Below are 72089 nucleotides of genomic sequence, written 5' to 3'. Positions count from 1 at the left end.
TTTCCTAGAGTTTTGCTGCGTAAATCCAGAAACTGTGGCGACATTTTCAGGAGTAACTAAAGTTGGTCTGGGGCCAACGTTCTCCACTATATCACCAGGCACGGTGTCCTATTCCAATCTGGCCACGAGCATGCGAATGTTTTTCGCATCATGACCTTTGGAAATATGAAATCGTTTTTGCAAACTTCCGTTACTGCCGTAATCGGTGATATTCCAATACTGTAAACAAATGTTATGAAATAGGGTACGTAATTTCAACTTACTCCTTCAGTATGCTATCCTCCTTTCACGTTTCAACAGTGAAACTGATCATTATGGATCAAATGTGACTATATGGTCACAGAGTCATTTTCAAGCCTCAAACGTCTACGATATATATACACGGTGACAATTATTGAACTACATGAAAAAAAGAAACGTAAATTACTTACAAACTATGGCGTGCACACATTTTATTCAACATGTAAACGTCACTACAGATATTCGGATTTAGGTTATTACATTTTGGCGATGATGTGGCGCAGACGAATAGCGAAATTATGATTGACCCGCTGAAGTGTCGGTATATCGATGCTGTCGATGACTTCCTGAGTGGCGGTTCAAAAACGGTTCAAATGACTCTGAGCACTATGGGACTTACCATCTGAGGTCATCAGTCCCCTAGACCCAGAACTACTTAAACCTAACTAACCTAAGGGCATCACACACATCCATGCCTGAGGCAGGATTCGAACCTGCGACTGTAGCTGTCGCGCGGTTCCGGACAGAAGCGCCTAGAACCGCTCGGCCACCGCGGCCGGCTCAGTGGCGGTTTTCAGCTCAGTTAAGGTTTTGGGGTTATTGCTGACCACCTTGTCTTTAATATAGCCCCACAAAAAAGAATCGCACGTGTTCTGATCCGGAGAATATGGCGGCCAATCGAGGCCCTTGCCAGTGGCCTCTGGGTACCCCGGAGCCAGAATACGGCCCCGAAGCGCTCCTGCAGGACATGAAACACTCTGCTGCTTCGATGGGGTCGAGCTCCGTCTTGCAAGAACGACATCTTGTCGAAATCAGGGTCACTTTCGATAAGTGGATGAAATCATCTTCCAAAGCCTTCTCGTACCGTTCGGTAGACACCGTGCCATCAAGGAATATTGCACCGATTATTCCGTGAGTGGACATTGCACACCCATAGTCACCCGATGATCGCGAAATGCGGATTTTCACTCCCCCAAACACGCCAATTTTACTTATTGATGCCGGCCGGAGTGGCCGTGCGGTTCTGGGAGATACAGTCTGGAACCGAGCGACCGCTACGGTCGCAGGTTCGAATCCTGCCTCGGGCATGGATGTTTGTGATGTCCTTAGGTTAGTTAGGTTTAATTAGTTCTAAGTTCCAGCCGACTGATGACCTCAGAAGTTAAGTCGCATAGTGCTCAGAGCCATTTGAACCATTTGAACTTATTAACGAAGCCATCCACATGAAAGGGGGCTTCGTCGCTAAACCAAACCATACTAAATGCCATCATGTCCCGCGACCAACTGCACAGTTCGAACGTCGTAACGCAAACAGTTTAGAAGTTATGACGATTTTATGTCATATAGTTCAATAATTGTCACACTGTATGCAGCCCGAAACGACGAAAGGAAGTTTAAGGGGAATAGCAAGTGGGCTGTGGCATGAATAGGAATTCGAGGAGAGGACAGAGGAAAGTCCGTGCAGGTGTGCAAATCCACTGCGTTAGGGTGACGTAGTGGTTACCCCATCTGTCTAGTGAGCAGAGATGGGGTAGGGTTGTTTGGAGAAGAGACCAAACAGCGAGGTCATCGGTCTCATGGGATTAGGGAAGGACGGGGAAGGAAGTCGGCCGTCCCCTTTGAAAGGAACCATCCCGGCATTTGCCTGGAGCGAATTACGGAAATCACTGAAAACCTAAATCAGGATGGCCGGATGCGGGATTGAACCGTCGTCCTCCCGAATGCGAGGCCAGTGTGCTAACCACTGCACCACCTCGCTCGGTAGTGAGCAGGAGACCCGGCTTCGAATCTTCGCCTTGTTACAAATTTTCATTGATCGTTACGGGCTTCCGAGCACCATTTATAGGCAATAAGAATTGCTACTGAACTGTTTAAAGCTTTTATAACTACTACTACGAAATTTTGGTAAAATGTTTTAGAGATTTCGCAATAAATGCACCGTCTGTTGCTTTCTTCTTTTTACCTACGTTTTCAGGTTATTTAATTGTAAAATCAGGGGGTGCTTTCTTGGACACATGTAAGTTTTCAAATGGCGCCGAAGCGAGTAGCGGCTGCCAAATATGGAAAACTTCGCAACGAATTTCAACCGCACTCGATCGCCGGTTTGGAATGCCACGGATGGCGAAAGTGCGGCAGCGCGCTACCAGGCAGAGTATCAGCGGCGGTTGCTGCAGACGAGGCCAGCCGCAGGCGCCGCGGCTCGGTCCACCGCGCCACACTGCGGCCACTAGCCACTTTTTCCCTACCAGCAAGAACTTTACGCCGCCCTTACAGGACGGAACGTTTTGCGTAGGCAAGGAAGCAAAACAAATAGGTCGCTCATCTGTGTTTCCCCAGAAAACGCAACCGCAAGAGCATTAACTATCCAGACCACACGTGCTGGCTGCAGGTGGGAAGGGACGGGGGGGGGGGGGGGGGAGGAGCGTTCAAACAAAGTGATGTTACTTTAACAAAAGTGGTACTGCACAGGGTAGTATTGATCGGCAACAGTAGCTCAAGTTAATTAGCTGTCGCTGTTTGAAAAACAAATCAATCGTAGACTGCGTATTGGTTTCTGTCTCGAGTTATTCGGCTGACGATTTTACCGACATTTCGCCAGCACGAGTGGCTGGCATTGTCAAAGTTTCTCCCTCCATTGCTGGTGGAGAACTGGAGCCGAGCTCGCGGCCGCAAACTATATGTACCTGGCGCGCCAAAGTCCGAGGGCTTCTCCGCGGTCATTTCCGCTGTGGTTCTCCTCTTGCTACCTGCGACGGTCGTTCGCTGCAGCGCACGGGAAGCCAGGATCCGTTTACCTTAAGGCTTTCTTCTTTCTTGTTGAAGCTATTCCCGTGTTTTCTTCTTCTACAGCTTCTCTGAACAAGTGGGTGTCACAGTGTTTCCGAGTCGGCGAATTTTATTACGTGGTCGGTCTCACACAGTGCGTGATCTGCCACGGCCGATTTCCCCACCTGCCCCAATCTGCAATGTCGCTGATGTTCTTTGATCCTGGTGTTGATTGATCGTCCAGTCATTCCGACATAAACTTTTCCGCATATGCATGGTATGCGGTATATTCCCGACATTGCAAGTTGGTCCCTTCTCTCCTTTGCCGATCTAAGACACTTTTTGATCTTCCTTGTCGGTTTGAAAATCGTCTTTACGCCTAATTTGGGCAATATACGCTAGCTTGCTTACTTCTCTTGTTGACATCTTTCCCAAAGTCTGCATTCATCACGTCCCACGCATTGGCACACTATCAGATCAAATTTATCCGTACATCCCTATGTAATGTGGCGTTAACCACTAGGTGTCACGAGAGGCGGCCTCGCCAGTACAAAAGGAGACGGAGAGCATCGTGTTATCAGTAGAGAAGCAGGTAAGGAGACGGCAGGACTTCGAATGTGTACCAGTCACTGGATGTCACCTGAGTAGCAAATCTGTCAGGGGCATTTGAATCATCCTAAAGATGCCCAAGACCAGTGTTGGTGACGTGACGGTGGACACGACAACTACAGTTATACCAAGATCAGGCAGACGTCATGTACTGAGGGACTGGGACCGTCAAGTATTACGGAGCTTGGTTTGAAATCATTGCATGAAATGAGCGGAAGGAATCGCCTGTCACTTCCGAAGTGCTACCAACAATCCAGGTAGCGCAACAGCGAGCTAAAATGCATGGGGTACAAGTGTCGACCAGCCGCCCATGACCCACACATTTCTGTAGTCTGCGCTAAGTAACTGTTGAGGCGATTTAAAAAGCGACGGCCGGCCCGAGTGTCCGAGCGGTTCTAGGCGCTACAGTCTGGAACCGCGCGACCGCTACGGTCGCAGGTTCGAATCCTGCCTCGGGCATGGATGTGTGTGATGTCCTTAGGTTGGTTAGGTTTAAGTAGTTGTAAGGTCTAGGGGACTGATGACCTCAGATGTTAAGTCCCATAGTGCTCAGGGTCATTTAAAAAGCGACGCAACTGGATTGATGACGTATTGGGAACAAGCTATATGGAGTAGTGAATCGCGCCATACCCAGCGGCAATCCGACGGAAGGATTTAAGTTTTGCAACTGCCTGGAAAACATTACCTGCCATTATGTGTAGTGCTGACAGTGGCATATGAATGTGGTGCTGTTACAGTATACGAGTGTGTTTCGTGGTTCGTGTGGGTTCCTCTCATCGCGCTCAAGAAAACGATAAATGCGGAATAATATACACACATTTAACAGAGTTGAGTATTGAGTATAATAGAGGAACAGCTCGGGGACGGTGCTTGTTATCATCATGAAAATGCACGCTGTCATAAATCAGACTCTGTGAGGCAACGCTTTGTAGACAGTAACATTCCTAAAATGGACTAGCCGGCCCAGACTTCTGACCCGAACCCAACAGAATACTTTCAGGATGCCTTTGAACGTCCGATTTCCCTTTAGGATCTTCAGAAACGTCCGACTTCCCTTTAGGATCTTCAGAAAGAAAGGGCAGTCACACCTCCACAGACATTCAGACACTCCACTGAAAGAGTCTCCAGGACAGCTGAAGCCGTCATGAAGAGGGAGGATGGACAAACCCCACATTAATGTCCACTAATAGGTGTCCAAATACTTTTGATCAGCCAGTGCACTTTACCTCCTACGTATCACTGTAGTGCAAATGAAAGACAAGATTAGACTAATTAGAGTGCGCGCAGAGGCATTTACGCGATGACTCTTCCCGTGCTTCAGTCACGAACGGAAGGGAATTAAACCGTACAGTGGAAAGTACCCACTTCCATGCATTTTGGAGTCGTCTGCAGCGTTTGTCTACTGATAGAGGAGTATATATGTATGTATAAGTGCCCAAGAAACCGCTTCGCCCTAAATGAGTAGATCTCTGAACAACATCAAGTCCGAAGCGACCCTGAAGGAATCGGTCCGAAAAGGGGATCATGCGAACATCACCTCACCAATTTGATTCACATTGACAGCGTGTGTAGCGTACGACTAGGACTTAAACGTACGCACATAGAAAGACGCAACTCAATCGTACTCGATAAAATGGAGTGTTAAAATTTTAGGCTTTCTTATACACTTTGCATGCTTGTTAGCATTCACGGAGTTCGTAGCTGTGCGAGTAAATGGTTAGTTTTATTAAGTCCGAGGTCCTTGGATCGAATCTGCCTACCGTCACTTTTTTTCATTCCACGTTATTCACCCAACGTGCAGTTTTCAAATAATCCCTTCAAATAACATAAACGGCTACAAAACTGAGCGTTCATCGTGAAGAGAACAGAGAGGTAGCATCCAGAGAAGACTGCGTAAAAATTCAATGAATCTTACATCGTTAGTCGTCTGTACCAATATTCAGTGAAATGCTTCGATATGAGTGGTACACAGCCAAACTGTGTAATTACCGAATACCCATTTACGAATGTAAACCAATAGACACATTGAAAAATAATGTACATCCAAAAATTCGGCTGTATTTCGCAATAATTGTTGTTTTCCATGTTTCTAAGACCAGTATTCGTGCAGTGCTCCACAGGTTACATATTTGTCACAAATGTAGACAGAATACTATAAATAAAATAACTATATGGGTTTGACTCAAAGTTCTCGAGTATCCTTTTTTTATTTCTAATCTCCTTACGAAAGAGATTTGTTAATTTTTCAGGATAGTGACTCATTAAATAACGATAAGTTGCAAAGTCATAATAAATGTGTTGTAAGAATTAATGTGGGAATAAGAAAAGTACCAGCAGCGAGAATCTATCCAGAGACCCGGCGTTTACTAAACTGTGCGCTTACTCGCTAGGTTGCAATCTGCTTAAATATTTGCTACTGTTGTTGTTATTGCTGCTGCTGTTGTCTTCAGTCCACCCTACTCTATCCTGTGCAAGCCTGTTCATCTCCGAGTAACTACTGCAACCCACGTCCTTTTGAATCTGCTTAGTGTCTTCATCTCTTGGTCTCGCTCTACGATTTTTACCCTCCATGTTGCCATCCAATACTGAATTGGTCATCCCTTGATGCCTCAGAACGTGTCCTACCAACCGATCCCTTCTCTTCTAGTCAAGTTGTGCCACAAAGTCCTCTTCTTCTCAATTCTATTCAATACCTCCTCATTAGTTATGTGGTCTACCCATCCAATCTTCAGCATTCTTCTGTAGCACCACATTTCGAAAGCTTCTATTCTCTTTTTGTCCAAACTAGTTATCGTCCATGTTTCACTTCCATACATGGCTACACTCCATACAAATACTTTCAGAAACGACTTCCTGACACTTAAATCTAAACTCGATGTTAACAAATTTCTCTTCTTCAGAAACGCTTTCCTTGCCATTGCCAGTCTGCATTTTATATCCTATCTACTTCTATCATCATCAGTTATTTTGTACCCAAAGCAGCAAAACTCATTTACTACTTTAAGTGTCTCATTTTCTAATTCCCTCAGCATCACAAGATTTAATTCGAGTACATTCCATTATCCAAGTTTTGCTTTTGTTGATGTTGATCTTATATTCTTCTTTCAAGACGCTGTCCATTCCGTTCAACTGCTCTTCCATGTCCTTTTCTGTGTCTGACAGAATTACAATGTTCGGCAAACCTCAAAGATTTTATTTCTGCTCTAAGGATTTTAATTCCTACTTCAAATTTTTGTTTTTTTTCCTTTACTGCTTGCTCAATATACAGATTGAATAACATCGGAGAGAGGCTACAACCCTGTGTCACTCCCTTCCCAACCACTGCTTCCCTTTCATGCCCCTCGAATCGTTTAACTGCCGTCTGGTTTCTGTACGAATTGTAAAGAGCGTTTCGCTCTCTGTATTTTACCCCTGCCACCTTCAGGATCTGAAAGATAGAATTCCAGTCAACACTGTCGAAAGCTTTATCTAAATCGACAAATGCTAGGAGCGTAAGTTTGCCTTTCCTTAACCTATCTTCTAAGGTAAGTCGTAGGGTCAGTGTTGCCTCGCGTGTTCCATTTCTACGCACTCCAAATGATCTTCTCGAGATCAGCTTCTACTAGTTTTTCCATTCGTCTGTAAACGATTCGTGTTAGTATTGCTATTATGCAAAGTTATAAATACGCCTACGATTTTTGAACTAGATTTTCTCGAAAACGGTTGAGAGTTACGAACTTCCTGTTTAGACATTTCCCAGTCCTAGTCGGTCCTTCACACCCTGTCAATATGAATCAAATAGCTTAGGGGGAAGTTCGTACGGTTCCCTTGAAGGCTTTGTTTTCGAGACGGTCGGCGACGGTCGCCGCTAAGAGACAAAGCAGGCCGACATCGTCGCCTGCGAAGGGCGGACCGAGTAGTGGGGTGCGTAGCGAACCATCATATTCAACGAGCTTTGAAGACAGTGGTACGCGAGCAGCTGAGCCTCATGCTGGTTTGTGGAGTGCTCCCACGTCGAACAGCGATCGCTAGTAGCGCGGCTGAGTAACTGGTCAGGGCAGTGAATCAGAAGACGGGCGGCCGCAGCGCGGCAGGTGAGTCAGCGCGGCGGCTGCTGGCGCGCTCACCTTGGCCGCGCCGCGCCGCAGGGGTGAAGGACGGATCGCGCACCCAGACACACGGCCCGGCCGCCCGCCTTCCCGCCTTCCGCCGCCACAGGTGGTTGCCCGCCGACGCCGCATTAGACGCGTCGGCGCCGAGGCGCGCCAAGCCGTCTCCTCTTGCGGTACACGTCCTCGCTCACAGGCGGCACAACTCGCACAAGGCGAACACGGAACTCCGAAAACTTATTTTCGCTGTCGTCGTACACGTTAATTCCAGTGTAGACGAATGGTTTTCTGATCAGTAGTCCACTACTCACGGTGGGCGCGTATCACTAGCTATGCTGAAGACTGCACTACTGTTATGACATAACTTTTTTCAAAAAGTCAACTTTCCGTAAGTCGCTTTCAACGAACCTTTTTTCTGTATGTTACTTTTTTGTTGTTTGTTTGGTCTGGCCAGGTAAAAACTTCCTGCACCCAACTTAATGTAACACATTTGATTGGAGCAGTGCTTCCTCAATTATCGTTTCTGACAGCATTTATTTTACTTTCAGGTTTAAAAATGTCGTTTAAAACCAAACGATCCAAATCAGCACTAGAGTCACCTGGAAAGGCACAGACGCGAAATGTGAGAAAAATTACAAAGCTTTGTCCCAACATACCAGAAAAGAAAAAGGACATCATACGACGCAGTGCAAAATGCCTTTCAACATTGAGATCGTTGGCAGATTTTTGGGGTTGTACGACGAACTCACGGTATAAAGAAGATATCACAAAAATTATTACTTAAGGTTTGGAAAAAGCTGAGCTTCCATTTCCTGACTACGCAGCGAATTTATGCAAGGGTCCACAAATTCATAGAAGTGTTCGAAAATTATAGAACGGGAAATAATTAAGTGTTTGAAAAAATCTTACTCATATTTCCGAGATCACAAAACCAAGTGGAAACGCTTTTTAGTGAAGACAAGGAACTTCATGGAAAAAAATTGAAACAGGCTGCCGAATATGATATACTACTGAGAAAGTAGCACTATGACAACTATCCACGTCGAAGCAGGTCACCAGATCAGTCAAAAAGTCAAATGCAAGAATTTAGTGAAATTAGTAATGAAGGAGACAATGGCGGCGGCAGCAGTCGCAGCAGCAGCACGGATAGTGATATTAAGAGAAACTGTTCTACTACGAGACTAGAGCATCAACCTACAAAATCTCGAGCCAAGCTGGTATCGAAAGTCCCTGTCAGTAAGAAAAGCATCAAAAATTCGTCAAAACTTGGCTGAGGACACAATAGATATAGCGGGTGGTTATTATTAAACTTTCCCTATCTAACGCGTTATAAAATGGAAACTAATTACCGTACGAATACCGAACTTGGGAGCATTAATGTCAAGGACATGGGACAGATAAATAATGCAGAAACAGTTCCATTGAAACACTCTTAATGTTCTGCTACGGTACATCATACCATTTCACACCAGTACCATAACTGCTGCAAAAGGGGCTCAATATGGCGACCATCACTGTCCAGAAGAGCAGGATTGTATTCTGCACAGCAGAAGCAGCATGTCCGCAGGTATGCTGGCTATCGCTTTTGATAAGCTGCGCTTCAGATCTGCACATGTGTGAATGCCCCCTGGTTATCCCTGTCCTTCAGGCAGCCCCACAACCAGCAATCACAGGGATTGAGATCAGGTGATCGTGCCGGCCAAGCACTTGGAAAACATCAGCTGATAATTTTCGGAGAAGCAGGTGAACTTCACGAGTGATGTGCGATGGGGCCCCATTTTGCACGAGAACTGTTGAGTTCAATGCGTCTCTCCCCCATAGAGCGGGTATGAAATGCTGGCGAAGCATATCGCAGTAACGCTGGCCAATCGCACTGTACGTTTTTGGTCCTTGAGCGCTAACCCGTTCAAAAAACAATGGCCCAATAATGAACGTAGCAGTGAAGCCACACCATACAGTGACACGTTCACCATACAGAGGAACTTCATGCACAGTGACTGGAGATGAAGATCCCCACACTTGACAATTCTGTGCGTTCATCTCACACGTCAGAGAAAAATGAGCTTCGTCTGTCCAAAGGATGGTCCAGTGCCAGCCCTCGTTAAATTCAATCCTTGCGAGAAAGTGGCGAGCGAAGCCAATCAGTCGTTTTGTGTCCAGTGGCGCAAGCTGCTGTACTATACGGATGTTGTAGAGATACCATTTGAGAATGGTTCGAAGCACCTCCCGTACAGTGGACCACGGGATGTTCAATTATCGTGACACAGCACGCGCACTGCCTGACGACCGGGAATTGCGCGCAACGTTGTCTGCCACAGAAACAGAGATTTCATCACCCACCTGCGGTACAACCGGTCGTCGGCCTCTTCCTGGAGCGACGCCCAGTACTCCAACTGATTCAAACCACTTCATCATGCTCCGCACAGCAGGTGTAGAAAGAGGACCCTTCCACAATCCTTTCAGCCAGTGATATTCTGGAAGTGCAGCTGCAGAATTTCCGTTGCTTTGAATGGAGAGCTTCACCAACAACGCCCTGCTCCTTTTGTCCAATCTCATGCTGACACGTCAACAAGGGCACGCGACTGGTCACGGCACCTGGTGGCCATAGTTGTAACTGGCCGGTGGCGCTGTGACGCGTGGAAATCATGCACCCCGTACTCTGGACATTAAAGCTACCAAGTTTGATATTCTTAGGTACTTAGTTTCCGTGTTATAACGTGTTAAATTGTAAGTAGGCTGTTTATGTTTTTATGTTGTTAACGCCACGTAACGCTCTGTATGAAAATCACTGACTGTGCTGTGTGCAGTCTGTGGCTGGTTGGCATTGTTGGAATATTCTCTATTGTCGTGTTGGGCCGTTGGATGTGAACAGCGCGTAGCGTTGCGCAGATGGAAGTGAGCCGCCAGCAGTGGTGGATGTGGGGAGAGAGATGGCGGAGTTTTGAGAGCGGACGATCTGGACGTGTGTCCATCAGAAAGAGTAAATTTGTAAGACTGGATGTAATGAATTGTTATATATATTACGACTTTTGAACATTATTAAGGTAAATACATTGTTTGTTCTCTATCAAAATCTTTCATTTGCTAACTATGCCTATCAATAGTTAGTGCTTTCAGTAGTTAGAACCTTTTATTTAGCTGTCAGTATTGGCGCTCGCTGTATTGCAGTAGTTCGTGTAACCAAGATTTTTGTGAGGTAAGTGATTCATGAAAGGTATAGGTTATTGTTAGTCAGGGCCATTCTTTTGTAGGGATTATTAAAAGTCAGATTGCGTTGCGCTAAAAATATTGTGTGTCAGTTTGGTGTTGATCAGCATAAGTAAAGAGAGAAATGTCTGAGTACGTTCAGTTCTGCTCAGCTGTTTGAAAATCAAATAACGTAAGAGGTTTCTCAGCACAGTAATTCACCAATTTTTCTAAGGGGAGGTTTCAAAAGCGGTAAAGTTTAATTATAACCACCCAATACCTGCACCATCTCAGTCTGGCGTTTGACGTCGAGTGATACAGAAGGCAGTAATCAAGAAGCCGTTCAATGAACTTATTGGTGAACAGGAATTCTGCTTGCATTTTCATGGGAAGAGAATTGACAATTGAGAATATTAGGCGGTGTGTCTCAGGAATTCGTTAAAAACTCTGCATCTCAGAATTTTGGTTTGTGAAAGCGTATCAGCTGAGAGCATCCTTATCAGGTTGCAGCCCCCTTGGATGAAGACAATGCATGCACCAGTGTGAAAATGATTATTTCGGACGCCATCACAGTTAATACGGGGCACGAAAATAGTACAGTTGCTAGACTCCAGAATCTCTAGAAAGGCCTCAGTTTATAGGGTGTCAACATCATATTCTCAACCTGTTTCTACAGCATTTGATGGATTCCTTGTTCCTGGCAAAATCACGTCACCCAGCGTCAAATGCCAATTCATTGACGATTTTTGGCAGGACATGACGACTTACAAGGAAGCTGTTCTGGGTCACAAAAAAACACCGATATATGAAAACCGAAGATGAAGAGATGGCTTCACGTTTCACTTTCAATTGTGTGAGGGGTATAATTTCTATCAAAAGGAGAATAAAATTATCTCTAATGAAATGGGAGACGCTAGCTTTTCTTCATAGTGCCAGGTGGAGTTCAGAGGGAATCTTTGCGTTGATTGCTTATTTTCTCCTTCCGAAAGGATGAGATCAGCTCAAAGCTACTAGTGACTTCATTGCAAGTGCATGATTATCAAATCATCACTAATTAGAAGACACATACAATGAGCTGCATGCTGCTCCTAAGTGTTCTAAGGCTTTACAATCTTTTTCTACTCAGTGGAAAAATGAACGGTCCGTGCTTGATGTACCTCGCTCACGTTACAGCCGAGCGAACTGTAAAGTTAAGGGAGGAGCTTCACAGCACTTGCACAAGTGATGAATGTCGTAAGAGCAAGTTCATAAACACAAATTCACAATTTTAAAACGTTCTTGTAGTTTACTGTATACTACATTTCATTTTCAAATGAAAGGTGTGTAAACCTGTCTCAGATACTCCCTTTTAATACAATGCATTATTAAATGCGGGAGGATTTTTTCACAATTTAATAAAATAGACGACATTTTTACAGTTTTTGGCAAAAGTTCGTCGTCTGAAACCACAGACTTTTAAATTCGGAAAAAGTCTAAACACTACTGCGCACTAGTTGAAAATGGACGGCGGAAGTCTTGTGCTAATGTCGGAAGTAAATCAATTCTCGTTGCGCTCTTTCATGCTACAGATATGGATTTGATGCTTCTGTAACGTTTGAATCATTATTTTATTATGTGAATAAAAAGACTAAGCAATCTATGATCCCGTCTTAATGTTTTGTTTGCGACGGGTTTCGGAGCCTTCGTTCAATCATCAGGTGGCAGTTACGGAGTTCATCTCAGGAATAGCGTTCTGGGAAACCAAAAATGTCAAACTACCTGTAGCCTTTTGCATATTCAGCTCACACTCTCCTCCGGAGCACTGCATGTAACTCATTCACTATTTACTGAAAATCTTGGAGAGGATGAATTTGTTACGTCCCTGACAAACATGGAAAACGAAAATGTGAAGGGCAGCTGATAACAAGACATCGTCGTCACCCAGGAAAAATGAACTCCATCAAAGCGCCGGCACTGGCACATAACGACGGAGCAAAACCTCTAAAGCAAAGCGCGCCGTAAATGAAAAATGAGAATGCTGTCAAGGATTGCGTTGTGTTTTCATTTATATTTTAAACAGTCAAGAAAAACAGTTTCACAAAGTTGGATACATCACTCTTTCGCATTTTGATTTCACCCAACCCTCTGTGGAAGAATATACTTTTTAAAGGCACATTTTCAGGATGGGCGTGTATCTATTTAAAAACGTAGGTATAAGTTCAGAATATACCTAAAGAATTACTCAAGATATTAATTAGTATGAGCGGTTGTATCGATTGTGGCGTGCAATCGCTGAAACATTAGAATAAATAAACAGTTCAGTTGTCTTGCCGAGAAGACGGCACCTTCTTGTTTTTGAAGCGCTCCAGATAGGACGCATATCTGCCATCGCTGTAGATAATTATTTGGCACGCCGCCATTATTCTATTTTATTGAGACGCAATCTGACTAGGCGTACTCATAGTTACACACGGCAACAGAGTTGATTTAAATGTCTATGTAATTTAATTTAGTATAATATTTTGTGAATACAGTGGTATTACTTATTCTTGTGTTTCATTTATGTTGCAAGCTACTCTTCTAATTAAACAGCGTATTGGCATGGCTGAAGGTTCCGTGTTACAAATGATATGAGTACAGCACGAAGCAAAACTTTGGAGTTATTCAATCTACGACGTCCAATAAAGAAATATTTTCAGGAGAGTCACTCACGGTCAAACTTACAATGAACGGACCTTACGCAAAAAGCCACTGTCATGCGCCCAAAGTTTTTATTAACATACTCTGATCACATACTGTTATCATTATCTATTATTATTTGTCAGTTGGCTGATATTCTCAAACCAGACCGGGGAAGCCTATAAATCAAAACTTTTTGAATCTGTCGAGACAGAGTGCATCAACATCTTACCGGTCTTACAGCACTCATCAGGAGCAGCGAGACATTTACCTGCAACATAAAAATAAATTGTTTGAAAAGTGCTGAAAATACTTATAAAGGCGACTTAAAATCTAACAGCATCTCTCTTTAAGGGTACAACGGCTGGAGGGGGAGCGGTAATTCACACGCGGAAAACCAGCGCAAGGAATTGGCCAACACTGTGAGGCAGAATCCATCCCGGGAATGAGCGACTGACATTTCAGAAAGCCAGCAGTCACATTATCACTGTAGTCAACCTAGTTCTTCTCAGTACGAATGCGCTGTTTAAAAGTCTGCGTCATCGTAGTCAGTAACAGGACTTGAATTATTCACAGAATTATAAGGCACGATATATGTAAGGACCTCTGGTATTTATAAATCGGGCTACTTAACACCGAAAAAATGAAAATACCTGAAAGGTAAGGAACGGTACACTTTGAGGTAAGTTGCCCATAATTGTTGTAAATACTGGCCGGAGCGGTTCTAAATTTCTCTGCGGTACGTAAAGATGATAAAAATGTATCATTGAAAACACATCACCACCCTAATAGTTTATGGCAGAAAAGAACTACCGCAGTTCGCACGAACTATTACTACTGGATGGTTTTAACTGCAGCGTAGCTACTCAAATGTGTGCTGTGGGCTGTGATTATCGTACGGCAGCGGAACTTGGTAGATACGCTAACGCGAAACCGATTTACGCGGGGGGGAAATGAATTCCAATTTTGGCTGCCAGGTGGAAACCCGGCGCCGTGAGTGCAAGAAAGACGTCCAGAAATGTTTCCGTATGTAATGGATTAGAAAATGAACGTGGGCAGAAAAAGGTCTGAAAGTAAGAAACACATAATGTTGATTTTATTACTAAACGCCTCTTATACTGTTTGTTCAATATTAGCACCGGAGACGGCGACGAAGTGATGTAAATCGCCAGATTTGCACCTGGTGGCAAAAATTGGAACTAATTTTCTTCCAGCATAAATCGCTTCCGCATTAACGCATCAGCGAACCTACCGAGTTTTGCTGCCTTACGATAGTTGCAGTCCACACCAGTCTTCCGTGAGTAGCCGCACTGTAATTACAGGGTGATTCAAAAAGAATACCACAACTTTAGGAATTTAAAACTCTGCAACGACAAAAGGCAGAGCTAAGCACTATCTGTCGGCGAATTAAGGGAGCTATAAAGTTTCATTTAGTTGTACATTTGTTCGCTTGAGGCGCTGTTGACTAGGCGTCAGCGTCAGTTGATGCTAAGATGGCGACCGCTCAACAGAAAGCTTTTTGTGTTACTGAGTACGGCAGAAGTGAATCGACGACAGTTGTTCAGCGTGCATTTCGAACGAAGTATGGTGTTAAACCTTCTGATAGGTGGTGTATTAAACGTTGGTATAAACAGTTTACAGAGAATGGGTGTTTGTGCAAAGGGAAAAGTTCTGGACGGCTGAGAACTAGTGATGAAAATGTAGCACGCATCCAGCAAGCATTTGTTCGCAGCCCAGGAAAATCGACTCGCAGAGCTAGCAGAGAGCTGCAAATTCCACAATCAACTGTATGGAGAGTCTGTAACTACCTGAACGTCAACTACCCGAGGCGATGGATCGGCCGCCAGGCAGCCCGTGACAGAGCACTTCATCACTGGTCTCCAAGAAGCCCTGATCTTACCCCCCGCGATTTTTTCTTATGGGGGTATGTTAAGGATATGGTGTTTCGGCCACCTCTCCCAGCCACCATTGATGATTTGAAACGAGAAATAACAGCAGCTATCCAAACTTTTACGCCTGATATGCTACAGAGAGTGTGGAACGAGTTGGAGTATCGGGTTGATATTGCTCGTGTGTCTGGAGGGGGGCCATATTGAAAATCTCTGAACTTGTTTTTGAGTGAAAAAAACCTTTTTAAATACTCTTTGTAATGATGTATAACAGAAGGTTATATTATGTTTCTTTCATTAAATACACATTTTTAAAGTTGTGGTATTCTTTTTGAATCACCCTGTATAACAACCTCGTACCATTACTTCAAGATACGAGGAGTAGTATGAAACTGTGGTCGTGCAAGGATAGGGACTGCACCTACCACTACCTTACGACTGTAAAGATCATTTTAACATTTTCCGTCTAGTAGAGATTAAAATCTTTTGTTGATGTTCATCAGCATAATTAATTAATCAGGTGATGCTGAAGAAATTAGGTTAGGAAATCTGACAAAGTATTAGATGAGTTTTGCTATTTTGGGAGCAAAATAATTGTGATGGTAGAGGTAGAGAGGATATAAAATGTAGACTGACAATGGCATGGGAAGTGTTCCTGAAGAAGAGAAATTTGTTAACATCGAGTATAGATTTAAGCGTCAGCAAGTCTTTTCTGAAAGTATTTGCACAGAGTGTAGCTATGTATGGAAGTGAAACACGGACGATAACTAGTTTGGACAAGAAGAGAATAGAGGCTCTCGAAATGTGGTGCTACAGAAGAATGCTGAAGATTTGATCGGTAGAGCATGTGACTAATGAGAAGGTACAGAATAGAATTGGGGAGAAGAGGAATTTGTGGCACAACTTGATTAGAAGAAGGGATCGGTTGGTAGGACATGTTCTGAGGCATCAAGTGATCACCAATTTACTTCAAATGGTTCAACTGGCTCTGAGAACTATGGGACTTAACATCTATGGTCATCAATCCCCTAGAACTTAGAACTACTTAAACGTAACTAACCTAAGGACATCACAGAACACCCAGTCATCACGAGGCAGAGAAAATCCCTGACCCCGCCGGGAATCGAACCCAGGAACCCGGGCGTACCAATTTAGTATTGGAGGGCAGCGTGGAGGGTAAAAATCGTAGAAGGAGACCAAGAGACATACATTAAGCAGAGTCAGAAGGATGTAGGTTGCAGTAGGTACTTGAAGATGAAGAGGCTTGCACTGGATAGAATAGTGTGGAGACGTAGATTAAACCAATCTGTGGACTGAAGACCACAACAACAACAACAAGAGAGATTAAAAGTGATCGCAAAATGAATGTAACTGAATCTGCACAACCCTTCCCTATTTCCATATTTTGCCATCACGACAGTTTTGTACAACAACTTTCGTCAAGAGACAACTTTCGTCAAGAGACAACTTTCGTCAAGAGACAACTTTCGTCAAGAGACAACTTTCGTCAAGAGACAACTTTCGTCAAGAGACAACTTTCGTCAAGAGACAACTTTCGTCAAGAGACAACTTTCGTCAAGAGACAACTTTCGTCAAGAGACAACTTTCGTCAAGAGACAACTTTCGTCAAGAGACAACTTTGGCCAAGACACAGCTTTGGCCAAGAGACAGCTTTGGCCTCGAGACAACTTTGGATTAGTTCTTTATATCTATGTCTTCTAGCTACAGAAATAAGTCCTATTGAATACAACTGCTTACAGAATTATCATCAAATGAATCGTCTAGAAAATATGGTGCAATTTAAAATCGATTATGGAAATACTGATCTTACTTCGACAATAATGTTGCAACACTTTTCGTGCTCTTGCGCGACGGTCCTGGATGGTGAACGCCAAAATGGGAAAAACGTTAATAAATCAATCACCACAGCAAGTGACCTGTGTTCTTTCACGTCAGCTACTGCTCGCCGCGAAATTATTTGAACCCGATATTTTTATCATTGTCACCCGGACGTAAATGATTCCGTTCAGAAGAGACAGCGAGGAAGTTCAGACACTGTTCTCGTCAATTACAGTAGGTTTCCCTTCCCCTACCTAAGATTACATGGCAGTATTTAAATTTCATAGTGAAATTATTTAAAAAGTGCACGAAAAACGGCTGCACCTTTGGTATAGTGGGTGCGAAACGTAAAAACACCGACCCTATTACATGTCAACAAAATGACACGATAACGAAGAGTAATGTTTCAGAGGTAAATAGCAGTTGGCTATAAAGACCCAACGCCAGGGCAAGAAACCCCATCTTTGTGAGAGATGTTTAGTCTCCAACACGAAATGAGATAGTTTTCATTACATCCTCATAACTATTTGGAAGGTTGTAGAATTTAGTTGAATAAAAACAGGTGATGGTGATAAAACTTGATTACGAAAGTTGTCGATGAGTGTTGCTACTTGAGCAGTAAAGTAATTGTTGATGACCGAAATAGAGAGCATATAAAATGCAGACTCGGAATAGCAAGAAAATGAGAAATTAGTTAACATCGAATTTGGCACAATCTGATTAAAAGCTGGTATTGCTGATAGGATACATACTGAGGTATCAACGAATCGTGAATCTGGTAACAGAACTAAGTGTGGGAGCTAAAAATTATACAGAGAGATCAAGAATTGAATACAGTAAATAGGTGCAAATAGAGGTAGTTAGGCAGAGATGTAGAAAGCTTGCCTAGACAGGCAGGCATGGGCGCATGCATCAATCCAGCCTTCGAACTGACTGCAACAACAACAACAAAAAACTATTTCGAACAGAGATCGAATGATTACATCAGAGACTTAATTCGAAGGGGAAGGGGAAAAAATACCTATTTCATATACCCTCTTTCTACATAATGACGTGGTTCTTTTGCTGTTGGTAGAAACAACTTCTTCTTGCAAGCGAAACACTTGGAGATAAAGTGTGTTACTGCATAAGATTTCTTGCTAGGCATTTCTGAATTTGTGCTTTACGCTTTTATCATTTCACCAACACTTAGCATTTCGAATGGAATCAATTAATTCTATTCAAACATATTACATCAATTGAAATACACTAGCTGTTTTCTTAATTTAAAAAATAGCAACTTTACCATTAGTACAGCAAACGAACAGTAACTGAAGCAAACGTTAGAGATGTTGACGATGGTGGTTCTTATTTTTAAAGTCTTTCGCTTCAAACGAAACCTAACAACCCAGCGCAGCTTCAAATGAAACCCAACAACCTTGGGCAGCTTACTACAGCAGAGAGACACATTTTATATAAAATATGCAACAACACGAAGGTTTCCACATGTTCCACAGCAGGAAAAATTTCTAAAAATCCTACATTTAGAACACATTTAACACGTGAATGCTCATGAAACCTTCCGCTGGTAACATTCGGCTCTGTGGAAACAGGAAAGTCAAATTTTCTCGTTGAGCTCACACCTGCCAGTCTGTTTTGTATTCGGGTTGTGTGAGCATGCTCCAAGTCAATATTTTTAAGGCAAACAGAGGAGCGAGCATTCATTACCATCACACGCCTCTCGTCGTTTGCCATTCCAATTGGCGTGTCCGCCAGCAGAACGTTTTAGCAGCTAGGAAATTCCTGCTTCTACTGACAAATTTCCTTGGCGAAGGAAAGTGTAGAAAAAAAACTCTTGCATTATCGGTCTGGAAGGCTGATTAGTGTTTCACCCTCAGTCGACGTAGAGTTCACTTCCAGATTTACGTAACTGTCCAGTGAGTTTCCACAGGCAACCGCAATATTCTCGCTGTAAACCGCGTTACCACAGTACCTTCTTGTATTATTTCTTTTGCCTAAGTACCCTTTCTGTATGGTTCTGCTTTCTCTTCTGCGGTGCGTCTGGCACCTGATTTATCTACCACCATTCACTTACAAACTTGCGAGAGTCGCCGAACCACAGTGTTACCGGTTGCCAGTAGAGCCGTCTTAATATAGAGTTTAGGTTGCATATGAATGCCAAGTTTTATTTGTTCTGGATAGTTTCAAGTAGAAGGCATTTATTATTCCACCATGAGATACCGAAGACTTGACTGTAGCCCTGATCAAGTTTACATGATTCTATAAATGAAACTACATACTATTTGAAACTTCCGTTGCTCTGCAAATTGGTCTCCGTTAATCCAGAATGCCTCTACGGGATGAATGTTTGCTGTAGTGCACATCTAAACGGAAGACAGTAAGCCAACTGTCAAGGCACGAACGGCAGAAACGATTGATCCCGTAGTGGTGCAATTATTGGAACCCACCATTCTCATCTCCAACGATATGAAAATTGCTTTAGTCTCCTTGTGCCAAGTTACCTGTCAGAAAGATAATGATGATGATGGGGTTCCATACTCCATGGAGCGCAGGAGACGATGCAGGAGACCCACACCGCTGTACCAGGCAGGCTCCCAGTTGAGGTGGTTTGCCATTGCCTTCCTCCGACCGTAATGGGGATGAATGACGATGATGACGACACAACAACAGTAGGAAAAATCCCTGACCCCGCCAGGAATCGAACCCGGATCCCCGTGCGCGGGAAGCGAGAACGCTACCGCAAGACCACGAGAAGCGGACAGAAAGATAATAATTATTAAAAGTTATATTTCCAAAGAGTTTTTGTTATTTTACACAGGATTTGCGACTGTGTTGCACTTATTTAAACTACGATATGCCGTAGATCCTCCGAACAAAAACCTGCTTCAGTGGATGGTAGAATGCACAGATCACACCCGTCTACAACGCGCGCACGGTACGGTTGCCGATGCACAGTGACCAGTTTTCGTCAAAAGCGCTGGACGAGTTTCGATATTGCCCGCTTTCGGTCGGTCGGCTACGCGCTGCAATGACAGAATCGAGGCGCACTACTTGCAGTTTTACTGATGATTTTACAGAAACAATTCGGTTAAAGGAATCATTTCTATGCAACTTAAATTTTTTATGTCAGATTCACGTTCAAGTGTCTATTTCTTTAATGGTAACTGTTACTGAGATATTTGTATCTAAGACACTGAACGAAATTCCAGAAAGTTTGCAAAGAAAAATAGGGATCGCTATGATTTTGCGTTTGTTGCATGTTACATAATATGTTGCCCCGTATTAGATTTAACTAACGTACTGAATTTTTCTTTAGACTTGGGCGGATGTCTCCATCTGTTACCAATCCAGAGAAAATCGATGTGACGTAACACAATCATTTGCGATCGCGCCTGGCTACTGATAAAGCCACAATGAAATAATTACATTTATCCTATTTCGTACGCGGTTTGAGATTTCGAAATGTGATTTTCGCAAATGACAGCACGCAAAGAAGCGAGTATCTTCCCATATGGTTATCACGGAAAACTTCACTATCTACCGTGTTGTTCCACTACCTACAGACCTTTTCGATGAAAGAATCTAATTCTTTAGGTCTATCGTTAGCTGGCAAAACGAGAAATGCTGTGCGTTTTGGAACAGCTTAAGAGAAGACATTACACGTTTATTTTTGTACTTAGAATGTGCTTTTTCTTAAGCTGTTGAGCTTACTTTTCCTCAGTTCCTCACTTAATAAACCATGGTTTCAGAGTTCTCTCGCAATTTTGTCTGCACAACATGTTAGTGAGGTGACAATGTGTAACCACCGCGGTGTTTTGGCCAAAGAAGTAAATTTTGACATGACAACAAGAGAAATACCGATTTTACTCTAAATTCGCCACTCATGACGCTTCTCTTAAAGTTACATACGATTAACAAGCCATGAGAAAATAAATCGCTGCTTTTGTTGCACACCGCGCGGGGTAGCCGCGCAGTCAGGGGCGCCTTGCCACTGTTCGCGCGATTCCCCCCGTCGGAGTTCCGTGTGTGTGTGTGTGTGTGTGTGTGTGTGTGTGTGTGTGTGTGTGTGTGTGTGTTTGCAACTTAGCACCAAAATTTTGTTGCATTTTCAGCAGAATTCTTTCTAGATACTAACCAAAGCAGACGTGACAGTAGATCTTTTTGAAACGTCACATTCGAGTGTGGGTGTGAAGGGGCGGACACATTACCCTGCGCGCATTGTGTGTACGCAGAAGTGACGTACACAACGATTGTCGAATATGTTAGAACATATTTTGAGCACAAGTGTGACGATGTGTCTATACGCGTCGCGGTTTTTACGAACACTGATATTAACTTGATGAAAGCTGCTTCTTACCTGGTTAGTTTTAGAATTGCGAAGGAAAGAAAACATCGCAAAATTGGTAACTGCCTCTTACTAGCTGCAGCTAGAGACATGGTCCCCAGCAGTCATGGGAGATAAAGCAGCGAAAGAAATACAAGAAGTTCCATTATCCGACACAACAATGAAAACGAGAATTGAAGACATGTCTTCCAATACTGAGAAAAAGTTGTTAATCGGGGTCAAGGAAGCAGCTTCTCATTTCATCGCGTTATTTACGAAAATCGTGGAAATGAAATCTGATACTTGCACTAAGGAGAAACATGTCCAGCATGTCAACTAATGTGCCAACTTTCGCCGTTTTTTAAATGAATCAGACTATTTAGGCAGCAAATACCGATAAAAATTTAGGTATAACTACATCAGTTTTTCAGACACCTATAATAAAAAGAAAGAGGCCTTTTTCTACATATATTGAGAGAAAACAATTTTCTAGCCTTGCAAGAACCACTACAGAAGATGGCTTTCAAAATAAAGCTATACAATTTCTCAACAAGAAGCAACCAGTTTATGTGACGAACATCAAAAACTGAAGTTAAAAGAGACGAATTCAATACAGGCCATCAATATCAGTGCTTTTCGAATGGGAAGTCGGGTTACTGACAAAGAATAATAGTCACAGCAGCTTTTTTATCTTATATATATTACTCACTCCCCACAGCGATAAATATCCGTGAAATATACTCGACTACTTCGAAAGAGCGTAGTACGTTATACGGGCGGTGCAAACTGTGGAGTACGTGTCGCAGTTAACAATTCCGAATCTCGCGATTTTCTTTGTTTTTGGCTTTTTCGTATTAATCAATTTTTCTATAGCTGTAGTTTGAAGTATGTGCAGCATGGTCAAAGAGTCTAAGAACTTAGTGGGAATAAAAAGTAATATAGGTCCTGCAAATTATCAGGAATGTTGACAGTACGTCCTTTCGGTCATCATCAAGTGAAGTTGACAGAGTATCGGAGTGAAAACGTATGGATTCCAAAACAAGTCGACGACTTACTTATTCAAAGTGCATTTCGTTTTTCTAATGAGCCTGTTTATATCAGAAAATCTTAAGGGCACTCGGAATCGATCCCCGGACCTATACGTATGTCGACAGAAATGCTGACTTCACTTCACGGAGGATGCTTCAGACATCTGACTTACCAGGTTAAGTACGCCAGCGATGATCCTCCGTAGATCAAAATGCGTCGTACACAATGTAAACGTGTCATTTTCGGTGCATAGCTTCTAGCGTGGGACCGTTTCAACATGGATATTAATCGTTGATATACCACACACTGGGCCCAAACCACACGCGTGGACAACCACACGCTTTCTTCTTGCCCTCAAGCGACAATCAGACACTTGTAGAGTAACGACCTTGAGTGGATCCACGATGCGTACGAACGTCCTTTTGCAGAAGTTTTCTAGCTTTCGACTTCACTCTAAACATATCAAACACTGGTTCGACACACATGTTATTCATACACTTGTCGAGTCAGAACAAAAATCTTTGAGACGGATTCCTCACACTAAAACACGAAAATAGTCCATGTGAAGGGGTCAGCGGAAGAAGGTGCTGATCCTCAATTTAGTGAGCAATAGTCTGTTCACATTATTTATTGATGTTTTTCAAATGGTTCAAATGGCTCTGAGCACTATGGGACCTAACAGCTGTGGTCATCAGTCCCCTAGAACTTAGAACTACTTAAACCTAACTAACCTAAGGACATCATACACATCCATGCCCGAGGCAGGATTCGAACCTGCGACCATAGGAGTCGCGCGGTTCCGGACTGCGCGCCTAGAACCGCGAGACCACCGCGGCCGGCTGATGTTTTTCGAATGCAAAAGAAGCTGGATCTAGTTATCCATCAGTGCCACCAAAAGAGCTGTCTTAATACACAATCTGTTTTGCCTTATTATATTTACGTTCTGGTTTTGAATTTAACCGAACATATAACTCGCAGCAATTAAAAATACGCTCTTGCAGTTTAGCAGTTTCTTCCACCGACCCTTTCATATATCCATATACTCAAAGTCCGCGTATTTATTTATTAATGAAAGTTTACACTTTTCGAGAGAAAATCCGAAACTTATGTTCCCAACCAATAGGTAAAATACATTTTGGTAGATAATTGACTGGTATAATAGATAAGTGTGTGTGTGTGTGTGTGTGTGTGTGTGTGTGTGTGTGTGTGTGTGTGTGTGTGTGTGAGTGAGAGAGAGAGAGAGAGAGAGAGAGAGAGAGAATACAAACACTATTCTGACGTTTGCATAAAGTAACGCAGATATTCATTAACGTGGCAAACATAAAAAGTTAAGGACTATAGATGCCTTACTTTGCCTGGTTACACTGGGCGAGCATTACGCTCTGATTTTTTTTTATTACGACCTGAGATTCTATAAAAAGGGTGATTAATAAGACAATCACCACTTTGCCGTTTATGAAAGGAATAAAATTTTGCAGTTATGTGAGACTGCTATAGTTTCGCAAAGAATAATTGACGACGGGCTCGTAAAGAGGCCCGATCATTAAAGACAAACGAGCACTTGTTCTAGTAATGAAGGCATTCGATCAGCTTCATTAACACTGTTAAAATACCCGTCTGTGTTTTTTCTTTCCGCAAACTTAATTACAACCATTTTTCATTGCTACTGAACTGCCAAAGCGCTTATTTACTGACTACTTTGTTTTACAGCCAATTTAACGTAAAACAATGAAATTTTATTAAGGAACTTCTTTATACCACAAGATCATAACGAGTAAAAAATAAGATGGGCACAAGGGTATTACAAAAACAAGCTACGATGGAGCTATTCACTAGCCTCCGAGGCTATATGATACATTTCTGTACGTTTTAACTCTAACCCTTCCTTCAACGCCACAATTATTTTCAGTTCGTGCAGCTCAAAGCTCTCAAAAAGATGAGGCGTAAGACTTACTTGGATTCACTGACATGAAACAGCGAAATCTGCTCAATATGCTGATCCAGCTGCGAAACAAATATCCTACTGGAGACCCTCTAGTTGTAATGTTAGGAATTACTAGGAAGAAACATTGAAAATTGAAGTCGGGACTTCCAGAATGCGCATATTACGTTAAGGGCTTAAATGGCTGCTCGCGGGAAGGAGCGGTCAGGATTCGAATCCCTAACTTGTAAAAAATTTCAGTGGTCTCTCGACCTGTTCACTTCGAATGTACCACATATTGGAACAGCGTGTTGCTAAAGGGACGGCGTGGCCAGTACGGTCAGTTGCGCAAAACAAACAATAAGTTGCAGATAGCAAATGGCGTCAAACACTCTTGCTGTGTCTGGTTTCATAGCGGATTGAGACTCTCCGTATACAAGTCAGGCGAAATGTTCGGAGTGATAAGATCTTGCTACAAAAAAATGCCAACGGGTGTTCAAACATCTCAGTAAAAGGTTACGAAACTTCTCCATTTTCCGTTTGCACAGAATACCCGAATAGTTCAGGCTATACTCTTACAAAATTCAACCGTTTCAAAATATTAGGTTTACAGTAAATGTCAGGTGTCCAATATTTCACAATTCTGATTTAGAATGAGGCAACAATAAATCACGATATTTTGGCCATACACCGGATTTAGTCTTCTTCTAACTTTGACTGCTTACTTATCAACCGTCTTTTGAGCGATATATTTAACAACTAATTAATTTCACAAAAACGAAATCAGTGAACAATCTAGCCACAGCGCTCTTAACGAAACACAGTGACTTGCAAACGACTTTTTTTTTTTTTTTTTTTTTTTTTTTTTTTACATTTTAGATTTAAGCCTCAGCACACACAAATAGTATGACTGGGCTCGACTTTTTGGTACGTCATTATCAGATTATTTGAAAACTTGGCAGAGCAGTACAGACACCTCTCCTAATCACTTCAGTTATACTTCGACGCGCTCAACCATGAAGTAGAAAGTGCTGATGCGTCCTTAGACTGAAATATATTATTTAAGAAGGTTTCGTAAAGAAATGAATGGGGTGAAGGGGAATAAAAGAGGACGCAGTTACATCAAATGATATGACTGCAAACTGTTAAGGAAGGCTGGAACTGTGGGTAAAAGTACGAGTGGGCCTTCAGTAAGTAATGCCTCACTTCTTTTTCTGAAAGCAGGTTCATTTTATTCACGAGACCGACACACCATATTGTTCCCCAGTCTTTTGGTTACAAAATCGAAATCAGATTTTTCAACACAATCTCCGTCAAATGCAACAGATTTACACCACCTTAACGGGAGGAACTATATTCTCGCATGGTACGACCCTACTGGTCGACGTCGGAGCCAATGCCATGCTGTATTAACAGCCTCCCCATTATTCACGTACTGCTTCCCGCGGGATACATCCTTCATTGAGCGAAACGGATGGAAGTCAGAAGGTGCGAGATCCCAGCTGTAGGGCGGATCAGGAAGAACATTCCAGTGACGTTTCGTGAGCACCTCTCGGATGAGCAGACCTGTGTGAGGCTTTGGATTGTCGCAGAGAAGAGGAAATTCGTTGACATTTTTGTGGCGACGAACACACTTTAGTAGCTTCTTCAATTTCCTGAGAGTGGCACGATACACTTCATAGTTGATCGTTCCACAATGAGGGACGTGTGCGAGGTTGACCAGCTCCAATTAGAGTGTCCGCACGTTCCAGCGCTGCAAGCGTCACACCTGTGTGCGGCTGCGGGGTACGCGGGAGATCCGACAGGTGTGCGCGACGTTGTTCCGATGATAAACTCCTCCCCCAACGACTTACCGTGCTTTTGTTCATTACCAAGTCTCCGTAGGCATTCTACGATGCCCTGGTTTCCGCTAAAATAAACTCAATGATAGCTCTCTGTTTGGAACGCATCTTCATTACTGACGTCATTTCGATGGCTATGTATTGCGGAACTTCATGAAACTATAGGGGCTGAAACGGAAATATATCACCACGTCCCACAACTAATTCCGCATTTTTTCAACATAAATTGGCCGAGAAAAAAATGTGTTGCTGTTGCATTACTTACTAAAGGTTCCTCGTGTACACTATAAGAAATGAAAATCTGTGGCAAAGCAGAGCACGAACCCGGATTTCCTGCTTTTCATGAACATTCGCCCTGACTACCGTGTTTTATGAGCACCCTTCAGGGTCTGACTCATATTTTCATCGTCACTCATCTCTCCTCCAATTAATTCCCAGCGAAATTATCCTGAGGTTCTCTCACGGAATAAAAGTGAATAGCGTCACTAAGGGAATGGATTTGTCCTATTAATTCTGAACAAATCCATGCGTTCTTCCATGGAGTATGTGGAAATATCTAATGGCAGGGCACAATGCACGGCCCTTCTCCAAATCGTTTACCTCAGTAACGTTGTGTGCTACGACATATTCGCAACAATGCAGTGACGGTGTTTCTACAAGACTTTCGCTGATATAGTTACATGCCACTGCACTTAATTAATTTCATCCCTACACGTTTCAGTGATTATAATTTTAGGGAATTTAATTCAGTTTGTATAACTCCCGATGGTAGGGTAAGTTACTACAGTCTTGCACCCTCTCTAAGTCAGGAAAGCAAGGACATTAAGTATTCTGACGTAAACTTGTTGAAAGATACTGCCACAGAGACTAAGAATACAGGATCAAAGCAGCTGACCTTACCATATAGGAAATATGCTAATTTTGCGCCTACGTGAACAAGAGGTGATCGTTTTGTTTATCCAATGGCACCTCTACCATCACGCCAGGTACTCGGTCCGTAGGATGACAAAGACTGCAACTTGTCAACATCAATTTACCCCGGAGAGTCTACAACGCACACGTCCATCGTGATACTGTGCGCAGAACCGTGAGTTGGCTGAACAGAAGACATCACGTCAATTTTGTTTCCAGTGTCGTCACTGGTGGCGGAGTGCCTCCCAGCGCTGCCGCATCAAGGGAAGCCGCAACAATGGTCGCCATGATGACGGACTCTTGGACCTCCAGACGTCGTCGCTCTGTCCATGTGCAAGGTTAGTTCCTGACTTAGGGTATGTGACGTGACTGAAAGAAACTGCGCGGTCTAGCGAACAAAAAGTTTCTCCTCCTCAGGCGTTAGTCGCCTGGGGCAGTTGAGATCCTGCGCGGCGTTGCAAACATAGCGCTGCCAAAAACAACTGTTCCATATTGGCATAAATGTCGCGGGGTTCCGACCAACACCATCAACAATATCACGGAGCGGTAAGAAGTACATGGCATAAACTTCTAGCTGGGGGTCGACTTATCTTCCACTTACACGATGCATAACACTATCTTCTCACAAATACGTAACATTAGAAACTGGAAATTTTTGGTGAGTTCCTATGGATCCAAACTGCTGAAGTCATTGGTCCCTAGGCTTACACACTGTTTAATCCAACTTAAACTAACTTACGCTACGGATAACACACACACACTCATGTCCGAGGGAGGACTAGAACCGCTGACGGGGGGAGCCGCGCGAACCGTGGCAAAGCGCCCTAGAGCGCGCGGCTATATAACATTCAAATGGGTTTTCTGGACGAGAAACACAATAAGAAAGCTTTCCTTCTATTCAGAATGTAGATGACCTTACTCTTACCTACCGGGTGCGCTGAATAAGTAATACAATACTTATTTTTCGCGGACAATTTCGGTTGAAAAAATGCTGTCGAGGGAAATAGTGGAATATTCTCGCTTCAGCCCTTATAGCTCCACGAAGTTGCGATACTTGGCGGCGCTCTATGTTGCCTTCAAAATGGCGTCTGTAAAAGAGGTGCGTTTCAAGCAGAGAGCTGTCACTGAGTTTCTTTTGGAGGAAAACCACAGCATCACAGATATTGACAGGCGCTTGCAGAATGTCTACAGAGACCTGACAGTGAGAAAAAGCACGGATAGTCGTTGGGTGAGGCGTCTGTCATCAATGCAACAAGGTCGCAGGAACCTGTCCGATATTCCGCGTGTCGGCGGACAGCACGAAGCTGCGATGCTGGAACGTGCGGACTCTCGTTCGAGGTGATCGACAAATCTCAATCAAACACGACGCTGCACAACTGCACGTCTCTGTCTGTAATGCTTGTCCACCAGCTGGGCTACTCGAAGGTGTTTACCTTCTGGATTCCGTGCCGCCTAACAGAAGAACTTAGAGAGCAACGAAGAACCATCTGTGCGGAAAAGCTCGAGCGATACGAAGCTGAATGCCATTTCTGTGATGATCATCACAGAAATGGCTCTGAGCACTATGGGACTTAACATCTGAGGTCATCAGTCCCCTGGAATTGAGAACTACTTAAACCTAAGGACACCACACACATCCATGCCTGAGACAGGATTCGAACCTGCAACCGCAGCGGTCGCGCGGTTCCAGAATGAAGCGCCTAGAACCGCTCAGCCACACCGGCCGGCGATCATTATCACAGGCGGTGGAACATGGGCTCATCACTTCTAACAGTAAACAAAACGGCAATCCATGGGATGACGCCACTCCATCTCTCATCCGAAAAAAAAGTTCAAAGCCGCACCCTCAGCCGGTAAAATCATGGCGGTGGTCTTCTGGAACGCTGAACGGGTTCTTCTGTTTGACGTCCTCCCTCATGATATATCGATCAACTCTGAAGTGTACTGTGCTACCATCACGAAATTGAAGAAATGACTTCAGCGTGTTCGTCACCATGAAAATGCAAACGAACGTCGTCTCCTCCATGACAACGCAAGGCCTCTCACAAATCGGCGCACCCTAGAGGGGTCACTAAACTCCATTGGACTGTTCTTCCTCGTACAGGTCGTATCTCGCACCTTCCCACTTCAATCCGTTTCGGCCAATGAACGACGCACTTCGTGGGAAGCAGTGCGTGGATGATGCGGAGGTTATTGATGCAGTAAGACGTTGCCTCCGTCGTCGACAAATAGAGTGACGCAATTACGGCATACAGGCGTTCTCAGTAAAGTGGCGTAATGCCGCCGCACGTGAGATCATGTGGAAAAACTGGGTTTTGTAGCCAAAACAGTGGGGAGTAACACGGCGCACCGGAATCCTGAATAAAATCAACCTTCTTTCATATTTCGTGCAACTTGGCTGAACTAGTTAAATGTACCCTCTCCGTCCACGAGTTTCGAGACTTGATTAATAAAAAAGTATACACGAGTTAATAAGGTGGTTTTAATGCTTCACTTGTTCTACGAGGTATCTCCCACTTTAATACAATACGCAGAACGTTCATACAACCACGCGGAATTGTCAGAAACGTCTTTCTTTGCGATATTGTTCAACTAGCGCGCCACAATTGCAGTTTATTCGGTCTTGCCGAAGCGTCGGAGACACAATTTGCACTTTGTCCTTTCGTGTTGATAACGTCAACTCTCCTCAGTCGTAATGATTATTCCTCTACAGTAACTGCCCTGTTTTTAATTTCAATGAAGTCGCGGCAGGCATGCGCGCCTCTTGTTTGCACGAGAGTCAAAGTGAGCGGGATGGACTCTGCGCAGACTTCTCTCTTCTTCAAAACATTCTGGAAAATGTGTTCAACGTTTGATTTAGAGACGTTGTCTTCATTGAGAATTGTCAGACTATAACGCTGACACACTGGTCGCACGTCCACTGCTTCACACTGCCTGCTTTCACAACTAACTGGTCGCATAAACGTCTGTTGTTTACAATTGTCAGTTCAAGCTGGCAACGTAGAGACTGCGCTGACGTGGCTTACATGCCAGAAATAAAATCAGTCTCGGAACTTTTTGGAGAGAGGTTGCATTTCAAGTACGTAGTACATTTCTTGTCTATTTCAAGTTTGTGTCGCATGCCGTCTTTATGGTCTAGCACTTTAAATGGACAGAAGTGTAGAACTGTACAGTACCCTAATGATTAGAGCGCACCGTTTTCTTCTTCTACGTTCAGAAAACTCAAAGTTTCGACTCCTTTGTTGGAATCATCTTCAGGAGTGATGCGATGTCCTTCGGTATTCAGACACTGCGGAAAGCCACGGGGCATTCTCCGTGCAGTTTTCTGAAGAATAGCTTTTTCTTAATGAAGGAGAGTAAGGGTGGGTAGTATTCTACGAAAGATTGCGATCGATTTCACGTGGCTTTTAGTGCTGCAATTTTCGTAAACTTTTCTCTGACTTCTTAGTTATTTTATTTTTGGGCAGTCTTTAGTCTGGTGAGTTGTTTGATGCAGTTCTACACGTTACTTATATTAAACATGCTTTTCGTCTCTGCGTAACTATCGTAGCCAATATCCACATGAACCTGATTGCTGTCTTTAAGTCTCTCTCTTTCTACAATTTTTACACCGTCCTCCGCTTCCCTCCATTGCCTAATTATCTATTCATTTTTGTCTGAAGACATGTCGTAACAAACTATCCATTATTTTAATTAAAATGTGCCATAAATGTATTTTCTCCTTTATTGGATATACCAGCTCTTGATTACTGACGTGTTCAGTCCATCTGATCTTCACTATTACTCTTTTAGCATAACATTCGAAAAAATATTCTCTTGTGTCACTACCGTTTGAAGTACACCGTTCACTTTCATTTCTCGATACGCTCCACAAAAATACTTTCAAGAATAGAGTTAATAAGACTTGAATTAAAATTCCGTTTTTATGAAAAGCTTTTCTTACTACTGCCGGTCTGTACTTCAGATTCTCCTTCTGTACTTCCGCCGCCATCACTTATTTTGCTGACCGAATAGTAAAACCCATCTAGTACTTTTAGTGTTTCGTTTCCTAATGCAGTTCCCTCAGCATCACTATTACCTTGATTTACGTTTGTTGATATTCATCTAATTACTTCTGTTAAAGACACTAACCTATTCGTCGAACTGCCTTCCGAACCCTTTCCGTCTGTGACAATCTCACGGCAAACCCTACAGTTCCTACTTCTTCCCCTGCACTTTCAATCCTTTTCTAACTTCCCCATTAGTTTCCTTTACTGTTATGAGGTTTCACTGACTGATAATTGTATTGTATGGGATCGGGGCGCACCAGAGAGGTGTGCTGTGTCAGACTGGCAAATTTCGGAGCTGGTTGTCTGAGGAGCCGGGTCTCTCCAGGCAGTGGCAACAAGTTCTGCGAGCAGCAGTCCGTGTGCAGGGCGGTGGCGGCGCTGGTGGTGCTGCTGCTGCAGTATTCACGGCGTCTTTACGGCCTCCGCGCTGCTTCTGCCGCCCCCGCTCCGTCGCATCTCCGTGAATATCTCAGCGGGCCGTGAAACTCGTTAATTATCCATGCATCTTGCATAGGGCTGCCGGCGCGGACAAGGGCGCGCGCCAAATGACTTCCCACTCCGTGCTGCCCAGGTAGGCGGCGCGCTCCTTGCCGTGCTATGTGCAAAGGTGGCCGGCGGTCGCAAACGGCTGCTCACAGCCTGCAGAGATCTCGTTTATTTCTCTCACCCCCCACCACTGGAGCTGTAAAAGTACCGTACGTATTGTGCACACCCTTCACAAAGTTTTCATTAGTCGCTACTTTCGTTAACAACAGTCACTACACCCAAAGTATTTTTGGGGAGCCTAGCAAATAATGGGTATAATCGTGCTGCTAAATACACCATTTGAGTGCGTTTCCTTACCTCAGCAGATACTTATGAACAGTCACCATGGCCATACCGCCATTACAGTTAACAACAAAAGCTGCAAAAACTGAACTCGTTGTTACATCTAAATAATTCTAGTCTGAATCACCGCGCCAATGCCCCACGCAGTTCTGCGGTACTGTGGCCGGCCGCTGAAGTAGCAAGGCACGGCCACAGGCCTGTTAAAACACTCATAAAAAAAAGCTTTTCGTTCCATAGAAAATCAGGTGACTTGCCATATGGTGAAAACCGTAACGTGTGAAAGGAATGAACCAGAGGATTATAAATACTGCCGACTTCGCCCTAATCAGACACGAACAGCAGGCGAGTGAGATGATGTTTTGTGTTCCGCGCTGAAAATAAGATTCATGAAAATGTAACAGACCTACTAAGGAGACTACCTACACTACGCTTGTCCGTCGTCTTTTAGAATAGTGCAGCGCGGTGTGGGATCATTACCAGGTAGGACTGACGGAGTATATCGAAAAATTTCAAAGAAAGGCAGCACGTTTTGTATTATCGCGAAATATGGGAGAGAGTGTCACAGAAATGATGCATGATCTGTGCTGGAAATCGTTAAAAGAATGGCGTTTTTCGTTGCGACGGAATCTTCTCACGAAATTCCAATCACCAACTTTCTCCTCAGAATGCGAAAATATTTTGTTGACACCGTTCCAAAGCGAGGAACGATCACCACGATAAATGTGTGTGAAATCTTATGGGACTTAACTGCTAATGTCATCAGTCCCTAAGCTTACACACTACTTAACCTAAGGACAAACACACACACCCATGCCCGAGAAAGGACTCGAACTTCCGCTGGGACCAGCCGCTCTGACTGCAGCGCTCACCACGTTAAAATAAGGGAAATCAGAGCTCGTATGGAAAGATATAGATGTTCATTCTTTTACGCGCGCTATACGAGATTGGAATAATAGAAAATTGTGAAGGTGGTTCGATGAACCCTCTGCCAGGCACTTAAATGTGATTTGCAGAGTATCCATCTAGCTGTAGATGTAGAAGGAATACGAGAACTTCCTAGTCGGGACGAACGTGAAGCGAAAGGACAGAGGCAAGTAACGAACAGCTACCATTACTCCGAGTCCGCTGAGGTAACGACTGCGTGGAATTATGGAAACTACGGATTCAGCCCGCGAACAAACAAAATACGTGAGTAGCGAAATATTTAAGGAAGTCTCGAAACAGTACTTTAGTATCGTGTAATACTCGTAATTCCGTAACGAATTCATACGACATGCAACAGACCTACCCACCACACGTTGCTTCCTAGTTAATGTTTGTGATACATATGGCGAAAATTGTTTTTGGGAGCTCAAAGGAAACTTTCACCAGCTATGTCCTAAGCGATGTTTCGAATTTTTCAATTGAAAATACGGATATAGTTCAGACAAAGATGAGCGCCCCGGGAAAGCATTTAACCAGACGTGCAACTCATCACCCCCAATTTTAATCAGTAAAGGTGTTGTATCCCTCTGGTAGTCCATTCCCGGGCACACCAGGCATGCCGAATGGGTAACCGCCACGGCAGGAGAAAGTACGTAAACAGCTCTCATAAACAAAGTGGTATTTTCTTCGTATGGTCTGGGCTGTTTGACACAGAGTTACACGTCGCCTCTGTCGGCGGTGCACTATTTTGCTAGCCAGGTCACGTGCTCTCGCAGTGCCACGTGGATAACCATCCGCTCCCGACTGTTTCAGCCACCGCCCGACCGTACAGCGCCTACAAAAAATTCGGAAGAGGGCGCTGAAAGGGGCGATACATTTATCTCGGAACTTCCCGATAGATGATATGGGCGACGTCGTGGCCGTCCTAATGCTGCGTCAGTGGTATACAAAAACGGCAAAAATATTTTATAGAGAAGTCGAGAACTCGCAGAACCCAATAACTGGCGAACTGGGCACAAGACCACACTGACACGTGTCACTATGTTGACCAGACATGCTGCGCCTGTAGGCCACAACAAGAATAATATAGAAATACTGTCCCAGCAGAGAAGAACGACACAACCAAACGAATTTCTGTGACAAGCACTCAAATAAATACTTACTGAAGGAGAAATAGTTTCCAATTTGTTAAAACTTCAACTCACAAGGAAACCTAGTATCGCCGGCCGCGGTGGTCGAGCGGTTCCAGGCGCTTCAGTCCAGAACCGCGCGACTGCTACGGTCGCAGGTTCGAATCCTGCCTCGGGCATGGATGTGTGTGATGACCTTAGGTTAGTTAAGTTTAAGTAGTTCTAAGTTCTAGGGGCCTGATGACCTCAGATGTTATGTCCCATAGTGCTCAGAGCCATTTCAACCAAGCCTAGTACCATGCAAATGTTTCAACATCTGCTTCTATATCGTCGTGCGAAGTCAGTTTACGCCCTACGCCTCAAGTCGGCAGTCCCAGCAGCTCCGACCGCCCATATGTGGCATTCTTTTCCGGCGCTACCAGTTGGCGGTACAGCAGTTTCGTCTCAGCGCTTCACGCCGGCAGACCCTGCCCAGTTCGTCCTGATCTGCACCAGCAGTCCGTCAGCCGACACATGCCGGCAGTACCGGTCCAGTGACGTCACCGCCCACCACCACTGTGGGGTTCGTCGTGTCGGTGTATCATAGACGACCTCACACGGAAAAATGTCTGCTGTGTGTAGCTGTGTGGATGTTCATCTGAGCACACTATAATTGCGTTTTGTTCTGTTAATAAAGTTATTCTTTTGAAGTGTCTTCGATCACTCACCAGTACGAAGATACGTCAACCAACATTATTCAGGGCCATTTTCTCAGTATTTTGGTACAAGGGACCCATAGTCTCCGGTGCCCGTTACCGAGCAGTAATGTAATTATGATTTATTCGGTTTGATCTTAATTACCTATGTTTCTGTAAAAATCCTTTCACAACAATTACAAAAACGTGCGACACTAAGTCTTTGTGCAAACATTTTAGCACAGTGGCGTTGTGCTGTTCTATCACATTCAGAGTACCTATACACCAGCTGCATATCGCCCGACATATCAGTGAACATAGCCAAGTGGTGTTCATCACTGTTAACTTACGACTAACACTGCCGGTAATCGAACCCGAGACAGAACCGAGCAGTACTGAATGCTACCTAGATGGCGAAGAGGAAAGTGTGAATTACTCTTCTCGTCAACAACTGCTCTGAGTGGTTGGTTGGTTGATTGATTTCGGGGGAGGGGACCAAACAGCGGGGTCACCGGTCCCATCGGATGACGGAAAGATCGTGAAGGAAGTCGGCCGTACCCTTTCACATGAAACATCCCGGCATTTGCCTGAAGCGATTTAGGGAACTCACGGAAAACCTAAATCAGGATGGCCGGACGTGGGTTTGAAGCGTCGTCCTCCCGAATGCGAGTCCAGTGTGCTAACCACTGCGCCACCTCGCTCGGTTGCTCTGAGTGAATGGTGAAAGTTTCCAGGGAAGACATACAGCACATACCGTCGACACTTGCACTGTTGTGCAGTTATTTTAAATGCAATATAGTTACAAATATAACGCGGGTAATAAATCAAACGAAGTGGTATTGCTCTGTAAGGAACCACCTGAAACAGCAGTTCCCTGATATCATAATACTCAGAAGATATCCTCGAATAACCCCCGAAATTTTGTCGGTGGATTTCGACTTCATTTTGTATAGATGGGAAATGAGAGTGAAGAAAAATTAAAAACAACAAGAAAATTCTCACCCTTATGCTTGTAATAGCGTCAAGTAGTACTGCCATGTAGAATACAAATTTCGGATTCAAATACCAATTGAATGAGTAACACGATTCTCACGAAAGTAGGGCTACTGCTAAAACTGATACACAAGCTGTCAGTGTCGACAGAACTGAAAGCGACAACATGTACAAAATATATCAGTGTCATTGCCATATCCATCATTTAACGAGTAAGCAAATCGGAAAGAACGTTGGAATTCTCCCTTGCTGTCTTGGACGAGGTTCTAATATGGATGTATTGCACTTGTTTTCCTCCGATCTGTTACCAAGTGCCACGTTTGGATGTGTATTGTTTAACTAACTTGTCAGAACTTAGGCAGTGTAATGTTTTGATTATGTAGCTGTGTGTATTAACACAATGGAAAAAACACGTTAACAACCGGTGCAATTACATTGCCTAGCCGTGACTCTTTCACAGGCCCAAGTGGACTCGCTAGAATAACAGACGGGTCAACCTCAACAGTGTCAGATGTCTGTACTCCACAGAACACCGAGAAAATATTCAGGATTTAAATTAGAACACTGGCGTTGAGAAACTAAGTTTCCAGCCGCTAGCAAAATACCAATTACAAAAAATATTTCATTATCATGACTGGAACAGCCGTCCTCCAGGATGACCGACACCGTACTAGTGTTCGTTAGCGAGCTACCAAAACCCAATAGAGATGAACCATATGAAAGGCATTATAGAAATAAAATTCTGATATCTCTGATGCAAAATTACATTAAGCTATAAAAGACACAATAACGCAACTGAAAAATTATATTTGTATACGTGAATTCTAACTTGTAATTAAGCTGCACGTTTACAAAAATAGCAAATCACAGTTAACTGCCACTGCACAAGTACCGAAATTTGTCCCCTTCTTAATGCGAGCTTTCACTGCAACATGATTCAAGATAATGCAAAAGGTAACGTGGTTTACCGGAATCTGTAGCATGGCAACACGCTGGTAGGATATAAGCTAGTCAACAAGTAACTTACGGTGACGAAAGCCCCTGTAAGGAAAGTGAAGTAATTCGCCTTAAGAGAATTACAGTAGCTACTAAAAACTTAGAACAGCCAGAAGGGGATCTGAACCCCAGACTTCCCGACTTGAATCCATTACCTTAACCTCTTCGCCACCTAGCTCCGTAGGGCTGGAGTACCGCAACTGTTGCATTAGGACTATGACCTTGCCTTGAACTAACGTGAGATACAGGAAGTAGACGGAGGCAAGTACACCCACGACTAAACTAAACTAATGCTGGGTACAGTAAGTATTACTTCCGCAGAAAACCGAGTACGGGCTGTGTGGCTTTCCAGATGTGGCAATATTTGTAAATACCGGACGAGGGAGTATCGTGAATAGGAGCCTAGTGAACCGAGTCTTATTCACAGCGAACGAGTTTCGTTATTACGAATGTGCATTTTTGAAAGAACGATCCACTAAGTCAGAACGCCATTTCTGTCGATAGGCATTACAGATCGTGTAAATTTAGCTTTTCGTCAATGCTCAAAGAAATATCGAGACTCCTTTGTCTTGTGATTTTCTACGTCTTCTCGGCGTTAGAAACCCATGATCATAGCACTTACTCTTATTATCAGTTAATCTCCACACACAGACAAGCACAACTGGTAAAATTCTTTACGTAATTCTTGAAGACGTCCTTTAAAAAAAAATTATGTATCACCTTCTAAATTACTTTCCTGTGTCACACACCAACGCATGAAAATACAGTAAATCCATTTACAATTCAAGTAAAAATGTATGAGGAGAAAGTACGAATGTAACAGAAATTAGCAAGTTTCCACAACAAGTAAAAACGCGAAACAGTAATGACACTTTCTGGCAGATGAAAACTATTTGCCAGAACCGGAGCTCTTACAGCTTAGTCGGTACAGCACTTCCCCTTGAAAGGCATACGTCCCAGGTTCGAGTTCCGGTACGACAGAAAGTTTCGATCTGCCAGTAAGTTTCAAGTCGCCACACACTCCGCTGCAGAGTGAAAATTCTTTCGCAAGACAGCTATTAGTGAAGTCTCTGACAGGAAGTGCGCCCCTCCCCCCCATCTCCCTCGTCAAAGTATTACAGAGATTTAGAAAAACTACAGGCTTCTTGCAGCAGCTCTGCATCAGCTGAAGGATCATAGTCCCCTCTTTCACACGCTTGGAGGTATCCCTGTATAACAACGTTACGTGGGGGAGAGAGTAACAGCGCATTACGCGATGACATCAAACTACTGTGCCTCAAGGTAACGCTGACGTAAGGTACCACGTGATGGTGGCTTCAATTACTTCCGCCACTGGTACGCTGGCGCAAATTCAGGCAACAGCTATGTTCTTGCAGCACATCGAGATGACGCGATCACGACTGTGCATATTCTGAACAAAACAGTCCCAACGCTAGCCTATTATACAGGGTGATTCAAAAAGAATACCACAACTTTAAAAATGTGTATTTAATGAAAGAAACATAATATAACCTTCTGTTATACATCATTACAAAGAGTATTTAAAAAGTTTTTTTTCACTCAAAAACAAGTTCAGAGATGTTCAATATGGCCCCCTCCAGACACACGAGCAATATCAACCCGATACTCAAACTCGTTCCACACTCTCTGTAGCATATCAGGCGTAACAGTTTGGATAGCTGCTGTTTCAAATCATCAATGGTGGCTGGGAGAGGTGGCCGAAACACCATATCCTTAACATACCCCCATAAGAAAAAATCGCAGGGGATAAGATCAGGGCTTCTTGGAGGCCAGTGATGACGTGCTCTGTCACGGGCTGCCTGACGGCCGATCCATCGCCTCGGGTAGTTGACGTTCAGGTAGTTACGGACAGATAAGTGCCAATGTGGTGGCGCTCCATCCTGCTGAAATATGAATTGTGCTTCTTGTTCGAGCTGAGGGAACAGCCAATTCTCTAACATCTCCAGATACTGTAGTCCAGTTACAGTAGCACCTTCGAAGAAAAAGGGACCAAAAACATTATTGGCTGAAATGGCGAACAAATGTACAACTAAACGAAACTTTATAGCTCCCTTAATTTGCCGACAGATAGTGCTTAGCTCTGCCTTTTGTCGTTGCAGAGTTTTAAATTCCTGAAGTTGTGGTATTCTTTTTGAATCATCTGTATAACACGCGGCAAGCTAGTTTATCTGGTCAGGTAAGAAAACAAAATTTTCGCTCTAAAACGACTCTTCTTTGTGGAGTGGGTGACAAACAAATATATTTTGAGTACAATATGATGCGTGTGAGGTCGATAAGATCAGAGAGGAAAGGAGGACGGGAGGGAAGTGAGACCTTGTACCGAGGTATAGCCTACTTCTGTTAAACATTATCAAAATGCCATCGAGCTTAACGTCCATCAGACAAACGACACCACCACCACCACCACCACCACCACCACCACCACAAGCTCTCATTTCACAGAACACTATAGAGCGCATTGACATTAACCTTTAACCTGTGGTTTAGACTGTCTGCCAGGAGCTACTTGTCAATGCTACTTATACTGTTAGCGGATGAATTCCAGCGATGCGAAGTCAGGTTCAAAGAGTCTCCTTCTAAATATTAACCAACTGCACCCAGTGGCAATGTTTTTTTTCATACAGTGTCTTCCGACAAGCTCTGTTTACACTGCTATTAGCACTAATTATTATTTCAGTTGTTTAGTTTCGGTTGTCAGGATGTGCTAGCCACATAACGATGCTCTTTTTACATAGGTCTGGTAATATTTCTTTCTAACTGCGCCGCTGCCCGAGAAGCGACTCGTCCAGACGCTAGGTCAGCAATTATCTTTCATTACCTTTGAATAATATAAGACAATAACGATAAATATATACTGCTTTTCCTGGTAGACAAGACGTTCATCATTATCTCGTCTGCAGGAAGCATCAAAACTCTCTAGTATTAAAGCTTAGGAAAAAAGATTTACGCAAAAGTATCTTAAGCTTCAAGGTCAGACTGATACGTTTGTTTAATGTGTGTGTTTCATTTTTTTGTCAGCATATCTGATAAATTTTGTTTGCATACTTGAGTATTTGTATCATACCACGTCCTAATTTTGCAACGTCGTGTCTTTGACACGAAAATTATAACGAAGAATTTACGTTAGGATAACCTGATTCTTACGCAGCTGATTTGGGCAATAGTCTATAGTCTTCCACTTGTTGAGTTTTTACGCTGCTGTGTTACGATGAGGTTTTGAATAAGTACATGTTAAACTCTACGGAAACGGGGTGGTTGTTTCACAATGACAATGCCGAAGCCTTCTCAAAACTTGCATAATTTTCTGGCAGGGTAAGAGCAAGCGAGGAAAAGAGACGAAATTATCAATCACCGCAGTGGCTTTGGTTGTCATAAATTAATCTACAAAGACGTGTGGAATTCCCATGTTCCACAGTTAGCCAGTAAACATGCCCAGAAAATCATCCCAATGGGTGAAATATTAAATTATTTTTGTATGTTATGACAGACATATATCTTATGTTTCGGCACTTGATGCCAACAAATTTTATATTTCTGCGTCGCCAAACTACGACATCACAATAATATAATACTTTACAGGATGTTTAATATTATTTATCAAAGACAATAATGCATCACCCTCAATGTGTCACTTCTCATTTTGAGTAGAGATGGGGGATCCGCTCCTGAACTGTTTTATAGAATTGAATCTTTCAAAAGAGTGAACAATCAGTGATTCAGAAAAAAAGAATGGTAGCTCCAAACGTTTCACACAGCAGAGAGAGAGATAGAGAGAGTCTGAGCAGGTCAGCGGGGCCTCTGCTGGTCGGAGCACACTGCACGCCACACAACACAGCCGGCGCCGGCCTCTGCCCTGCTTCTGCCTTGGCTGCCTGCATTGTGCAGTGCCCCATTGGATTTTGTTTTTCACATATGCCGTGCCGTCTCTGTGCTTCCTCTGCCACGTGCAGTGTCTGGCGCACCTTAACTTAGCATCGCACTCCGTCGAACGTTTCAGTCGCACGTCCTGCCCTCTGGGCAGTTGATGCAAGCAACAGGACAGAGAGCCTCTTAGCGGAGAACATAAGAACTACTTGCAACAACCTGCTCGCAAGAGAACGGACGATTTGTCTGGGAGCGGGTTAGTGGTGGCCGTTCACCGCTCCCCCCACCCTCGGAATTCGCTCACTCTACGCTCACCCCACCGTTCTCGACTATAGCCAGAGCGTTGAGCAAAGCAACTCAGGTGTCACTCTGGTCTCTGCGGTCTTAGCTCACGCAGCAATACAGCTCGCGGCTCGACCAGCTTGACTCAGCCCCTCTGCATCGGAGTTCGTCTATTCTGGATATTGTTCTTCGTACTAATACCGATATGTATATTACATAATTATGTTATGTATACATCATTTGTTTTTATTTTATTTTTATTTGTTTAAACTGATCAGATGAGGTTCCTGACGACTCCTCTTACTATAGGATTTTTTATTATGGACTCTCGAATTTACACTTTAATTACGAGCGAACCAATAAACGTATCGCAAAATGTGATACACCAATATTTTCCTTGTTTTATTCTGCATAAGGCTATATGCAGCACTTTGGTCTTACAGTCAAATTTATATTTTTTTCTAACTGTAGTACGGATTTTGCGATTTTGGGTGTCTTCAGAAGGAAATGTTCACTTTAAAAATATATGGCTTGGGGTGTATTTGTACGAGGTTAATGAAATTTTAATACATTATAGCCAAATACATTGTTAATGTAAATCTCAAGTTACAACATTTTCTGATCACCCAAGAAACCACGATAGTGCAAAATAAATCGATAATCAAAAACTTTGTCATATCGTGGAAATTTCAATAAACAATACAAAATTCTTACTCATTATCTGTGTTACTTCAAAATAGGTTCAAATAAGATCAAAATACAGGTATAGTACTGGAATAAACCAAGTTTAAAGGGCAATGTGCCTTCCATTTATTTTCTATTGTGAATGAATGGTGAGTCATGACAAAGACCTAGTTCATTTCAGGGAGTGAACAGTTCGGATCCGATCTCTGAAAAGAACAGTTTTGCCCATCTCTAATTTTGAGTTGCTGAAGTGCACGAAATAATTCTTAGAGTATTGTACGGAAATTTCACCAAATAAAAACGAATTCACAATCACTAATTATACAGATCATATTACTATACTTCGGAAGTTGAATGTGTCATAGCTTAATATCCATTACATGATATTATGAACAATAAAAGTAAAAAAGGCATCGATGGAGGGACGCAGGTGGTTATTAGTAAGTTCTTTAGGCTTCTCTGGGTCTCAGTCTACATCTTCGCTCCGCCGGTCACCATACAGTGTGTGGCCTAGTGTTTTCAGGGCACCACTGATCTTCCTGTTTCACTCGACTGACGGTTAATCCTCTGTATAGGCGGTGATTTATCTTATTTTCTCGTCGTGGTCACTCCTTGAAATGTACACTCTCGAATGTTCAACAATAAACTTCTCCGTGATGACGCATCTCTTGTAAACGTCTCGTACTGAAGTCTGATGATCATCCCCGAAACGTTCTCGCTTTTACTAAAGGGACCAGTCAAGAGACGCGCCGCTCTTCTCTGGATCTTCTCCATCACTTCTATTAAGCCAACCTGGATTGTTGTTTGTTAATATCTAAACTGTTTACGGTTATTCTTAAGCTATTGGGAAAGTGTGTTCCTGAATGACATCTTTATGGACCAAAGTGACTATGTCTTTTGTTTATATAAAGATTTAATGCACGCCGAGCAGATGGTGCAAACAGTAAAGTCTCCAGCTGCAGACAGAGAGAGCGTAATGGTCAACGTCCTCTGTACGAACGACACACAATCCACACTGTCACGAACTGTTACGTGCCCTGCACTAACGCTACGTCTCACACAACTGACTGCAGAGGCTGTTTTGTGGACCGAGAATGGCATTGTTTATTGGTTTAAAGTGCTCACTATATGTGCGCGGATGATTACAAGCGGCATAATACGTACAATCAATCGTGTTAGTGGCTCCCTGCGTGAGCCGGGTGCAGGTTCTTCTCACCCCATAAACGCTGCACTGCAGTCACGTTTTACGGTGCCAGCTGAATAGCTTACGACTCGTCATTCGTTATTTATGTGCCTTTGAAATACTGCGTATTATGGCTGTTAATGACTGTGGTGGTATACTTAGCCACCACCACACAAGAAATGGCTTGCAGGAGGTCATACGTTCAAAAATGGTTCAAATGGCTCTGAGCACTATGAGACTTAACTTCTCAGGTCATCAGTCCCCTAGAACTTAGAACTACTTAAACCTAACTAACCTAAGGACAGCACACAACACCCAGTCATCACGAGGCACAGAAAATCCCTGACCCCGCCGGGAATCGAATCCGGGAACCCGGGGGTCATACGTTGTCAGCTGTTCTGATGGTGGGACTATATATAGTACTTACTATGGTGGAAATCGACCTTTGGATTTCTTTTAACTCTAATAGTTTCCGTGATACTCCTGTTATATCTGATAACGAAGTGAGATATCAGAAAAACCAATACGAAGCAACTGGCGATGTCAGTGACTGGCACGATGTATTAAATTTTTACTGAAATATACAAAAAAGGTTCAAATTTTCACAAATCACCGGTTTTGACTATCTCTGATTATCTTCAAAATCCCGTAGACGAAACAGCATGCTGAACACTACGAGAGCGTGAATCAAATTTTTCACGATTTGTTGATCAATTTAAAATAATAGTTTTCTGCAGAACCATAGGCCGTTATCAAATTGTAGGAAGAAGGGATTCCAGCACTGCATCATGTCGGTGTGTGTCCAATTTTTGTTTAGGCAGTACTGCCCTGTTTTCTGACCAAGCGTCATGTTGTTGTTGTGGTCTTCAGTCCAGAGACTGGTTTGATGCAGCTCTCCATGCTACTCTATCATGTGCAAGGTTCTTCACCTTCCAGTACCTATTGCATCCTAGATCCTTCTGAATCTGTTTAGTGTATTCCTCTCTTGGTCTCCCTCTACGATTTTTACCCTCCACGCTGCCCTCCAATACTAAATTGGTGATCCCTTGATGCCTCAGAATATGCCCTACCAACCGATCCCTTCTTCTAGTCAAGTTGTGCCACAAACTCCTCTTCTCCCCAATTCTATTCAATACCTCCTCATTAGTTATGTTATCTATCAATCTAATCTTCAGCATTCTTCTGTAGCGCCACATTTCGAAAGCTTCCATTCTCTTCTTGTCTGAACTGTTTATCGTCGATGTTCCACTTCCATACATGGCTACACTCCATACAAATACTTTCAGTAAAGACTTCTTGACACTTAAATCTATATTCGATATTAACAAATTTCTCTTCTTCAGAAACGCTTTCCTTGTCATTGCCAGTCTACATTTTATATCCTCTCTACTTCGACCATCATCAGTTATTTTGCTCCCCAAATAGCAAGATTCATTTACTACTTTAAGCGTCTCATTTCATAATCTAATTCCCTCAGCATCATCCGATTTAATTCGACTACATTCCATTATCCTCGTTTTGCTTTTGTTGTAGTTCACCTTACATCCTCCTTTTAAGACACTGTCCATTCCGTTCAGCTGCTCTTCCAGTTCCTTTGCTGTCTCTGACAGAATTACGTCATCGGCGAACCTCAAAGTTTTTATTTCTTCTCCATGGATTTTAATTCCAACTCCGATTTTGTTTTTGTTTCCTTTACTGCTTGCTCAATAAACAGATTGAATAACATCGGGGATAGGCTACAACCCTGTCTCACTCCCTTCCCAACCACTGCTTCCCTTTCATACTCCTCAACCCTTATAATTGCCGTCTGGTTTCTGTACAAATTGTAAATAGCGTTTCGTTCCCTGTATTTTACCCCTGCCACCTTCAGAATTTGAAAGAGAGTATTCCAGTCAACATTGTCAAAAGCTTATTGGGGTCATATTAGCTGCAATATATGCGAAAGGTTACGCATGGATAACCATCCACGGTGTACTGATTAATATTCCTTCGGCAACAACGCATGCAAATGTTATTGTATGCAAACTGAAGCAAAGTGTTTTCTTCGTTTGCTAAATAAAGATAATTACTTAAACGCCACCGTAGCCGGAGCTGCTAACATCTGCATCTGAACTCCATACGACACCTTACGGTTATCTGCCGAAAGGAACTTTGTGTACCAGTCACTTTAACGTCGTAAATGGTGCAAGGCAAGAACGATTACTGGCAAGTCTTCTTGTGAGTTCGAATCTCTAATTTTACCTTGACAGTGTCTCGCGAAATTTGCGTAGAACGAAGTAATTCTTCGGTCGGCTCTTCTAAGAATGTACTCCCTCGGACTTTTTTAACAAAAAAGCGGGATGCGCAACGCCTGTCTTGTAGCGTGTGCTACTGGGGTTGCGTGAGCATTTCCTTGACGCTTTCGCTCCCATTCTTTTGAGGAGGACACGAGGGATTCCCTTTGCTGTCCTCTCCCATCACAGCTAGTGCTCCGAGTCTGGGGACTTGTTCGACAGGATGACAGAGAGCCTTATCTTCATTGTTCATTTACTCATCGTTTAATTGCGAATTTCACAATTAGCACTCCAAACATTGAGTGTTTTACGAATTCATCTCGTATGCCTCATGGTCAATTAACGTGTAAGATTCTGCATTTCCCCTTGTCCTTCGCCACAGTTTTATTAAGAGCAACATACGGTAGTTATTTTTATTGTATATATGTAATAACTCTGTAGCTGTAGCGGTAAGTGCCACCGTATCTGTAGGGGTTAATCGCAGGCTAGCACTGTGGCAGTCCACTCAAGAGAATTTGTTTTGGTGACGAAAGACATTTTATTTTGTCGCCGAGGAGAGCGAGAGGAGCCTTGGTACCGCTTTTGACCACCAGGCTTGCGTCAATCGCCCCCAAAGTGGCTAAAGGAGTAACAGCATGTGACATAATGATAACGTCCCCTGGACGACGAATTTTAATCTCTGCATCCGCTTTAGGACGAGATCAGTGAGATACGAGCCGGCACTGAGTTTCAGCCTGTTGCTTCAGTCTATCCAATGTTCACCTATAATGTTACAACATAAAATTTCAACAGCGTACTTTCAAAATCATCCACAGAAAACACACACACACACACACACTTAACACTTCGTAAAGTAAGCGGCCGGCGACGGCAAATCACTGACGTTAGATTCTCGTCCTGGATTCTACAACTGTGAGGCACTTTCAGATTCCCTTGGCAAGTACAATTACACAGCAGTGTAAAGCCGGAGGGTCAAACACTACCCGATTTCTCCTTAAGCAATTTGGGAAAATGGAGAAATCTTTAATCAGAATAGGCTGACTGGCATTTCTTCATCTGCGCAAACTTGCTCGATTTACTGATTCCGTTCATCTCCACTCGTGACTGCAAGTTTTCCATTAATTTCAGATAAGGCCTGATAGATTTACAAACCACCAAGACATTATTTAATATCGTCATTAACGGATGGTAAAATTGTGGATCGTTGTTTCGCGTGGCTATTACATTTATCCTATTCTCTTCATTTGCCCTTTATGGTTGTTTTCTGTAATTAGGAATCTGATGGTTTCGATGGTTTGAGAAGCGTCTAAGGATAACCATTTGCAGCCTTTCACGAGCAACGTAGAGGTAAAATGAAAGGAAGCAAAGACTGTATAGTTACTCGTATAAAAGTACCCCAGGGAGTCAGACGGTTAAATCAGAATGACTTTCTTCATACGGAGCTAATGGACAACTTCCGCATGCGAGTTGTAATGTTGCCGTAAGCGGTAATGTTTAGTGTAGATGACTAGGAGGATTTTTTTAACATCTTTCATTACATTCGCCACTCATGAGAGTTTCGTGTGTGTGTGTGTGTGTGTGTGTGTGTGTGTGTGTGTGTGTGTGTGTGTTTAACAAAAACTACGGCGATATTACCATTCCTACACAGAAGCCATTAAGGTGCGGTGTGGAATAATTTCTGTGAAGGTGGTTCTACATCTACATCTACATTTATATTCCGCAAGCCACGCAACGGTGTGTGGCGGAGGGCACTTTACGTGCCACTGTCATTACCTCCCTTTCCTGTTCCAGTCGCGTATGGTTCGCGGGAAGAACGAATGCCAGAAAGCCTCCGTGCGCGCTCTAATCTCTCTAATTTTACATTCGTGATCTCCTCGGGAGGTATAAGTAGGGGGAAGCAAAATATTCGATACCTCATCCAGAAACGCACCCTCTCGAAGCCTGGCGAGCAAGCTACACCGCGATGCAGAGCGCCTCTCTTGCAGAGTCTGCCACTTGAGTTTATTAAACATCTCCGTAACGCTATCACGGTTACCAAGTAACCCGGTGACGAAACGCGCCGCTCTTCTTTGGATCTTCTCTATCTCCTCCGTCAAACCGATCTGGTACGGATCCCAGACTGATGAGCAATACTCAAGTATAGGTCGAACGAGTGTTTTGTAAGCCACCTCCTTTGTTGATGGACTACATTTTCTAAGCACTCTCCCAATGAATCTCAACCTGGTACCCGCCTTACCAACAATTATTTTTATATGATCATTCCACTTCAAATCGTTCCGCACGCATACTCCCAGATATTTTACAGAAGTAACTGCTACCAGTGTTTGTTCCGCTATCATATAATCATACAATAAAGGATCCTTCTTTCTATGTATTCGCAATACATTACATTTGTCTATGTTAAGGGACAGTTGCCACTCCCTGCACCAAGTGCCTATCCGCTGCAGATCTTCCTGCATTTCGCTACAATTTTCTAATGCTGCAATTTCTCTGTATACTACAGCATCATCCGCGAAAAGCCGCATGGAACTTCCGACACTATCTACTAGGTCATTTATATATATTGTGAAAAGCAATGGTCCCATACCACTCCCCTGTGGCACGCCAGAGGTTACTTCAACGTCTGTAGACGTCTCTCCATTGATAACAACATGCTGTGTTCTGTTTGCTAAAAACTCTTCAATCCAGCCACACAGCTGGTCTGATATTCCGTAGGCTCTTACTTTGTTTATCAGGCGACAGTGCGGAACTGTATCGAACGCCTTCCGGAAGTCAAGAAAAATAGCATCTACCTGGGAGCCTGTATCTAATATTTTCTGGGTCTCATGAACAAATAAAGCGAGTTGGGTCTCACACGATCGCTGTTTCCGGAATCCATGTTGATTCCTACATAGTAGATTCTGGGTTTCCAAAAACGACATGATACTCGAGCAAAATACATGTTCTAAAATTCCACAACAGATCGACGTCAGAGATATAGGTCTATAGTTTTGCGCATCTGCTCGACGACCCTTCTTGAAGACTGGGACTACCTGTGCTCTTTTCCAATCATTTGGAACCCTCCGTTCCTCTAGAGACTTGCGGTACACGGCTGTTAGAAGGGGGGCAAGTTCTTTCGCGTACTCTGTGTAGAATCGAATTGGTATCCCGTCAGGTCCAGAGGACTTTCCTCTATTGAGTGATTCCAGTTGCTTTTCTATTCCTTGGACACTTATTTCGATGTCAGCCATTTTTTCGCTTGTGCGAGGATTTAGAGAAGGAACTGCAGTGCGGTCTTCCTCTGTGAAACAGCTTTGGAAAAAGGTGTTTAGTATTTCAGCTTTACGCGTGTCATCCTCTATTTCAATGCCATCATCATCCCGGAGTGTCTGGATATGCTGTTTCGAGCCACTTACTGATTTAACGTAAGACCAGAACTTCCTAGGATTTTCTGTCAAGTCGGTACATAGAATTTTACTTTCGAATTCACTGAACGCGTCACGCATAGCCCTCCTTACGCTGACTTTGACATCGTTTAGCTTCTGTTTGTCTGAGAGGTTTTGGCTGCGTTTAAACTTGGAGTGAAGCTCTCTTTGCTTTCGCAGTAGTTTCCTAACTTTGTTGTTGTACCACGGTGGGTTTTTCCCGTCCCTCACAGTTTTACTCGGCACGTACCTGTCTAAAACGCATTTTACGATTGCCTTGAACTTTTTCCATAAACACTCAACATTGTCAGTGTCGGAACAGAAATTTTCGTTTTGATCTGTTAGGTAGTCTGAAATCTGCCTTCTATTACTCTTGCTAAACAGATAAACCTTCCTCCCTTTTTTTTATATTCCTATTAACTTCCATACTCAGGGATGCTGCAACGGCCTTATGATCACTCATTCCCTGTTCTGCACTTAAAGAGTCGAAAAGTTCGGGTCTGTTTGTTATCAGTAGGTCCAAGATGTTATCTCCACGAGTCGGTTCTCTGTTTAATTGCTCGAGGTAATTTTCGGATAGTGCACTCAGTATAATGTCACTCGATGCTCTGTCCGTACCACCCGTGCTAAACATCTGAGTGTCCCAGTCTATATCTGGTAAATTGAAATCTCCACCTAAGACTATAACATGCTGAGAAAATTTATGTGAAATGTATTCCAAATTTTCTCTCAGTTGTTCTGCCACTAATGCTGCTGAGTCGGGAGGTCGGTAAAAGGAGCCAATTATTAACCTAGCTCGGTTGTTGAGTGTAAGCTCCACCCATAATAATTCACAGGAACTATCCACTTCTACTTCACTACAGGATAAACTACTGCTAACAGCAGTTATGTTATGTTTTCCGAATAAAATTATCGCTTTCAATTGGGCCTCCTCACTCATACTAGCTTACCACTTCTGACTGGGAGTCTTTTTGAGTCGAGGTTGCTACTTTTGTTTCAGTACTTTTTTGCTTCCTCATCGCCTCTTGCGGGCTGTCGTGTAACTACGGAAGCATACTGTAAAGGCACATTTGCAGGATGGGCGTAAATTTATAGTAAAAACGTAGATATAAGTTCAAAATACACTCCTGGAAATTGAAATAAGAACACCGTGAATTCATTGTCCCAGGAAGGGGAAACTTTAGTGACACATTCCTGGGCTCAGATACATCACATGATCATACTGACAGAGCCACAGGCACATAGACACAGGCAACAGAGCATGCACAATGTCGGCACTAGTACAGTGTATATCCACCTTTCGCAGCAATGCAGGCTGCTATTCTCCCATGGAGACGATCGTAGAGATGCTGGATGTAGTCCTGTGGAACGGCTTGCCATGCCATTTCCACCTGGCGCCTCAGTTGGACCAGCGTTCGTGCTGGACGTGCAGACCGCGTGAGACGACGCTTCATCCAGTCCCAAACATGCTCAATGGGGGACAGATCCGGAGATCTTGCTGGCCAGAGTAGCTGACGTACACCTTCTAGAGCACATTGGGTGGCACGGGATACATGCGGACGTGCATTGTCCTGTTGGAACAGCAAGTTCCCTTGCCGGTCTAGGAATGGTAGAACGATGGGTTCGATGACGGTTTGGATGTACCGTGCACTATTCAGTGTCCCCTCGACGATCACCAGTGGTGTACGGCCAGTGTAGGAGATCGCTCCCCACACCATGATGCCGGGTGTTGGCCCTGTGTGCCTCGGCCGTATACAGTCCTGATTGTGGCGCTCACCTGCACGGCGCCAAACACGCATACGACCATCATTGGCACCAAGGCAGAAGCGACTCTCATCGCTGAAGACGACACGTCTCCATTCGTCCCTCCATTCACGCCTGTCGCGACACCACTGGAGGTGGGCTGCACGATGTTGGGGCGTGAGCGGAAGACGGATTAACGGTGTGCTGGACCGTAGCCCAGCTTTATGGAGACGGTTACGAATGGTCCTCGCCGATACCCCAGGAGCAACAGTGTCCCTAATTTGCTGGGAAGTGGCGGTGCGGTCCCCTACGGCACTGCATAGGATCCTACGGTCTTGGCGTGCATCCGTGCGTCGCTGCGGTCCGGTCCCAGGTCGACGGGCACGTGCACCTTCCGCCGACCACTGGCGACAACATCGATGTACTGTGGAGACCTCACGCCCCACGTGTTGAGCAATTCGGCGGTACGTCCACCCGGCCTGCCGCATGCCCACTCTACTCCCTCGCTCAAAGTCCGTCAACTGCACATACGGTTCACGTCCACGCTGTCGCGGCATGCTACCAGTGTTAAAGACTGCGATGGAGCTCCGTATGCCACGGCAAACTGGCTGACACAGACGGCGGCGGTGCACAATTGCTGCGCAGCTAGCGCCATTCGACAGCCAACACCGCGGTTCCTGGTGTGTCCGCTGTGCCGTGCGTGTGATCATTGCTTGTACAGCCCTCTCGCAGTGTCCGGAGCAAGTATGGTGGGTCTGACACACCGGTGTCAATGTGTTCTTTTTTCCATTTCCAGGAGTGTATAAATAAAGAATTAAATAAGATATTAATTAGTGTAAGTGGTTGTATCGATTGTGGCGTGCAACCGTTGAAACATTAGAATAATTATGCGGTTCAGTTGTCTTGCCGAGAAGACGGCACCTTTTCTGTTCTGGAAGTCGTCCTGACCGGACACACCTGCCATCGCTTCAGATAATTAATTGGCACACCGCCATTTCTCACTAGGCGTACTCATAGTTCCGCACAGCAACAGAATTTGCGTGTCTATATGGCTAATTTAGTATAGCGTTTTGTGATTACAATGCTATCTCTTAATTTTGTGTTTTATTTATGTTACAAGCTATTGTTCCAATTAAACGGCGTCTTGACAAGGCTAAAGGTTCCGTGTTAAAAATTATATCAAAGGTCCAGTACGAATGAAAGCTTTGGAATTATTCAAACTAGGAAGTCTGATTTTTTCACAAAAATCACGGTCAATTTACAATGAATGGACTTTACGCAAGAAGCCATTGTCAAGCGCGCAAAGTTTGTATAAACTGATCAATTCTATTATCATTCATTATTATTATTATTATGTCCGCCCCCAGTAGCTGAGTGGTCAGCGCGACAGACTGTCAATCCTCAGGGCCCGGGTTCGATTCCCGGCTGGGTCGGAGATTTTCTCCCCTCAGGGACTGGGTGTTGTCCTGATCATCATCATTTCATCCCCATCGACGCGCAAGTTGCCGAAGTGGTGTCAAATCGAAAGACTTGCACCAGGCGAGCGGTCTACCCGACGGGAGGCCCTCGTCACACGACATTATTATTATTATTATTATTATTATTATTTGCTTGTTCTTCGATATATTCAAACCAGACAGGAAAACCCACGGCGGGTAAAACCAAAATATGGAAGAACTTACATCCCAGTCGATGGAAGTGCTACACACTGACAGCATTGCTGCAAGACGGACAGGAAATTCCGCGCGTTTCCGCTCACCTTTGCGCACGCATTATCGAGTAATACAAGCAGGTGTGAGTGCCTCATTAGCATTTCTAAGTACGGCCTGCATACTCCGGAGGTCGTTAAGCAGATAAGAAGATGAAGTTGTGTAAAAGCTGCTTTCCCTGTGGCCGTTGTTTGCAGACCTAGCGCGTGAAGCGTACTCTGCCACTTACCACACAATCGTATTTGGAGGGCGGAACAGCGAACACATGTTCAACTCCTTTCAGTAACCAAGAGGCGGAACGAAGTTTCTTCCGCTTTTTCTATCATTAAAGGCGAGAAATTCTGTTTTCGCAACAGCGAACTTTCCATTTTATTGACAGGATTTTGAATGTAATGTTCACTGCTTGTAAGCGCACTCAGTACCCCATTTTGAAACTTGTTTCCGTGACGCGCTTCCTGTGTTACTGAAGTTGGGGAGCCGTTCTGCTTTCGGTCCCCTTTCCAGTTCCACTTCATCCTGTCTAAGCGTCCAGTCTAGTGCAGACGAAGGTAGTTTAGTACTAGTTATTTCAGCTAGTGGATAACTTGCCAGAGGGAATCTACGGGATCTGATTTCTCAGGATGATATAATTTTTTCTCTTGTATTGCAGAGAATCATAATGAGAGTCTAAATGATATAATTCAAGATTTTATTTATTTACAAGTTCAAGTCAGTCAGTCAAATGGCTCTGAGCAGCATGGGACTTTACTTCTGAGGTCATCAGTCCCCTAGAACTTAGAACTACTTAAATCTAACTAACCTAATGACATCACACACATCCATGCCGAGGCAGGATTCGAACCTGCGACCGTAGCGGCCGCGCGGTTCCAGACTGTAGCGCCTAGAACCGCTCGGCCAGTAGGACCGGCCCTCAGTCTCTCTCTCTCTCTCTCTCTCTCTCTCTCTCTCTCTCTCTCTCTCTCTCTCTCACTCACACACACACACACACACACACACACACACACACACACATACACACACACAAAACCCCTGGTGACTTCAAACAACACGTCGAGGAATGTTGTCGCACCGTGTACGAGAAACTTTACATCTCGTCCACACTTCGTTTAGAAAGCCCACTGAGTTGTGTACCTAGAAAAAAGGCCACTCATTTCAACACCTCACTTAAATGAACGCCAGAACATCCACCTGAACACAGCCAGATGTGTACAACATGCTGCATTCACCACCAAGACGTCACTTTTAATAAATTTTAATTAGAGCGCTAGAAAATTCCATTTAAACTGATTTGCACACAGTTGTTTTAAATACATTAGCTGTAACGTTTTGTTTAGAAATTATAATTCAGTGCTGTAGCTCTGGAAAGTAACTAAACAAACTAAGTTCGTAACTACGCTGAACGAGTAACGTTTCTCACATTATCAAGTAAATAAATACAGTTTCAGTTACATTTTTTAGAGTCACAGAAAAAAACACCTTATTTGAAGCACCCTACATATGGGTCTGACATTTTCCGTCATTACCAATGAAAAGATTTCTGGGTTTGTGACCGCATAGTCAATATATAAAACTACCGACACCCTGAAGGAGATCATTTGCAATAGTGACCGAATTACAAATCGATAATGCGGTCACAAACTCAGAAAAATTTTACTGATTGCGACAATGGTCGCGGAAGCCTACGTTAATATTTCCCCTCATTGTTCGAGTACTTTGGCCTCGTAAGGAGGAGGACAGCTGTTAGAATTCCCGTCCACCCACCACATTCACGAATTACGCAGTTTCCCTAAATCGCTTAAGGAAAATGACGGAATGGTTCCTTTGAAGGGACACAGTCGCTTTCCACACTCCGAGATTGTGCTCCATCTATAGGAACTTCGTCGACGCCACGTTAATCCCTAATCTTACTTTTACTGGGTTTGCTGGGATGCTGCACGTGGCTCCGCCTGCAAAAATTAGGTCTATCGTGATTTCTGCCTGAGAGACTGAGTGTGCTCTGGTAGCTAGTATCAGTGCAGTTGTAGTACCCACAGGAAACGGCCAAGTCTTGTTAGTTCGAGACATAAGAAAGGGGAAGTTACGAGAAGAGAGATACTGGTCGCCTGTGCGCGACAACAGCCAGACCATCAAGGGCGGTTACATTAAATTTCATAATCTCTTTAAAAGTATCGCGGAAAGTACACCGAGAGGCGCCGGATGAGTAGTGTCTGCACCGCCGAGTCTGTTGTTGTGAGCTAAGATCCAGCGGGAGATGTGCGCGGACGCTCCGACAGATGGATGCATAGTCTCGTTCCTTGGTCGACGTAGTGCACCCTTTAGTAGAGTAACAGTGGTAGCCGCAGTGGATGGTTGCCAGATACGGCCTACTAATAGAGGTACTGCGGTACTGCACACCGGCAATCACAAACGTCATACTGAGTTGTCAGCCACTCCCCACCTTAGTCGCCTGCTGTGGATGCTTCCCAAAATATGTTTGGTGATGGAGAACAAAGCAAAAGTTCAGTGCATGTTGAGATTCAAGTTTGCAAGCAATTGGTTTTTCACTGGCGTTAGGACAAGAGGCTCATTTGTGCTCTGAACGTTCGGGTGTGCGTCTGGGCTTTTAAGTTCCTGAATTTGACTGGTCCTAAGGCTGTTGTTGGTTTAAATCTTTCTTGTTTTAAGACTAGATATTAAACTGTTTAAAATGTATTATGAATTTGTTGAGACAATGCCTTTTGAATTTCCTTATCGTGTTGGCTCCCTATTTCAGTGCCGTTGAACTTTCTTTACTTATTTTGAATTTAAATGGTTAGCACGGTTTGGAGGAAGCTACGAAAGATTACAGCTAGTTCTTAATGCCTTGTGGCTCTCTGTCAGTTGATTCTACCTAGTCGAAATGGAGTTCACTTAAGTTGCAAGCTTTAAAATTCCAGCAGAGGTTGAAAATACCGCTTCAGTTGTAAATTACTTCATTTTCACACGACCGGTTTCGGACTGTGATAAGCCCATCCTCAGGTGTCGTAGGTGTGCAGTGGTCCCCGAGCGCCGCGTGTACCGGGCGCGGTGTGCCGCCTATGAACTCCCTGTTCTGCGCTGATAGGCAGCACACCGTGCCTGGTACACGCGGCGCTCGGGAACCACTGCACACCCACGACACCTGAGGATGGGCTTATCACAGTCCGAAACCGGTCGTGTGAAAATGAAGTAATTTACAACAGAAGCGGTATTTTCAACCTCTGCTATAATGCTCAGTTGCGGATGTTCTGCCAACGGGATTGTTTGGTTTAAAATTTCCCCTAAGGTAAAGCGTATTCTCTGTTAAAATTCTTTTGTTTGGCACTCCTGAGCATAACCTCCGTAGCCAATATTAAGTTTTATTACCGGTTCTTAAACTCACCCAATTTAATTTGATTTTCACCTCAACATTGGCTATGTAAGTGCCAAGCAGGTTTCTTTTTAATTATTCTGAATGATTATTTTCCAGTGTGGGTTTTGTTATTTTTTAATGTATGCGTGGTTTAGATTTTGCCCATATCATACATCTGTATGCTCTGAAGTGGGCATCAGCAAGACTGTAAGGGCTGTTTATTTGAAGGCTACGACATTCGTTGCATGCCAAAGCCACTGTCATTTGAAAATTTTGTTAACTATTGAGATACTTATTTGTTGGAAATTTATTGTTGAATAAATGTTTGTAACTTGTGTTTTTCTAGCTTTGCCTCCACGGTCCTTCCACGACAGAATTGAAAGTGCTTAAGATTTTGTCCAGCCGTACGAGTAGGATGGCTGAAATACAAGAGTGATGGTACTGCCGACAAAGAGCGAGAGTATGAGAGGGATAAAGGGAGAGCGTTTAGAAGGGGCAGCTATACGTCATGAAGAGCCTATAGTAGGCCTAAGACATTACAGGTGCTTCCCTCCCTCCACTCATCTTCCGAAAAATTGTGCACGATTACAACCAATGAGATGTGATCCATAGACAACATGGCATGTCAGGAACTGACGAGGGAGAAGGGGGAAAACTGAATAAAACTCGGAAGCACAACGCTATGAGAGGTCGATTGCAGTCAGATTAGGAAGTGATAGAAGTATAGCAGCGGCAGCCGAAGAGAATAGCCAGGCAGGGTTACATCTACATCTACATCTACATGGATAAGTGCCTGGCAGAGGGTTCATCGAACCACCCTCACAATTCTCTATTATTCCACTCTCGTATAGCCCGCGGAAAGAACAACAAAATATTTTCGCATTCGGAGGAGAAAGTTGGTGATTGGAATTTCGTGAGAAGATTCCGTCGCAACGAAAAACGCCTTTCTTTTAATGATTTCCAGCCCAAATCCTGCATCATTTCTGTGACACTCTCTCGCATATTTCTCGATAATACAAAACGTGCTGCCTTTCTTTGAACTTTTTCGATGTACTCGTCCTACCTGGTAAGGATCCCACACCGCGCAGCAGTATTCTAAAAGAGGACCGACAAGCGCAGTGTAGGCAGTCTCCTTAGTAGCTCTGTTAAATTTACGCTGACTTACCTGCAGTAGTTGCAGCGCAGCTGATGGATTCTTAGTAGTTTAACTAGGACTTCTGCGTGTTCTGTCGTGGGTGTGAACTTAATACTCAAGTTTGAGCTTGTGCTCTGTCGGATATGTCTTTCTTGTCTCTCGTCAGTAACAATAGTCTGAAGTAATAATCTTCGTTCATAGGCCAATTTCATCGGATTTTCATTGTCTCCCGCTGGCAAATGAAGAGGACAAAAGCATATATCCGCTTCGTACACGGTTAGCTGGTGACTGTGCCGCATGCAAGGCTCTTTCTTGCGTTCACCTGGCGCTGTAGCCGGCAGCAATCTGTTGTCGAGTGCGACTGCGAGTGTGGTCTTCCGTCCGGTTTCATTTCGTGAGCGACTTTCTCCTTCTTCCCCGTTCCGTCCCCACCCGAGAGACGTTCAGATTATCTGACAGCTGTCGGGACACGGCAAGAGCTATTCAATATCAGAGCCATTGTCCGCGAAACTGCAATATCTGCGGACCGCTGCGGCGCGGCGAGGCAAATACTAGCAATTCCTGGCGGCGGGCTCGCGTACGGCGCGGATGCGTAACGAATGCCACGCGGCCGGCGCGCACTGGACGCCCCCACCTGGCTGCTCTGGCGCAGAATTCTCGCTGCGTGCCAGTAAACGAGACGAAGCATCTGGAACAGTATTCTAAAAGGAAAGCCAATCTAGCGCATAGCCAACAGGTCAAGAAATCGATCGTACGGTGTGCGGCAGAGGGCAAGTGGAGTATCGGAATGCATGTCCGACCGCTCCCCCTCCACTTCCCACCTCACGCCATTCCTGTATGGCCCGCGAAACTGATACTGTCTCTACTTCATCACGTCAGATATTAGACATTCCACGTAGATACTATGTAACACTTTTCCAGGCCGTACATATGCAATAGTGATGGGGAAAAATTCGACTGGTTAAAACCGATATCGGTATTTTAGTTCTGAATAACCGATATTCGTTCGGTCTCGGTTATAACAGGTGTATTTTATTTTTACTGATAACCAAGTACAAAAACGAGAGAAATATCAATTCGCCGTAGCGTAAGTGCCCAAATTTTTCGTTTTCGAATAAAAATCAAATGGCTCTGAGCACTATGCGACTTAACTTCTGAGGTCATTAGTCGCCTAGAACTTAGAACTAATTAAACCTAACTAACCTAAGGAAGTACTAAGGAATGACGAGATACGTTTGAAATTCTCTAACACTATAGATACAGCAATGAGGAATAGCGCAGTAGGCAGTACAGTTGAAGATGAATGGACATCTCTAAAAAGGGCCATCACAGAAGTTGGGAAGGAAAACATAGGTACAAAGAAGGTAGCTGCGAAGAAACCATGGGTAACAGAAGAAATACGTCAGTTGATTGATGAAAGGAGGAAGTACAAACATGTTCCGGGAAAATCAGGAATACAGAAATACAAGTCGCTGAGGAATGAAATAAATAGGAAGTGCAGGGAAGCTAAGACGAAATGGCTGCAGGAAAAATGTGAAGACATCGGAAAAGATGTGATTGTCAGAAGAACAGACTCAGCATACAGGAAAGTCAAAACAACCTTTGATGACATTAAAAGCAACGGTGGTAACATTAAGAGTGCAACGGGAATTCCACTGTTAAATGCAGAGGAGAGAGCAGATAGGTGGAAAGAATACATTGAAAGCCTCTATGAGGGTGAAGATTTGTCTGATGTGATAGAAGAAGAAACAAGAGTCGATTTAGAAGACATAGGGGATCCAGTATTAGAATCGGAATTTAAAAGAGCTTTGGAGGACTTGCGGTCAAATAAGGCAGAAGGGATAGATAACATTCCATCATAATTTCTAAAATCATTGGGGGAAGTGGCAACAAAACGACTATTCACGTTGGTGTGTAGAATATATGAGTCTGGCGATATACCATCTGACTTTCGGAAAAGCATCATCCACACAATTCCGAAGACGGCAAGAGCTGACAAGTGCGAGAATTATCGCACAATCAGCTTAACAGGTCATGCATCGAAGCTGCTTACAAGAATAATAAACAGAAGAATGGAAAAGAAAATTGAGAATGCGTTAGGTGAAGATCAGTTTGGCTTTAGGAAAAGCAAAGGGACGAGAGAGGCAATTCTGACGTTACGGGTAATAATGGAAGCATGGCTAAAGAAAAATCAAGACACTTTCATCGACCTGGAAAAAGCGTTCGACAATATAAAATGATGCAAGCTGTTCGAGATTCTGAAAAAAGGAGGGGTAAGCTATAGGGAGAGACGGGTCATATACAATATGTACAACAACCAAGAGGGAATAATAAGTCGCTTAGGCGCTCTGCAACCTCTATGTACCTATTTTATTTGTTTGACAAACCCTGTTTTCAGGGCTATATTTTACATGATTAATGTAACTATGCAGATGTTTGCCTAAACGATGACATATCACTTCATGTTATTATAATACTGCCGTCTTCTGAAGAAGATAGATTTATATCTATTGAAACCTAGGTAAAGATTACTTTATCCTTTGCAACTGGTCGGCTGTTCTTAGTCTGATTTACGTGGAACCGTTGCTGTAGCGCAGCTATGTTTAAAGTACTGGAATAATAAGAGTGGACGATCAAGAACGAAGTGCTCGTATTAAGAAGGGTGTAAGACAAGGCTGCAGCCTTTCGCCCCTTCTCTTCAAGCTGTACATCGAGGAAGCAATGATGGAAATAAAAGAAAGGTTCAGGAGTGGAATTAAAATACAAGGTGAAAGGATATCAATGATACGATTCGTTGATGACATTGCTATCCTGAGTGAAAGTGAAGAAGAATTAATGATCTGCTGAACGGAATGAACAGTCTAATGATTACACAGTATGGTTTGAGAGTAAATCGGAGAAAGACGAAGGTAATGAGAAGTAGTAGAAATGAGAACAGCGAGAAACTTAACATCAGGATTGATGGTCACGAAGTCAATGAAGTTAAGGAATTCTGCTACCTAGGCAGTAAAATAACCAGTGACGGACGGAGCAAGGAGGACATCAAAAGCAGACTCGCTATGGCAAAAAAGGCATTTCTGGCCAAGAGAAGTCTACTAATATCAAATACCGGCCTTAATTTGAGGAAGAAATTTCTGAGGATGTACGTCTGGAGTACAGCATTGTATGGTAGTGAAACATGGACTGTGGGAAAACTGGAACAGAAGAGAAGCGAAGCATTTGAGATGTGGTGCTATAGACGAATGTTGAAAATTAGGTGGACTGATAAGGTTTAGGAATGAGGTGGTTCTACGCAGAATCGGAGAGGAAAGGAATATGTGGAAAACACTGATAAGGAGAAGGGACAGGATGATAGGACATCTGCTAAGACATGAGGGAATGACTTCCAAGGTACTAGAGGGAGCTGTAGAGGGCAAAAACTGTAGAGGAAGACAGAGATTGGAATACGTCAAGCAAATAATTGAGGACGTAGGTTGCAAGTGCTACTCTGAGATGAAGAGGTTAGCACATGAAAGGAATTCGTGGCGGGCCGCATCAAACCAGTCAATAGACTTATGACCAAAAAACAAAAAAACAAAACAAAAACCTAAGGACATCATACACATCCATGCTCGAGGCAGGATTCGAACCTGCGACCGTAGCGGTGACGCGGTTCCAGACTGAAGCGCCTAGAACCGCACGGCCACACCGGCCGGCCGTTTTCGAATAAACCTTTCTTTAAAAATGGAGTAATTTTTATTCGTAAAATATGCATTGGTTTGAAATATTGCATTATTATAGAAAATCGGAAAGTGGTAAGCGCTAATTTAATAATAATGCCGACAGAAACAAGCAACAAATACATGGTGTAAAAACTGGTACAGTATTGCTGAGAGAATACTGCCCCAGTTGTGTCGCGACTGAAGGAACGCGTTTACGTGCATAGTGCAAGATTGTCCTGACGCGATCTATACCGTACTTTCTTGCTGTCGTTGCCAGACATCCAGAATGGCACCAACCCTAGTCTGGAAACATTTCTACAAAGTGACGAAGCCATAACGTACAATGCTTCATTTGTCTGCCATTTCTATCAAATAATAAAAGAGGTAGGAAATTATGGTAACAGAAATAAACAAACTTAACAAGAATTCATTCCTATAGTATACAATAAAAATATAAGGTAGCTTATCTGCTACTTGTGACTACATAGTATCCCTTTAACTGCTTGTAGTCTTTGAGGACGGACAAATGAACACGAAACAATTCTTCAACGTCAGTTTTCACCCTATAGCACTGACTACTCGTAGTGCCCAAACAGTGGCACCATACCCAGTTACAACGGGATTTTTAAGGACAGTTTCAAAAATGACAATCAACAGGAGAATTCTTGCGTTTTTTTGTAGTATTCCACCACTTATCATTTCTCGAGAAAAGCAGCAAACAGCGGACGCAATAAGTTTTGTTTTACTTGCCCGTTTATTTAATAATCTGATTGTATGTATCTTTGAACTGAGTCAAAAATTTTCAATCTTTCTTCGATTTCTAAGATTATTTCAGGAATTGATAAAACAATAACCAGAAAATCAGTTATTTTAAAACCGATTATTTTGTTCGGTTTTAGAAGCTTAAAGTGGCGTGGAAATAAACCGATATAATCGGAAACCGGTTACTTCAGCGATAACGCCACCCCTACTACGCGATCATGGTACGCATTATTGTGGACTTCACGGCCGCTTGTGTTATTCCTGGGAAGGGGGGTCGTGCTCATGCTGGAGATCATGCCCGTCTTTTCCTTAGCATCCCAAATAGTCTGTGGTCTAGACGACGACGATGACGATAGTGATTTTAGGAGCGAGTCTTACGCCACCTCCGTAACCGAAAGATTAGCGTCGCTGTCTTCGCAGTGAGAGGGCTAGGGAAGGCGGGTATCGCTGAAACAACCGGTTTTTTCCGGTTATATCGCTTTTTTCAGGCCAGTTTAACCTGAATGTTAAACCTGCTCAAAACAACCGATTACTGGAATAAACTATTTTCGTTTTTTATTTCTATTCCTTTCTTTAATAAACATAGAAATCGAACAAAGACTGGAAAATTTTTGACTGTCACGGTTTCAAAGTATTAAATGACATAGGGAAATAAGAGAAAACTTAGTCCGTGCATCGTTCGCTGCTTTTCCCTACAAGTGATAAGTTGTCGAATACATCAAAAAATCAACAATATCCTCCTACTGATTGTAATTTTTGAAACTCTGATCAAAAATCATGTGGTAATCGGGGATCATAATAATCTTTGGGCATTTGAAATAGTCAGTGCTAAAGGATGAAAACTGAAGTTGAAGAGCGCTTGTGTTTCGTGTTAATTTGTCCGTTTTGGAGGGCTACAAGGAGATAAAGGCATATTACGCACACATAGGCAGCAGATTAGCTAGTTTCTATTTTTACTGTGTACTTATTTCGAGAATTCACTGCCTGCTAAAATCATTTTATGTTGCTGCATCTCTGAAATTTTTAACAATAAGATTTACGTACATGAAGAAGCAGAAATTAAAAATCAGCTTACGCAACACAGGCTAAGAAAAGCTTGTCACAGGGGCTGATAAATGACGCACTAGCCGAAAATAAACGCTTTCAGACTACCGAGGCTAACGTAAGCGGCTGTCGCTCCTTTAGGAGGCCACGGGAAAAGCCTTTCTTCCGCTTTGTCAGTTTGGGCAGAATGATCCGGCCCGGTGGCATCAGTTTATGCGCATCACTGAGCTGCCGTCTTTAGCTACAGCACAACAAACATCGTTCCACGGCAACGGCGATAGTGCCGTGACACTTTTCGGATTGGGTGTGTCTCGATAAATTTAAACTGCTCGGGGTTAACACTTGCATTCGGTCTTTCACTTCATCTCTAGGTTAATCATTCCCGTCATCTCTCCAAGTAAATTCATAGATATGCCAAAAGGGGCTGTGGGTAGAAGTGATCCTCTTGTTGACGATTGCTAACTTCGGCAGTAGTATCCAGATTGCCGTCAATGCCGACGTCACACTATGTTCAAGCTACGACAACAGGTAAAGATACTACGGGGTAAGGCGCTGGGTTGCCTCAAGTGCCTCTATCCTGCTGAACATCGACTTATGGAAACTCCTCGGCGTCATCTGACTGGAAGTCGTTGCTTCTATCAGTCTTGAATTACGCTGCAGTGATGAGAGGATATGCAGCGGATTCACATATCCAAACCATACAGTAAGACAATAATTTTATTATAAGTGAACGTGACAATGACCTTCGACACTGTTGAACTAACCGAGGTCCCCAGTCGACCTCGGAGGAGCACCCAGCAAAGGGGTCGGGTCGAAACTTCGATTGAGAACAAGAAGTCTGAAGGGGAACATGACGCGGCCTAACATCGTAACAGATTTTATCTTCAATGAGAAGCACAACGAAAGCTTTTCGACTTACATAGACCGTACTATTATTCTGTGACTGACGTGCCACTTGCTACAGAGCCTAACCACTTTACTACCACAGCAACTCTCATACTGCTCACAGCACTATGAGGGGTGACTCGAGTAGTCCAGCGGCGAGGGCTCGATGCGGCAGCTCCCCCTAGAACCAGGTGACTGTCCAGTATAAGCAGGGGCTCAGGTGTGGGCTGTGCAGAGAACGGGAGTTATACAGCATTCAGATTCCTTCGCAACGTCCTCTTTTGTGGCCAGGGAGCCAGCAGAGCACCTAGAGACAGCGGAGCCACTCAGTGATGATTGTGAGAACTCTGTCACGAGAGAGCGATCGTTTTAGTGCGACAGGACGGACAGTTTTATGAGAGTATCCATGACAGTTGTACTAGAAATAAAAATTGTGGTACCAATATCGACGGTGACGATAGTAGTATTAGCAGTAGTAATAGTAGCTGCTTTATTTGTAACTGTAATGTTATTATTATTTAACCCAAAGTTTATTTGGAAATACAATGATAAAACAGATACATAGCCTATTCTAATTTTCTAGTTAATTGCACGGAATGAAAATCGAGAAAGAGGCAAAGCACTGGAGGCCAAAAGACACACTTATTTGGGTCAATAATTTGTGAAGAAACTGTGGCCAGGAGAGATCTAGTCGAAGGTACTGGTCGACTCTACTGAAATGGTAAGGAGAGACCCCAGACAATAAGCTTCGTTTCGGTCGGTGAAGGAAACAGGGGCCAAAGACCATTGTTGTTTTGCGTAACTGGTTAAATCAAATCAAATACTACTTAATACGTTACAACGCACTGTAATTAAATTAAAAATAACAATGTGCGTGACATGTATAAATGAGTTTAAGGCGTTTGTATAGAAAAGTGAAGTCCAGTTCGCGTAAAATAGCGCCACTTGCGCAGAAATGCTTTCTCGTGAGCGCTGGGGGAGTGCATCCCGCTGTCCGAAGGAGTGGCCGCCTCAGTTGAGTGTCACCTGTCGACTTACGCACGTCAAGCGTTCTCGTTGCTATGTCTTCAGTACGTGGCGCGGCAAAACAGTGTTCGGGCACGGTAGGTAAAGAGAAAGTTCTTCTAGTAAGGTACGTATCATAATCTGCAAAGTCATTTTTACCAGAAGAGGTAAACGAAGGAGAACAACTGTGTGTTGTGAAAGTAGTGGCTGAGTGCTACTATTAATATTCAGCCAGAACACCAACAGTAACTGTAAAAAGTCTCCTTGTTATAGTTGCATATAGGAAGCCATCGTACGCTACGATCATGGAACACTTGTCAGACACGGCGGCTCCATGACAGAAGTATGGAACAACATTTATTATGTGTATGGTACAATTTGATGCGTGGCAGTTGATGTCCGAAACCTAATACAATGATATCTAAATAGTTTTGCTACCTCTTGGTAATACTGGAGACACTAACAGTGCTAGTTCTGCGTAAGCAGCGACTACTATGCCGGAAGGCATTCTTCAGAATACTGCACAGAGGTGACTGCAGGCACTGTATTGCCGTATCGCAAATGTCCGATTGCCCGTGACGCGTAGTGTTTTGTGCCTCTCGGTGGAAGGGTTTCCATGTCCGCCAGTACAAAGCGGGAAAAAATGTAGTCCGCGGTTGACAGCGCTCTGTACGGCGACTGTCCACACTATTGGCAGACGGACACTATGCACTGGAAGAAGCACCGCGGAAGCGGGAAGAGGTCCGTGTCTGTGAGCGCCATCTGATGCTGCTGCATGTACTCGAGACACACCTGGCGGGTCAGTGATTGGGATGGTGCAGCGGCTGTCTCTCGCAGTGTTAGTTGTGCACCTCCTCCTTGGTACCCAACAGAATGACTGAGATGGTTACGGGACCGGCTAGCTATTCGGATCGCACAAAATGTGTGTGTGTGTTTTCCTAAGGGACCGAACTGCTGAGGTCATCGGTTCCTAGACTTACACACTACTTAAACTAACTTACACTAAGGACCCCCCCCCCCCCTCCCACACACACACACACACACACACACACACACACACACACACACACACACACACACACGAGGGAGGACTCGAACCTCCGGTGGAGTGGGCCGCGCAATCCGTGACAAGGCTCTTCAAACCGAGCGGCGATTACACTGTAAGGGAATAAAGAGAAAGGGGGATAGAAGTACTCTACAATGCTTCACTACTTCAGAACGGCATGGAGGTAGATAATTTTATTTTCAGGCAATATTCCCGAACAGCTTGCCAGGGGACCAAACTACACTAATGGCCATTAAAATTGCTACACCACGAAGATGACGTGCCACAGACGCGAAACGTAACCGACAGAAAGAAGGTGCTGTGATATGCAAATGATTAGCTTTTCAGAGCATTCACACATGGTTGGCGTCGGTAGCGACACCTACAACGTGATGACATGAGGAATGTTTCCAACCATTTCTCATACACAAACAGCAGTTGACTGGCGTTGCCTGGTGAAACGTTGTTGTGATGCCTCGTGTAAGGAGGTGAAATGCGTACCATCAACGTTTCCGACTTTGATAAAGGTCGGTCGCGACATTGCTGCTCGCGTTGGTCGAGATCCAATGACTGTTAGCAGAATATGGAATCAGTGGGTTCTGGAGGGTAATACGGAACGCCGTGCTGGATCCCAACGGCCTCGTATCACTAGCAGTCGAGATAACAGGCATCTCATCCGCATGGCTGTAACGGATCGTGCAGCCACGTCTCGATCCCGAGTCAACAGATGGGGACGTTTGCAAGACGACAACCATCTGCACGAACATTTGGACAACGTTTGCAGCAAGCTTGAACTATCAGCTCGGAGACTATGGCTGTGGTTACCCTTGACGCTGCATCACAGACAGGAGCGCCTGCGATTGTGTACTCAGCGACGAACCTGGGTGCACGAATGGCAAAACGTTATTTTTTCGGATGAATCCAGGTTCTGTTTATAGCATCATGATGGTCGTATCCGTGTTTGGCGACATCGCGGTGAACTCACATTGGAAGCGTGTATTCATCATCGTCATACTGGCCTATCACCCGGAGTGATGGTATGGGGTGCCATTGGTTACGCGTCTCGGTCACCTCTTGTTCGCATTGACGGCACTTTGAACACTGGACGTTACATTTCAGATGTGTTACGACCAGTGGCTCTACCCTTCATTCGATCTCTCCGAAAACCTACATTTCAGTAGGATAATGCACGACCGCATGTTGCAGGTCCTGTACGGGTCTTTCTGGATACAGAAAATGTTCGACTGCTGCCCTGGCCAGCACATTCTCCAGATCTCTCAGCAATTGAAAACGTCTGGTCAATGGTGGCCGAGCAACTGGCTCGTCACAATACGCCAGTCACTACTCTTGATGAACTGTGGTATCGTGTTGAAGCTGCATGGGCAGCTGTACCTGTACACGCCATCCAAGCTCTGTTTGAATCAATGCCCAGGCGTATTAAGGCCGTTATTACGGCCACAGGTGGTTGTTCTGGGTACTGATTTCTCAGGATCTATGCACCCAAATTGCGTGAAATCACATGTGAGTTCTAGTATAATACATTTGTCCAATGAATACCCGTTTATGATCTGCATTTCTTCTTGGTGTAGCAATTTTATGTCCAGTAGTGTAATTTCCACGTGAAAACTATTGTTTATTTTAGACAGATTGTCAGTACCTTAAGAAGGAACGCTATCCATTATTTTACCTTTTTACCTCTTTTTTGTTTTATAGCATCTACATATTGTCGGACTCGTTTTCCTTTGGTTGACTGCGTGTTAAGTGAATGTTTCTTTTTCGGCACTCTACGCATAAAGTACTGACTTTGAACGTTCATATTTGTCGAATTCTTTTGACGTATTAACCTATTAATGGGATATTTGGCAAATTCGCTAAATGTAGGTTACGCTTTACGAGATATATGTGTTTGTGCCTAGGATTCGACTGTGGACTGCACAATCGAACGGTGGTCGCAGACAACGGATCTCTCACTACCGCCATTGTCCCGCGCCGTCTGCGCAAGTACGGGACAAGTCATTCCGCGCGCTCTCTCCACGGTTGTACCGAGCATTATCGATTAACTTGGAGCAGAGACCAGGTGTGCGAGTGGTGGTGCAAGGCTAGACGAGCCACGACGCGGTCGCCGCCGCCAGCCCGCCAACCGCGGAACGGCATCGTCCTTGGCTCGGCTCACCCGCATTGTTCTCCAGTGAGCTGTTCGACCAGCGTTGGTGTGGCGCCCGTGGCTGCCTCCCTCTTCCCTCGGACCGGGATAATCTGGCGCCAAGTTCTGCCGCACAATGCCCAACCGGCTGCCACGTCACTCTCTCCGTCTTGAGGCGATAGCCACCCACTTCTGCAAACACTGCTCCCCCCGGCCCATTTATCGCAAACAGGCGGTGTGAATGCCTTTTCAGGGACATACGCCGTCCTCATACGGGGCGTGGAAGTGAACGAGGACAATTTTCTGGAGTATCGTGACGTCTAAACAGCCAGTTTCACGTTCCGTAGCATATATGGGAGTGGAAGGCAGAATAGCGCAGACAGATCTTCACCTTGTGGAAAGGAACATGGCAATGAGACAAGCGGGACATGGAAGGCGTTATATTGGATTACATTGTCTGCAGTTGCAGCCTGTATTTGATGGTTTTTATAACGTACCTTTTATTTTTTGAATATATAATACAACCTGTATTTGTCTAGATTGGGAGTTTATAAAGTGATATTGACGGTTTCGATTGCGTTAGCAATCGCCTTCAGATCCAAAATAGACAGAAAAAAGTATTTTTGATAAAAAAAATTTTACTAGCAATGAGTACAATATAAAATGAAAGCTAGTGACAAAGAACGTACCACAACATATCTTTACAGAGTGTAACACCTCACGTGTTGTACACTGAAGTACTGAGTCATAAAACTACTGTCCGCTTCCTGATCCTACTCTCTGAGACACAAAGCAGAGTGCCTTTGCTACAGGGCACCACTGTTCGCACATTTACATAGATATTTATCATATTAAAACAACGTTAAACAATATAGAAGAGAATGTTGGCAGGTTAACTTATGACAGTAAATGAATTCAACACTGCAAACAATAAAATGTGGGGAGAGAATATAAGAAGATGAAAGACTATGTCTAACGAGCAGGCGTTAATCAATAATGGAAGATGTTGCTTAGAAATTTAAAAAGTAAAATTTAAGGGACAGAAAAAACCAAAGTTGTATCGTCAAAAAGTTTATTTCACGTCAGTAAATTACGGAATAATTTAACAAACAAAATGCAAAATACAGAAGTGCAGAGATGGTGCGCTGCGCCATCAGGAATCGCATTTTTCAAGCGCGCTGTGTCGTCTTGCCGTCAGTCGCTGCACTGTGTACTAGCGCACCAGGACCGCTGCGGAAGCTGTCTGGCCGTCTTCCCACCTTCACACGAAGCAGTGAGCGTCACACCTGTTCGTTTCTGCGTGTCATTGTATCGTATTACAACAACCCACGTCAAAGTATAAGATCACCAGAACAGCTCTTCAGAAATGTCAAAAACTACTCCTGGTTACTCTTGCGCTGTTCAATTAAAATTTGTTCTGGAGAGCACCCTTTGCTACTAAGAGATTTAAATTACCTCCACGCGTCGAGCGATCTTCTTTTAGTTGGTGTTTGTAGCACTTGCATGTTGCTGACGAAGCAGAGCCTGTTGCACTCTAGGTCCGAAGGAGATGCACAAACAACGACAAGCGAAGGTTAGTAGAGATTCGTGTGTCTGCGAAAAGATCTATCCACGAAGCATGGGACAACTACCACAGTCACACCTTAGCAAAAGATCTGGTAGAGAACCCGAGAAAATCCTGGTCGTATGCAAAATCGCTAAGCGTGTCTAATGCTCCACTTAGCCCCCAGCTGACCAGTCTGGTGTGGCAGTTGAAGATAGCAAAATGAAAGCCGAAGTTTTAAATTTCACTTTCAAGAAATCGTTCAGGCCGTACAAATATTCCATCATTTGACCATCTGACAGATTCCCGTATGGACGAAGTACAAATAAGTATACCTGGCGTAGAGAAGCAGCTTAAAGATTTAAGAAAACATATCATCAGGTCCTGGTGGTATCCCAGTTCGATTTTACAAAGTACTTTACGGCATTGGCCCCTTACCTAGCTTGCATGTATAGTGAATTCTCGCCCAGCACAGAGTCCCAAGCGACTGGAAAAAAGTGCAGGTGACTCCAATATATAAGAAAGGTAAAATAACGGACCACCAAAATTACAGACCAATATCCCTAACTTCTATTTGCTGCAGAATCCTTGAACACATTCTCAATTTGAATACAATAAACTTTCTTGAGGCTAAGCAGCTTATGTCCACAAATCAGCATTTCTTTAGAACAGCATTGTGCGAAACTCAGCTTGCCCTTTTCTCACATGGTATACTGAGAACTATGGATGAAGGGCAACAGGTAGATTCCATACTTCTAGATTTCCAGAACATTTGACTCTGTGCCACAAGGCTGTCAACGAAGGTACGAGCGTTTGGAATAATTTCACAAATATGAGAGTCGCTAGAAGACTTTTTAAATAATAGAACTCGGTATGCTGTCCTCGACGGCGAGTCTTCATCACAGACAAGGGTATCGTCAGGAACGCCCCAGGGAAGTGAGATAGAACCGCCGTTGTTCGCTATTTACATAAATGATTTGGCTTACAGGGTGACTAGCAGTGTGGGGTTGTTTGCTGATGATGCCGTGGTGCACGGTAAGGTGTCGAAGTTGAGTGACTGTAGGAAGTTACAAGACAACTTAGACAAAATTTCCAGTCTGTGTGATGAATGGCAGCTAGCCCTAAATGTGAAAATATGTAAGTTAATGCGGATGATTAGGAAGAACAAACCTGTTATGAACGGATGCAGCATTGCTAGTGTTCAGTTTCACACAGTCAAGTCGTTTAAATATCTGGGCGTAACGTTGCAAAGCGATGAGGTGCAACGAGCATGTGGAAACTGTGGTAGGGAAGGTAAATTGTTGACATCGGTTTTTTGGGAGAATTTTACGTAAGCATGGTTCACCTTTAAGGAGACAGCATATAGGACGCTGGTGCGGCCTATTCTTGAGTACTACTGGAGTGTTTGGGATCCGTACCACGTCGGATTGAAGGAAGACATCGAAGCGATTCTGAGGGAGGGGGCTGCTAGATTTGTTAACGGTACGTTCGAACAACACGTAAGTGTTATAGAGACGCATTTGGATCTCAAATGGGAATCCCTGGAGGGAAGGTAAGGTTGTTTTCGAGCAACACTAATGAGAAAAGTTATAAACCTGCATTTCAGCCTGACTGCCGGACGATTCTGCTCCATCGCGAGTAAGGACCATGGAGATAAGATACGACAAATAAGGGCTCATAGGGAAGCGTACAGACAGTCGTTTTGCCCTCGCTCCATTTGCGAGTGGAACAGCAGGGGAAATGACAAGTAGTGCTACAGGGTGGCCTCCGCCACGCACCTTACGGGAGCTTGCGGAGGGTCGATGCAGATGTACGTTGTTTTCATATGATAAATTTTATTACATAATTATACACACGCTGACGCCCTCTACCATATGTACGCCTCTCTGTATATTAAACAGTTAATCAAGAAACACGAATTAGTTTTATTATTACATACTTGAACGTATAATATGTGACGTGTTACAATCTGTAACGATAATTTATGGTAAGTTCTTTTGACATTGCACTTATTGTAACTAATAGAACTTTATGAACAATATTTTACGTCTATTTTTGATATGAAGATGGTTGCTAGCAAAATCCAAAGGGGTAATATTTTAAAAATTGACAATCTGAACAAATATAGGTTATATTAAAATGTAAGATCGCTGTTCCACATTACTGACCATATCAAGCTTTATAAAAATATGAGTAAATGGTGTTTCTAGCCACCGTTACACTGACTATAACGATAAAGCGTCGTTTTTGGTACGATCTGTTAGTAATATTGCAGGAAATGGCACCATATTGGTTGTTGATGCGTTTTCCTCTTAGTTGGTATTAGCATTACGACTTGAGTGCTATGAAAGTATGCCATTTCGAGGCATTCGCGGATTAAAGAATCACCAAAAACCTGTCATTTCAGTTAAACACATAATAATGTCTAAAGCCGTAAGGACATGGTAAGAACGAGTAATTAACTGAAACTGCCGTGTGTTGACTACAACGCAGTGGACAGAGACGTGGGCTGTGGTATGAAGGGTTTTCAGGTTCATGTCTGTTTTCGGAGTATATTTTTTATGCGCCTTAATGTTTTCTAGAAGATCCTGTCCCTTTTTTATCGTTTTAATATAATGAAGTTCAGTAACATTCGATATTATGTACGTACAGGAACGTACTCCGTTTAGGAAAGACTTGGTTCCATTGTGCGAACGTGCCACAGAACATGGACCACTGCATTGCAAGATTATCGTCTGAGTTATTGCCTGATTCGCTCGGCACTTTAGTATTTATTCATTTATTTATTTATTCAAAAATATTTCCAGATTGTGGGATACATAGTTCCTTTATTAATATTGTCTATGAATATGTCCACTAGCGCGCGGCACCTACCCGTCTCTATACACGCTGTACATGTACCTGCATGGTTGTCAGGAATTGTGGGCACCCAAGAGGAGCTTTAACAGGTAATATTTGACTATATTGTCCAGTACAGATTACAGAAGGGCGTCCTACGCGGTTGGTGACAGTACGTGTCGATCAGTGACGGAACAGAGCCCGAAAATCTTTAGGGCAGAGGAGGAAAGAAGAAAGATCAAACTTCACCGATAGCTGGAACGAGAGAGAACAAACGCCTCTCGACGGACGCACACTCCGATAGCGTCCCGCGGCTAGCTCATGATTCTTCTTCGACTAACCACTAGCCAGATGTGGTGCAGGAAGGTAATGTTCAGCAGTTTACCGGAATAAATAACTTTATGCTGAAATGTGCCTTCCAGCCAGCATGCAGGCCACGTGAGCTCCTACAAAATTACCGAAGTGAGAATTCCCAGTAGGAAAAACTTTAAATTTATAATGAAGTCCGGTTACTCTCCTAGACTAGAGGTGGCCCGCACAACACAGTTAAACGAAGTAACGTAAATATAGCAGTAATACT

This window comes from Schistocerca serialis, chromosome 1 (assembly GCF_023864345.2).
Source record: "Schistocerca serialis cubense isolate TAMUIC-IGC-003099 chromosome 1, iqSchSeri2.2, whole genome shotgun sequence".
Taxonomy (NCBI): Eukaryota; Metazoa; Arthropoda; class Insecta; order Orthoptera; family Acrididae; genus Schistocerca; species Schistocerca serialis.
The sequence above is the reverse complement of the archived record's forward strand: the minus strand, read 5'-3'. Positions refer to the sequence as shown.